Source organism: Caloenas nicobarica, chromosome 30, assembly GCF_036013445.1.
Source record: "Caloenas nicobarica isolate bCalNic1 chromosome 30, bCalNic1.hap1, whole genome shotgun sequence".
In the NCBI taxonomy this organism is placed as follows: domain Eukaryota; kingdom Metazoa; phylum Chordata; class Aves; order Columbiformes; family Columbidae; genus Caloenas; species Caloenas nicobarica.
The window spans coordinates 2,462,247-2,531,800 of NC_088274.1; the positions used below are offsets into that span (position 1 = coordinate 2,462,247).

At 53.3% G+C, this 69,554-nt stretch overlaps 4 protein-coding genes across 4 annotated transcripts; 2 read left to right on the forward strand and 2 right to left on the reverse strand.

Annotated features, from left to right (window-relative positions):
- The first annotated feature begins 8,701 nt into the window (after positions 1 to 8,701).
- On the forward strand, positions 8,702 to 21,146 carry LOC135999861 (olfactory receptor 14J1-like). Its single transcript, XM_065653433.1, has 3 exons — positions 8,702 to 9,199; positions 19,704 to 19,819; positions 21,107 to 21,146. Exons 1-3 carry the CDS (start codon positions 8,702 to 8,704, stop codon positions 21,144 to 21,146), a joined length of 654 nt encoding a protein of 217 aa, XP_065509505.1.
- A 520-nt stretch (positions 21,147 to 21,666) lies between these two features.
- Positions 21,667 to 22,248, reverse strand: LOC135999862 (olfactory receptor 14J1-like; the record flags this gene model as incomplete). Its single annotated transcript, XM_065653435.1, has 1 exon — positions 21,667 to 22,248. A coding segment is annotated over one exon (582 nt), but the record flags the coding sequence as incomplete, so codon positions are not given.
- An 11,222-nt stretch (positions 22,249 to 33,470) lies between these two features.
- LOC135999863 (olfactory receptor 14J1-like) lies at positions 33,471 to 39,038 on the forward strand (the record flags this gene model as incomplete). Its single annotated transcript, XM_065653436.1, has 2 exons — positions 33,471 to 33,932; positions 39,030 to 39,038. Coding segments are annotated over 2 exons (471 nt in total), but the record flags the coding sequence as incomplete, so codon positions are not given.
- A 19,464-nt stretch (positions 39,039 to 58,502) lies between these two features.
- LOC135999884 (olfactory receptor 14A16-like) lies at positions 58,503 to 59,222 on the reverse strand (the record flags this gene model as incomplete). Its single annotated transcript, XM_065653455.1, has 1 exon — positions 58,503 to 59,222. A coding segment is annotated over one exon (720 nt), but the record flags the coding sequence as incomplete, so codon positions are not given.
- Positions 59,223 to 69,554: the final 10,332 nt, after the last annotated feature.

Sequence of the window (69,554 nt, forward strand, 5' to 3'; positions counted from 1 at the left end):
CCTGGAAGCCTCCCAGGTTTGCTCTGCTGTGCTTGACGGGATCAGAAAGCGTGGGCTGCTCACTCCAGTGCTCTGAATGCTGGAGCTGCGGGAAGGGGCTTTTCCCGTGGAGAGGCCCCAGGCCAGGCAGCATGGACAGACAAGGAAGCGTGGCCATGACAGGACTTGTTCCAGCAGCACCAGCCTGTTGGCTGTGACAGGGAATGGAGTAGGATACGTGCCGGAGGGAGGATAAAACCCCTGAGTAGATCCTTCTGCCTTGTGCCCTTACCCGTCCGGTAAAGCCTGGGAGCCTTCCCTGCTTCATGCCTTCATGGAGAGCCCGCTCAGCCACATCCTTTGCGCTCCAGCGCAGACTATAAAGCTGTTCCTGGAGCTTTCCGAGCTGGTCTGGCAGGGATTGGGTTTCACTCAGGTGTCCTAATTCCGCTGCAGTGCTCCAGAGCAATAAGGTGCCGAGTCGTCCCACATGGAAAACACCTGTCAGACGCACACCAGAGCTTAGAACTTGGTCTAAGGCTGGGTTGTGCCTCGGGCTGCCCTCTCCCCTTTCTGTGTCTATCCCCAGTGCCATTGTTGTCTCTCCTCTTATTGTCTTTGACAGTGGCCATCATGGCATATGGGCTCCGCAAGAGATGGACGTTCCCTGCCTTGGACTGTGCTCCCGGTCCTGCAGAAGATTTTCATCCCCCTGGGGCAGGAGAGCTCAGCCACGGCCTCTCCCTCGGCTGAAGAGAACTGGCTTAGCCCTCCTGGGGATGGCAAGTCACCCCTTCCTCACCCCCACACCCGTCCCGCTGGAGCAGGGACTGGCACAGCTCTGTCGGGGACTTTCTGCTCTCAGCTGAGCTCCTCTGGTCACAGCGGGGGAAGCGGACCAGGGCAGGATGTAGCCCCAAGTACATCCTAAAGCACCATCCTCAGGTTGGAGCTCTGCAGAGACTCACCGAGAGAGAACAGGCCGAGAAGCAGCACCAGGATTGTTGCCTTCAGTGCCTTCATCTTCCTGCAGAGCAACAAGGAGGAAAAGGCTGGTGAAGCTGGCGGTTCCCGTGCAGATCAGCAGCAGACTGGAGAGCAGCAGCAGGGACTGCAGCCCTTGAGCCTGGCGTTCCTGGCGTGTGCGTTGGCTTGGTCCTGCACCAGCTCGAGTCACTGCTGGGGTTGTCACCAGCTGCACCAGTGGGGATTTGTCATGGCAGCGATTGTTTCGTTAGGGACAAAGGGCTCAAGATTGACTCTGGACTAAGAGCAGGAGTTGCAACAAGAGCTGTGGCCACACTTCCCGTCTGTGGGGCTGGACAGGTATTCTTTGGAAATGGAAGGCACATGATGAACGCTGTTTCTCCTGCCCACCACCTGATGGGGACTTGTGCTGATCCTGTTCTCCACCCTCTCAAGAGAAGGTTCAGCCTGTGCCCCTACGGCAGGCTGTATCGGGGCCACTGCTTGGGACTCCCTCCATGCAATCCAAAATAGACCTGTCCCTCATTCTGCAGAGATCAAAGGCTTTCTGGGCCTTGCCCCTGTGGTCATGAAGAGACTGAAAGGCGGCTGCTGCCTTCCACCAGCTCCAGAGCGAGCTCTCAGGCTGCCCTCGTGTTCCTCTCCTGTCCACCCTCCACCCACCCCAGCTGGTGAGGTTGAAAACACACCTGGGAAAGGGGAGGAGGATTTTTCAAACATACCCGTTCAGACTTTGAACCTTTTCCGTCTGTCTCGTGGTACCTGCTGAGGTGCAGGTAACAAGCATCTGACTCGCTCACGAGTGAGCCAAAAACTCTGCGATCTCTGTTCCTTCAAGATCGAGAGTGACAAAGGCGCAGGGAGACCCCTGCTTTTATACCCTGCTGTGCCGACCTCAGCGCTGATGCTGCTTTGTGACATCAACGGCAGTGGGTGATGTCACAATGGAAGAGGCTGCGCCGCGTTGGGAGGCAAAGTCCAACCAGATAGCAGCGGGTTTTGCAGTCCTCTCTGCAAGGGCAGAAATCCTGCACCATAGAAAGATTGGAAAGGTACAGGAACATGTTACTCTCAGAAAACAGACTCTGTCAACCACTCTTCCTCTTGCTTACTGAAGTTCAGATGGTGTGAGAAAAAAAAAAAAACACAAAAAAGCAAGATTCTTGTTCTTATTTGATGGAGCCCATTATATCAGCCACTCAACATTAAGTCCAACTCCAGTCTGAACCTCAGAATAAGAAATGTCATCTTAAAATTTCCAGGAAATGGAAGGGCTTTGAAGTGGCACGACCAGAAAACATTCATGAAAGCAGCGCCATGCAAGTCCACAGCCCTGATCACAGACCACCTGCCCTGTTACCTAAGGCAATGATGTTCTCAGCTGATTTGCAGCCACTGACATCTGGAAAACAGCACAAGGTCTCTTGTTGTTTAGCGCCGAGCACACAGGTTGACACTAGAGCTGGTAAGAAAAAATCCACAGTCAGTCTGGTTTCATTGGAGGACATCAGGACAAGTTCAGTTCACATTCACAAGGAATCACAGCAGGTCCCACCAGTCCCTGCAGACCCCGACACGGCTCCTGTGCAGGGTCCCGAGGAGCAGTGAGCGCAGAACAAGAAACCTTCCTTCAAAAGAAGGTCCCCAGCCGGCTCTTTCCCCAAGCTGCACAGAGCAGCAGCTGAGAACAACCTCTGCCACAACTACACCCGGCTCTGCCGTCTGCAGGAGGAGACCAGCTCCTAAATGATCCCCAGCCCTACAGACACAGATCTTCCCCAGGGCAGTGCTCAGCAAATACCAGAGCACAGCGACACCTGGTCATTCAGTTGAAGCTGCCGGGGAGAAGGACAGGGGACTAGAAAGAGACAAATCAGACAAGAGAGAAGATAGAGGAGCCCAGAGAGAAAGAAACACACAGGGAAAAGGCTGGAGAGATGGAGAGATCAAGAGAAATAGGGACGAGGAGCCACAATGAGACAGGGAGGAAGAAAGAGGAGGGTGGAGGAGCAGGACAGAGGGACAAGGGGATGGGAAGGAGAAGAAGGAAAGTTGGGTAGAGAAAGACAGGGACAGGGAGGGGGATGTACAGATGGAGAAAAGGAAGGAGAGAGAGCAGAACATAGGGACTGAGAAAGAAAGCAAAGGTCAGATGGGGATGAAGAGACTGACAAAGGGAGAAAACCCACAGTGAGCTGGAGGAAGAGGAAAGGAGGGCTGAGAAGCAGCAAAGAGGAAGAGACAAAAAATAAAAGGCAGAGCCAGCTGGGCAGAGGTCGATTGCCAGAAGCAATGGGACAGGCAGCGGGGCAAGAATAAAGACAGAAAAGATGGGGACAGGCAGCAGGACAGAGGGACAGTGAGAGGATAAAAGGGGCAGGGAACAGGATATACATGGAGAAACAATCAGCAGGAACAGAGAGAAAGATAGAAGAGAAAAAAAGAGATGAAGAGGGACATGGGACAGGGAGACAAACAGAGAAGGAAAGGGAGAAGGACAAGGATTGTCAGAGAAACACAAGGACAGGGAGCAGGACAGGGCAACACAGACAGAGGAAAAAGGGTCAGGGACGCAGCACAAAGGGAAAGACAAAGAGCAGAGACAGGCAGCAGGGCACAGATAGAGGTAAAAAGGCCTGGGCTGGGCAGCAGGGCAGAGATGGAGACCAAAAAGCAGCTTTGGGCTGCAGGACAGAGATGGAGTGAGAAATGAAAGTGACAGGGAGCAGGAGAGAGTGACAGAGAGAGTGGAAAAACTACAGAGGGAGCAGGACAGCAAAACAGAGCGGGGGACAGACAGGGAGAAGGGCAGAGAAACAGAGAGGGAATGAGAGGGGCAGGGAGCAGGACAGAGAGCTGGAGCAGGAAGGGAAAATGAGATGGGCAGCAGAACAAAGGGAAGGAGAGACAAAGACAGGGGCAGGGAGCAGGACAAAGGGGTGGAAGAAGAAAAATGTAGTAATGGTTCAGGACTGAGATGAAAAAACAAATGAAAAATACACCGGGACTGGGATGGAGTGACAGAGAAAGGGCAAAGGAACAGGGGGCGGGACAGCACTGAAGGAATAAACAACTGTGGTGGGCAGTGGGACAGAGAGCTGGAGAGAGGAAAAACAGAGCAAGAGAGAGAGGAAAGAAGGGGCAGCAGCTGGACAGGGGGATACAGTGAGAAAAGATGGGACCGGGAACAGAACAGAAAGGAAAGGAAAAAAAGGACAAAAAGACAGCAAGAGGGAAAAAATGCACAATCAAGCAATCAGGTCAAGAAGCCGACACTGGGGGGGCAGCAGCTGGGGAGAAACTGGGGACACCAGAGACCCTGATGAAGACTCTCGAGTACCAAGGATGGATTTCAGCAAAGTTATGGCGGGGTTATGGAAATAATTTATGTTTGATGCACTAACTAAGCAGGAGAAACAAATGAATATGCAAGAGGTGTATGTAAGAAACACCAAGAAGTGCGAATCACACACACGCTCGATCAGAGGAGCAATCTTGCGAGTGTCCGGCGCTGTAACAAAAGCGCTGCTTTTACCACTTTCCAAACCGTGTTAAAGAATTTTTTTGCCGACTTTTCGGTACCATTTCCCCCCGCCCAGGAGAACAAGGCCAGAGCAGCCCACGCACACCTGAGCCAGATGCAGCAACAACATCCCCAGGGCCCCAGTTGCAGGAAAAAGGGCCCCAGGGCTGGGCCGGGGGCTGCTCAGCCTTGGGGCAGCTCCACGGGCGCCACGGCAAAGCTCAGCCTGGCCGCCCGCAGAGCCGCCGCCTCCTCAGCCTGGGCTGCGCCGCCATTGGGTGGGAGGGCTGTCAGTCTCCTCCCCTGAGGTGATCCTGGATCTGATTGGCTGCCTTAGGTGTCACTCCCCCCACAGTGCCCACCCTGCCCTGAGGTAATGTTTCCTGTGATTGGCCGGCTGGGATTTCTCATTTCCCCCCCTACCAAGTGATGGGTCAGACCACTTGTCAATCATCAGGGTGCTGCACTCCCTCCAGCTGTGATTGGTGCAGCCAGCACGGCCCGCCCCTGAACGCTGCCTAGCTCGGTCAGCTCTCGCCATCTTTCCTGCAGGCCTCAAAGCTGGATTGGCTGGTTACCTATCAATCACATGACTTGCCCCGCCTCCTCAAATGCCATTGGCTGTCCTGGGTCCCCTGACTCCCCAGAGACTTCCGGTTGGTTGTTGCCAGGCAACGAGCTCCACCCAAACATGAAACTGTGGGCCCTGATCAGAGGCCGTGGGTGATAAAAGACACGTTGGAACCCCGAACATGAGGATTTGGGCCCCAAGAAGGAGGCTCTGGGCACTCAAAAGGACGGGCAGATGCTGCAGGTGGCGCTTTGGGCCCTGAACACGAGGGGACCCTCTTGGTTCCCACCCGAGCTGGGTTTGGTGCCCGTGACCCCACGGAACAGACACCTGTGCTGTCCGGAGTGGCCACGGAACAGACGGAGCCCAAAGCCACGGACTCCATGAGCTCAACGGGGAGTTGTGACATTTTATGGACGTTTCACAGGGCGGCCCATGGGCTGAGGGCAACTGTGTGTGTGTGACATCAAAGGGTGGGCAGGGGAGCGGTGGTTGGTGAGGACGTATTGGATCATGTGGGACCTGAGCCTGACGCCCATGGGGTGGAACAAGGGCTGGAGAAAGGACCGTCGTGTTGAACCCCAGCCGGTAACTGAGCCCACGCAGCCGCTCGCTCCCTCCCCGCAGCGGGACGGGGGAGAGAACCGGAAGGGTAACAGTGAGAACACTTGTGGGTTGAGTTAAAAACAGTTTAATAATTGGAATTAAAAAGAATAGACCAAAGATTTAAAAATGACATTTAAAAAATTGAAATTAAAATATGCAGTAATAAAAATTATACCTATGATAATGAAAAAGAAAATACCAAAGAGAAGGCATCATAGAATCATAGAATGTCCTGAGTTGGAAGAGACACACAAGGATCACCGGTTCCAACTCCTGTCCCTGCCCAGGACACCCCACAGTTCACACTGTGTGTCTGAGGACGTTGTCCAGTCTCTTCTTGAACACTGTCAGGTTGGGGCCGTGACACCTCCCTGGGGAGCCTGTTCCAGTGTCCAGCACCTCTGGGTGAAGAACCTTTTCCTCATGTCCAACTGACCCTCCCCTGGCACATCCTCCTGACATTCCCTCGGGTTCTGTCACTGGTCACTAAGGAGAAGAGTTCGGTTCCTGCCCCTCCAGCTCCTCTTGTGAGGAAGACGTAGACCGCCAAGAGATCTCAGTCTCCTCCAGGCTGAACAAACCCAGGGACTTCAGCTGCTCCTCAGATGCCGTCCCCTCCAAACCCTTCCCTGACTTCGTAGCCTCTTCTGGACACTCTCCAGTAGCTTTATCTCCTTTTGATCCTCTGTCCCCAGCCCTGCACACAGTGAATGCTCCAGGTGAGGCCGCCCCAGCGCAGAGCAGAGCGGGACAATCCCCTCCCTGCCCGGCTGGCCGTGCTGTGCTGGATGCACCAGGACACGGGTCCCTCTTGGCTCCAGGGACACTGGTGGCTCATGTTCAACTTGCCATTGACCAGAACCCCCAGATCCCTCTCCGCAGAGCTGCTCTCCAGCATCTCATCCCCCAGTCTGTCTTTAGAGCCAGGGTTGCCGTGTCCCAGGTGCAAAATGGTACCCCCGGAATATCGGACAGCATTTGTGCTTACTTGGGTTCATCTCGCCTCATGTACATGACATCCATTCTCACATCTCATTTGTACAATGCAAACATGGACTTCAGACCTACTCATTCAGTGTCTTTCCATGGAGGGAGAAAGAACCTCTCTGAGCTGGGGTGAGAGGCCAGTGCTGGAGATGGAGGTTGTGAGGGATTGGTCCATGATGATTGGGGCAGATTGCATTGGGGGTCCAGTGCACAGGGGCACAGCCCAGACCCTGCTCTGCTGGTCCTGCAGGTCTCTGGCAGGAGGCCTGGCTGTGAGAGGACACTGCTGTGTGCCCAGCCCTGCACACACAGACTGTTCAGCTGTGCCCTGGTGTTTTGATCTTCAGGCCACTTTCTCAGAATTTCCTTGAGAAAAAGTTTGAATGAAGACCTAGGCCTTTCACCTTTCTCGTGGAAAGGGTGTTCTGAGGCCAGCTCGGTCACAGCAGTGCCCATTGCCTGTCCCTGCCTGCGTTCACAGGACTCACACACAGCAGGACGGTGACCAGGCTGCCAGAGCACTCAGGCCTTGCACCAACACAAGGGATGAGAAGGAGAGTGTGGGAGTGGAACGAGAATAGCTCTGGAAGGCCAAGCGCTGGTGCTCCCTGGCAGGGCTGCCATGCTGGACTCTTTTCCCCTCCACCCATGCACAGGAACTGTCCCTGCAGCTCCAAACACAACTTGGTGAAAGGATCTCAGTAAAAACTAGAGGCTGTGAGGCCTTTTAATTTGTTTAAACACAGATACAGCAAAGCTGCTCATTTACACAGCCCCTCAGTAAACAAAGAAGACAGTGAATTGGAAAGGGGATAACAATATTATCAAGTGAAAAAACACAAGCGGCAACATAAAATACAGAAAACGGGCTGGGCCTGCAACAATTTACACTGTAACTGTTATGCAGAAGATGATGGGCAGTTTACTGCTTCAGAAAATAATCCAGTCATCAGTTTCCACACAGCACCCTTGAGCTCCTGGTTCCTCATGCTGTAGATGAGGGGGTTCACTGCTGGAGGCACCAAAGAGTACAGAACAGACACCACCAGATCCAGTGATGGGGAGGAGATGGAGGGGGGCTTCAGGTGGGCAAATATGACAGTGCTGACAAACAGGGAGATCACGGCCAGGTGAGGGAGGCACGTGGAAAAGGCTTTGTGCCGTCCCTGCTCAGAGGGGATCCTCAGCACGGCCCTGAAGATCTGCACATAGGACAGCACAATGAAAATGAAACAGACAGAAATTAAACAGGCACTAAAGACAATAAGCCCAGCTTCCCTGAGGTAGGTGTCTGAGCAGGAGAGCTTGAGGATCCTGGGGATTTCACAGAAGAACTGGTCCAGGGCATTGCCCTTGCATAGTGGCAGTGAAAATGTATTGGCCGTGTGCAGCAGAGCAGCCCTTCTATGTTAGCAGAACCAGGACAGTCCCCACCGTTCCCTGACTGCACTTCAGCAGAGCTGGGCTGACTTAACGAGAGACCATGGGCAGAGGCCCTGCTTTTGGTTGCACATTTGGCCAGCACCAAGCAGGGCTCCAGCCACAGTGCTGAAGAAAGTTCTCCTAGAAAAAGAAAAGGGTGTCTATGTGTAACAGGGGAGGGTCTATGGGAGTTGGTTTGATTTTTGTCAGAGGACTTTTCCCTGGCTTCTCACTGTCTTTTTTTTTTTCTCATCACACTGCCCCACGCTTAGGAAAAGCAACTGTCCAATGGCAGCTCCATCACCCAGTTCCACCTCCTGCCATTCGCAGACACACGGGAGCTGCAGCTCTTGCACTTCTGGCTCTTCCTGGGCATCTACCTGGCTGCCCTCCTGGGCAACGGCCTCATCATCACCACCGTAGCCTGTGACCAGCACCTCCACACCCCCATGTACTTCTTCCTGCTCAACCTCGCCCTCCTCGACCTGGGCTCCATCTCCACCACTGTCCCCAAGTCCATGGCCAACTCTCTGTGGGACACCAGGGCCATCTCCTACACAGGATGTGTTGCACAGCTATTTTTGTTTGTCTTTTCCATTTCAACAGAGTATTTTCTTCTCACGGTCATGGCCTATGACCGCCATGTTGCCGTCTGCAAACCCCTGCACTACGGGACCCTCCTGGGCAGCAGAGCTTGTGTCCACATGGCAGCAGCTGCCTGGGCCACTGGGTTTCTCAATGCCCTGTTGCAAACGGCCAATACATTTTCACTGCCACTATGCAAGGGCAATGCCCTGGACCAGTTCTTCTGTGAAATCCCCAGGATCCTCAAGCTCTCCTGCTCAGACACCTACCTCAGGGAAGCTGGGCTTATTGTCTTTAGTGCCTGTTTAATTTCTGTCTGTTTCATTTTCATTGTGCTGTCCTATGTGCAGATCTTCAGGGCCGTGCTGAGGATCCCCTCTGAGCAGGGACGGCACAAAGCCTTTTCCACGTGCCTCCCTCACCTGGCCGTGATCTCCCTGTTTGTCAGCACTGTCATATTTGCCCACCTGAAGCCCCCCTCCATCTCCTCCCCATCACTGGATCTGGTGGTGTCTGTTCTGTACTCTTTGGTGCCTCCAGCAGTGAACCCCCTCATCTACAGCATGAGGAACCAGGAGCTCAAGGGTGCTGTGTGGAAACTGATGACTGGATTGTTTTCTGAAGCAGTAAACTGCCCATCATCTTCTGCATAACAGTTACAGTGTAAATTGTTGCAAGCCCAGCCCATTTTCTGTATTTTATGTTGCCACTTGTGGTTTTTCACTTGATAATATTGTTATCCCCTTTCCAATTCACTGTCTTCTTTCTTTACTGAGGGGCTGCGTAAATGAGCAGCTTTGCTGTATCTGTGTTTAAACAAATTAAAAGGCCTCACAGCCTCTATTTTTTACTGAGATCCTTTCACCAAGTTGTGTTTGGAGCTCCAGGGACAGTTCCCGTGCATGGGTGGAGGGGAAAAGAGTCCAGCCTGGCAGCACTGCCAGGGAGCACCAGCGCTTGGCCTTCCAGAGCTGTTGTCGTTCCACTCCCACACTCTCCTTCTCATCCCTTGTGTTGGTGCAAGGCCTGAGTGCTCTGGCAGCCTGGTCACCGTCCTGCTGTGTGTGAGTCCTGTGAGCGCAGGCAGGGACAGGCAATGGGCACTTGTGTGACAGAGCTGGCCTCAGAACAGCCTTCCATGAAGAAAGCTGACCTCCTGAGGACACTGCCTGAAGGTTTAGGTCTTTTCCCAGAATTTCTCTGAAGAACACGTCCAAGAAAGTGGCCCACAGATTAAACACCAGAGTACAGCTGAACAGTGTGTGTGTGCAGGGCTGGGCACACAGTAGTGTCCTCTCACAGCCAGGCCTCCTGCCAGAGACCTGCAGGACCAGCAGAGCAGGGTCTGGGCTGTGCCCCTGTGCACTGGACACCCTGTGGAAGCTGCCCCAGGACAATTGTCATGGACTGGCCCTCACAGCCACCATTGCCAGCCCTGGCCTCTCACCCACAGAGGGACATGGAATGAGTAGGTTAGCAGTCCATGTTTGCATTGTACAGATGAGATGTGAGCATGCACATCATGTACGTGAGGTGACATGAACGCGAGTGAGCACAAACACCATCAACTATTCCTTGGGGTTCCATGAAGGCCTGTGGCACAAAGAAGGCCTTGAGGTCACTTCATATTGGGAGGAACACCCCATGGGAAATCACCTGAATGCAGCCCTGGGATGTGCTTCCTTTAACTGAGGTCCCCGTGTCCATTCCTCATGATGTGGGACATCTCAGATGAGTGCAGAGCAGGGGGACACACCACAGGGCTGAGGTGTCTCCCGTCCCTTGGGAGTGGCAACAGGAGGCCAGAGAGACACTGTGACTCCTGCCTCTGTGTGTGAAAGGGACAGACTCTGTCTGTGAGCATCCCTGGGTGCATAAGGAGTCCATGAGGCCAGCTCAGATGCGGACACCTGACAGAACCCTGACATTTCTGTGTGTGACTCCAGGAACCAACAACACAGGCCCAGTGAGACTGATCTCAGCTGCCTTGGACAAGCTCATTGCAAGTGCTGCTGTCTGCTACGTCACCCTTGCCCGTGATTCTGGATTGTGCTCTCATAAGAATCAGGGTAATTAGAAAGGTTCTGGGGTCTTAGGAAAAGGCAGACATCAAAGCCATGTTCAAGAAAGGCAAGAACAGGCATTGGGAGAATTGCAGGTTAGTCAGCCTGCCTCTGTCCCTGGGAAGGGCATTGGACACGTCCTCCTGTAGAATGCGATTTTAGCTCTTTTGAGGGTGATGCCAAGGTGGGTGGAGGCCTTCAAAAACCTCCACCGGTTCACCCGGCCTTGAGCAGGACAGTGAGACAAGATGAGTGAGACAGGGCTCTCTTCAAGCAAGGCAAGGAAGCGAGATGGGTGTCTACAGCCTGCAGGGAAAGAGGGGCAGGTGCAGGACTGTGTAGAACACGCTTCAGTCTTGGTCAGGTCCTGGGGGCTAAGGAGGGGGATGGATGGGTGTGGTATTTTGAAGGTCAGTTGGGTCTCAGACGCTCATAATCCAGTCAGAAGCGCGTGGCTGTGAAGGGGACTGTGGGGTCATTTCTGTCTCTGGAGGTGACAGCCCAGCAGCAGGGACATGGCTGGGAAAGAACCTCAGCCTAAGTAGCCACAGGCCCTACCCAGGAAGAGGCCTTGGAGACGGGCTGTCATGTCCATCCCACCTGAGTTCATGAAGGGACAGCAGCAGGGACATGGTCGTGTCCATCAGAGAAGCTGAAAGGCCAGCAGCAGTGCTGGGATTTAGAAGATCATGGTGAGGTGACTTCTCTCTGGTCAAGTGCAAGACCACAAGAAGACTAACAGGTTGGGTTCCCTGCTTGATGGGCAGTTTCTGAAGGTGGTAAAGATTTCTCAAGTAGTGGGAAAAAGGAGCAGTGAAAAAAAAGCCACCAAGTACAGATTGGGAAGTGGATACTGGTTATCAGGAGGAAGAAATGTCACTGGAAGGGCAGTGCCGTGGTGCAAGAGGTCACCCAGAGGGAGCTGGATCAGCCCATGGTTTGTGTTCCAAAGAACAGCCAGTGAGGGTGCAGACACATCAGTGAAGGGACAGAAATGCTGGGGTGAGAGCAGGTGGGGAAGGGAGATGCGTGTCTACTGCCTGCGGGAAAAGAGGGGCAGGTGTGGGACCATGTAGAACAGCCTGAAGTGGAGATGGCAAAGGGCGCTGGCAAGGCTAGAAGGCACCAGCAGAACCGAGGTCTCTGTCACCTTGGCCATGGCAGTTGTCTCTGCCACTGAATCCAAGGAGAAGACATGTTCTCCCCATGGCACTGGGGCCTCGTTGTCTCCTTGCAGCCCCATGGGGAAGCTGGAAGTTGTTGTACCAGTGTTGTCCTTCCCTCGGCCTTGCACACCCACATCCCACGGTCCCAGCAAGAGCCCTGAGCCGTGTGTGAAGGACAGGATCCCCCTTCCCATTGCCTGGAGGTCAGGGCTTCTCCTTTCTGCTTCAGAAAGCAAACCAAGGGGTTTCTGAGCATCAGAGCCACCTGCACAGGGCCTTGGCCTACCTGTCATCACAGCCTCCAATTACCTGCTCTAACGAGTCTCTGGGGAGGCTTTGTCAGGAACAGCCCTCAGTGGGGCCCATTAATACTTCAAGGAACTTTGGGGTTTGCTTTTGCCTTTGGCTTCTTGAGAGCTTTGTTGAGTCTCTTCTCAGTAACTGAGCTTCATGAGCCTCATGTACTCCATGGGCTCACTAAAATTCTCCAAGCCCTCACAAGCTGTGTCTCTTCCATCATTTTCTTCAAGTATTGAAGAATTGTAGAGCTCATTAGAGAGGTTTCAGGGAGGTGGGTGAAGAGGACATTTTGAATGAGTACTAGGGAGAAGTGAGAGAAGAATTCTCCCATGGATACTGGTGCAGAGTGTCTCCTGAGGAAGTTGGACAGGTGGGAAAAGCAGTCCCTTGAGGCCAGACACGGGATGGACATCCTTGCTTCTCACCTTTCTAACCATCTCTGTTTCACTCATTGGCCCCCTGGGAGTTACATCACTTTTCTTTACATCAGATTCTCCACTCAAGTTTGCACCTGATTGTTACAGCTTCTCTGCATGAATTACTTCATGCTTTCCTTAGAGATCTGGATTTAAATAGGCACACAGAGGCTTTTTTAATTGGCAAAAGCAAAAAAGATAATGAGAAAGAAAACACAACACAACATATTGAACAATAAAATATACTCTGTCGTTAGTTTCAGCCACTTCCAGTGAGGTCCATCGCCACAATTGAAGAGTTGCCTACAGGGAGTATGAGAGTGACAGCTGAAAGACAATTCAGCTTTACCTGCCTGAAGCTCAAAGCAGAGAAAGGTGACAGGCTCTGAATGAGCAAAGAGTGAGAGGAGCAAGAACCTCTGGGGAGCAATGGAAAGTGCAAATGTCCAGACAGGCTTCTGAAGAGATGACTGCAGACATGGTGGGTTGAATAAGGACAGGTAGAAACACCTGGATGTTCAGGGGGATTAAATACACAGTATCATAGGCAGAGTTCTGGAAATACAAGCACAGGGTAACTATAATATTTCTTCTCCTGCAATTCATACATATTGTAAAAATCCATATTTTGGCAGGACAGAAGTTCATGGACATTTTATTTAAAACATTGAATCATTTTAGCTGATGAGTAAGTTGTGGTTTTGTATTGTTTGTTTGTTTGTTTTTTTAAAAGAACTGAGAGCAGTTCTCATGTTTTCAGGCAGAGCTCCATGGTCTGACCATAAGCCCCCAGTGCAAACCTCCAGAGCCCTCGGTGTACCTGAGGTATCTGCCTGGGACTGGCAGTTATCACGCAAGACTGATAGAGCCCTGTCACTTCCATCATGTACATCTGGTTTTCAACACTTGTACACTTAATTAGGTAAGTTTCAAGGGTGGAGTGAAGGAGGAAGGTACAGAAAGAGCACTTAGAAGAAGTGATAGGAGAATTCTCCCATTGATACTGATGCAGAGTGTCCCCTGAGGAGGTGTGGACAGGAAGGAGCAGCAGTCTGCCTGAGGTCCATCACTGTATGGAGAACCTGCTCCTCACCTCCCCAACCCCGCCATGTCTCTCTGTACACTTGACTGTGTTAGTGGAAAATATTCATCCATATGACACATGTAAGGTTTAGATCCCTCCCAGAGATCTCCTCATCTCCCCAGTTAGCTCAGAAAGAGACAAACACACACACACAAATGGGTCTGGGATGGACTATTCTTGAGCTTGAACATCACAGAATCATAGAATATCTCGAGGTAGAAGATCCCCGTAAGGATCAATGAGTCCAGCTCCCCGCTGCTCGCACAACCACATAACACTAAACCACAAGACAAAGAGCATCGTCCAGACACTCCTTGACCTCTGACAGGCTGGGAGCCGTGACCACTTCCCTGGGGAGCCTGTTCCAGTGACCGACCACCCTCCAGTGAAGAACTTCCTCCTAATGTCCAGTCTGAACACCCCCTGATGCAGCCTCATTCCATTTCCACCTGTCCTGTTCTCACTGGTCACCCGAGACAGGACATCGGGCCCTCACCTCTGCTGCCTCTCTGAGGAAGGTGCAGACTGTGATGGGGGCTGTCCTGCTTTTCGTTAAAACAAGACTAATTCTCTTTTGGTGAATTTTCCTTTCAGCTTAAGCTCTTCTAAGTAACTGCATATTTCTGCAGTTGGATGCATGTTTTTCAAACACAGTCTGCTCCAGAGCCGACAACGGCCAATATTGACAGTTTTACTGAGTTAACAGTAGGGCTGGTATGCAGAAAAGGCCTAGGACTAGATCTTATTGCTATAGCAGCCAACATCGCTGGTGAATCTCTTATGTCCCATAAGTGAGGGGGTTGTACTTGCAGGGAGGGGTGGACAGAACGAGTGACGCCAATTGAAAACTGAGTTGTTCCATGCCATCCACGTCATGCACAGTTTAATGCTGGGAGATCACAAGGGTCTCAGGCTCTTGGTCCATGGCTGGCATCTCAAGAGGAGCCTGCCCGTTGTCCTGCCTGCAACCCTGATCCTAGTTCCAGTCCTTGCATCCCTGAATCCAGTTCCTGTGCACTGCCGAGTCCAGTCCAGGACTTCCTGACGTCTTCGCTGCAGCCTCTGCTGTGACACCAGCCCCTGTGGCAGCATTTTGGCTACTCTGGGCAATACAATATAGGTTTTGTATATTTTGCCTTATTTGTCTCATTATTAGTATTACAAGGAAAGTTTTAATTTTTGTCTTGTTTTGTTTTATAAATCTATCCAAATTGTAAGTCTTTCTCCCTTTTCCTCCTTTTCCCTTTCCTTAGTGGGGAAGGGAGTGTGGTCAAGAGAGAACATCAGCCACACTTTATTGTTGCCACTGTGCTCGGTGCTGGTGAGGCCGCAGCTTGAATCCTGTGTTCAGTTTTGGGCCCCTCATCAGAAGAAGGACATTGAGGCACTAGAGACAGTGCAGAGGAGGCGACAAAGCTGCTGAGGGGCCGGAGCACAAGTGTGATGAGGAGCGGCTGAGGGAAGTGGTGGGTTCAGCCTGGAGAACAGCAGGCTGAGGGGAGACCTGATCACTGTCTACAACTGCCTGAAAGGAGGTTGGAGCATGGAGGGTGTTGGTCTCTTCTCCCAAGGAGCAAGTGAGAGGACAAGAGGAAATGGCCTCAAGTTGTGCCAGGGGAGGTTTAGACTGGAGGTCATTAGGGACATGGGTTAGTGCTAGAGTTGGGTTATGTTTGGACTCCATGAACCTGAGGCTCTCTTCCAACCAAAGCGATCCTATGATTCTATGGAGAGATGATCTGAAGGCAGGTCGGCAGCAGACCCTGAGGCTGTGCCGGGGGTGGGCACATCTGGCTCCTCCCAGCAGGATTTTGGAAAGTCCCTTCCCAGCTGTGAGCGCCAGGCCAAGGGCACGGGGCAGAAACAGCCCCCACCCCTGAGGGCCCTGGCCCCCAACTGGCCTCTGTCCCCAAACTACTCAAACTGCTGAACAGGCTCTGCCTCTACCTGAATGATCTTCAGTTTTAAGAAAATGCCAAACAAACGTCTGCTTCTGGATGAGGATGGAGCAGGTTCAGGTCCAGGACCAGGGCTGCTGCAGGAGCAGGTGTCTCCAGCACAGACAGGCTGGGGGGACCTGTCGACCTCAGCACCCCTGGGCCCCACCATGGCCCAGTTCAGCAGCCCTGGGCCCGAGGGCTCAGCCCAGGGACAGCCCCACAACCAGGGTCAGAGCGGTTCCTGCTGCTGCCCCGAGGGTCACCAGCCCCAGTCAGCCCTGGGCCAGAGTGCAGGTGTCTGAGCTGGGCTGAGGTGGAAGGGGCTGGAAAACAGCTCATCGGGAGGAGGCGATGGGAGAAGGTGCAGCGTGTGTGTGGCAGCGGGGATGAACTGACACCCTCAGTTTGGTATCTGGATCAGTGCTGGGCTTGCACATGGACTAAGCCCCAGCTCAGAGCACAAATTGCTGTTGCCAGCCCTGGGTGCCAAGCGCTGTTGCTGCTCTCTCCTCCCTGGTGTGACTCGAGGAAACGACTGCCCTGCCTGCTCCTGCCTTGGGGTTGGGGAACTCGGGGTCAAAAGGAAAGACAGACTCGTGTGGTTATGTGATCTCTGAAGTGTCCTGGGATTGCTTTGCTAATCACTCTGTAACGTTTCCTGAGCTATTAATTCGATTATAGGCACAGGGAGGCAAATGAGCCATGAACCAACTTTCCAGTTAAGGTTTCCTTCTTAGAAAAAAACACACTTCCATTTTCACATTGGCAACACACTGAAAGATGGACACTGAAGCAGCATCTGCCTCTTGTGAAAACAGGTAACAACGGATGGTTCCATTGATCCTTAGTTGCTTCCTGCACAGGAAAACTCTCCATTAATTTAATCTTTGGTGTACAGGCAGGGCCTTGCTGATGTTCCTGTGGAGGCAGCAAGCATGTGGATGTCAGGCTTTCTGCAGATTTGTGACTGAGTTTTCCTGTTTTCCCTAATAAGGAAAATCTTGCTGTGGACTCCTGAAGTCTCCCATAAGCTGATGGGTTCAGAGAAAGATGGGGAGCTGCAGTTAGCTCAGGGAGGACCAGTCAGCATCACAGGCAAAGCAGACTGGTACTCGACTTGGTGAACATTAATGGAATTTATTGGTAGATGAAACCGGCACCACTCCCCCGTCTTTGGGCAGATCACTGTGCACCCTGAACCGATACAGGCAGGTGTGGTCCGGGTGGCCCCAGTTGCTCAGCACTTGCAGCTGGATGTAATTCACAACCCCAGGGAGCTCGTTCTGAAACGACAAGAAGAAATGAGTCGCCTTTTCCTCTCTGGTACGTGACCACTGACAGAAGTGCCGCAGCGACGGCCTCGTTCAACAGCTTCCTTCCAGCTGCCCCGCGAGGGCTTTGGACCTGTCGTGGGCAAGATGTCCTTGTCCTGCTCTACCTCGTTGGGCCATGAGAACTAGTAAAGGAAGAAGCAGCACCCAGATGCCTCAGCAAATACGCTGGAAAGTTCTCGCCTGCTTTGGGGCACAGGCTTCCACAGTCAGAAGACCCAGTGGTGGTGTCAGGAAAACAGCTCATTGCCTTCTCTAGGAAGCCAAGGAAACAGAATGGCCTCCCTGTCACTGCTCACTGCCAGCACCAACAGAATCCTCAGGAAGCCCAGTATTTCTGGTCTTTAACTGGCAGAGCAGCAGTCGTGCATCCTACGGGATGTGGCCTCTTGTGTGCACTTGGGGTCCAGACAGACAAGCTGATTCTAGTTTCAACTGTGGCACTTCTAAGTGCTGAAGTTTAAACCCAAAATGAAAGAGAAGAAGAGCGGCAGTCCAGCCATATGCCACCAGGAAGTTAAATCAGAAGAAAGGCCAGCGTGGCACACGTTCAAGGACAGGGCTGCCTGTAGCCCTTTGGCAGGGAAGCCTCTCCCCATCCAGCCGCATTTCGCCTCCTCTCCTACAGTTCTCCCCCCTCTTTGTCCCCATACCTTCAGCTGGAAGGTCTGACTGGGATTCAGTGCTGCCAGGAAGGTGAACTGTCCCAGGAATGTTCCCTGCTCGTCGTGTTCTTCCTTGAAGCCCTACAGAAGGACAGGGGTGGAGAAAACAAGAGCATCTGGTGCACCATGGCAAGACTGAACTTCAGTCGATGAGGCACAGGCTTATTTCAGCTACGTAGTCCAAGGACCATGAGCACAAGGAAAAGATGAGAAGCTGCAGGTGGGCAGCACGGCACACTTGCCTACTCAACGAGTCCAAGCTGCCGGTCAGAAAAGGAGCAGACGCTCCCAGTGAGAGGGAGGTAACCTGAGGATCACAAATGCCACTGGCATTGGAAGCCAAGAAGGTCTAGGACCATGCACTGTCCAGCTCCTTTTCCCTATAGCTCCTGGAGTAGCCTCTTGCCCCAGAAGCTTCCTTTCGAGTGGTCCATTGAATAAAAGAGGAATACAATGGGAAGGGAACGACTCCAAGGAGCCTGTTTGTTCTGAGAGCCAGGAGGAACCTTCAGGCCACTCCACTCTTAGACCCATCTTCACCCCCTGCGTAGAAATGCTGTGCAGCCCCCTGCCTGAATTGTCTTTCAGCTGTCACTCTCATACTCCCTGTAGGCAACTGTTCAATTGTGGTGATGGACCTCACTGGAAGTGGCTTAAACTAACGACAGAGTATATTTTATTCTTCGTTATGTTCTGTTGTGCTTTCTTTCTCATCGTCTTTTTCGCTTTTGCCAATTAAAAAAGCCTCTTTGTGCCTATTTAAATCCAGATCTCTAAGGAAAGCATGAAGTAATTCATGGAGAGAAGCTGTAACAATCAGGTGCAAACTTGAGTGGAGAATCTGATGTAAAGAAAAGTGATGTAACTGCCAGGGGGCCAATGAGCAAAACAGGGAGGTTGGAGAGGTGAGGAGTAAGGGTGTCCATCCCGTGTCTGGCCTCAAGGGACTGCTTTTCCCACCTGTCCAACTTCCTCAGGAGACACTCTGCACCAGTATCCATGGGAGAATTCTTCTCTCACTTCTTCCTAGTGCTCATTCAAAATGTCCTCTTTACCCACCTCCCTGAAACCTCTCTAATGAGCTCTATAATTCTTCAGTACTTGAGGAAAATGATGGAAGAGACATGGCTTGTCAGAGCTTGAAACGTTTTAATGAGCCCATGGAGTATATGAGTCTATGAACATCAGTTACTGAGAAGAGACTCAGCAAAGCTCTCAAGGAGCCAAAGGCAAAAGCAAACCCCAAAGTTCCTTGAAGCATTAATGGGCCCCACTGAGGGCTGTTCCTGACAAAGCCTCCCCAGAGACTCGTTAGAGCAGATAATTGGAGGATGTGATGGCAGGTAGGCCAAGGCCCTGTGCAGGTGGCTTTGATGCTGAGAAACCCCTTGGTTTGCTTTCTGAAGCAGAAAGGAGAAGCCCTGATCTCCAGGCAATGGGGAGGGCGATCCTGTCCCTCACACACGGCTCAGGGCTCTTCCTGGGACCGTGGGATGTGGGTGTGCAAGGCCGAGGGAAGGACAACACTGGTCCAACAACTTCCAGCTTCCCCATGGGGCTGCAAGGAGGCAACAAGGCCCCAGTGCCATGGGGATAACATGTCTTCTGCTAGGTGTCAGTGGCAGAGACAACTGCCATGGCCAAGGGGACAGAGACCTGGGTTGTGTTGGTTCCTTCCAGCCTTGCCAGCACCCTTTGCCATCTCCACCGCAGGCTGTTCTACACAGTCCTACCCCTGCCCCTCTTTTCCCGCAGGCTGTAGACACCCATCTCCCTTCCCCACCTGCTCTCACCCCAGCATTTCTGTCCCTTCACTGATGTGACTGCACCCTCACTGGCTGTTCTTTGGAACACAAACCATGGGCTGATCCAGCTCCCTCTGGGTGACCTCTTGCACCACGGCACTGCCCTTCCAGTGACATTTCTTCCTCCTGCTATCCAGTCTCTACCTTCCAAGTTGCATTTTGTGACTTTTTTCTTTCTCCTGCTCTTTCCCATTACCAAGGAAAGCTCAATCATTCCAGAACTTACCCTTCAAGCAGGGAGTCCTGCCCGTTAGGCTTCTTGTGGTCTTTCAGCTGCCCAGAGAGAAGGAACCTCACCATGAGCTCCTAAATCCCAAGACTGATGCTGGCGTTTCAGCTTCTCTGATAGACACAACCATGTTCCTGCTGCTGTCCCATCAGGTACTCAGGTGGGATGGACATGACAACCTTTCTCCAAGGCCTCTTCCTGGGTAGAGCCTGTGGGCACTTTGGAAGAGGTACCTTCCCAGGTGACACTAGTAACTGGCTGCACAGAGGACTTTGTACCACTGATGATATTTGGGCTTCATGGTTCAGCCAACTACCCACCCAGCATCCACTTCTTCAGCCCAGTCAGCACCACTCTGGCCAGAAGGAGACCATGTCTGACGTCTTGCAAACTCCCTGTACACAACATGCCTTTCTTTCCCCTGTGAATCTGGGTTCAGCAATCCCTTCCTTGTCCTTCACATTCCTAGAAATGGCTGCAGGAGGACGTGTCCCATCCCCTTCCCAGGGATGCAGGTAGGCTGGCCAGCCTGTAATTCTCCCAGTTCTTGTTACTGCCCTTCACGAAGATGGGTTTGAGGTTTGCCTCTTCCAAGGATCCCAGAACTTCTGATTTTACTGTTCTCATGAGAGCACAATCCCGCATCATGGTCAAGGGTGATGTAGCACACAGCAGCACTTGCAATTTGCCTGTCCAAGGCAGCTGAGATGAGTCACACTGGGCCAGTGGGGTTTGTTCCTGGAGTCACACGCACAAATGTCAGGGTTCTGTCAGGTGTCCACATCTGAGCTGGCCTCATGGACTCCTTATGCACCCAGGGATGCTCACAGACAGAGTCTGTCCCTTTCACACACAGAGGCAGGAGTCACAGTGTCTCTCTGGCCTCCTGTTGCCACTCCCAAGGGACGGGAGACACCTCAGCCCTGTGGTGTGTCACCCTGCTCTGCACTCATCTGAGATGTCCCACCTCATGAGGAATGGACATGGGGACCTCAGTTCAAGGAAGCACATCCCAGTGCCGCATTCAGGTGGTTTGCCATGGGCTGTTATTCCCAACATGAGGTGACCTTGAGACACTGTCTGTCTCAGAGGCCTTCAAGGCACCCCAAAGAATAGCTGATGGCATTTCTGCTCACGTACATGATGTGCATGCTCTCTTCTCCTCTGTACAATGCAAACATGGACTGCTGACCCGCTCATTCAGGAACAAATTCTCCAAGCTGGTGTGACAGCCCAGGGCTGGAAATGGTGGCTGTGAGGGCCAGTCCATGACAATTGCCCTGGGGCAGCTTCCACGGGGTGTCCAGTGCACACGGGCACAGCCCAGACCCTGCTCTGCTGGTCCTGCAGGTCTCTGGCAGGAGGTCTGGCTGTGAGAGGACACTGCTGTGTGCCCAGCCCTGCACACACACACTGTTCAGCTGTGCCCTGGTGTTTTGATCTTCAGGCCACTTTCTCAGAAGGTTTCTGAGAAAAAGTTTGAATGAAGACTTAAGCCTTTCACCTTTCTTTCTGGAAAGGCTGTTCTGAGGCCAGCTCTGTCACAGCAGTGCCCATTGCCTGTCCCTGCCTGCGCTCACAGGATTCACACACAGCAGGACGGTGACCAGGCTGCCAGAGCACTCAGGCCTTGCACCAACACAAGGGATGAGAAGGAGAGTGTGGGAGTGGAACGAGAACAGCTCTGGAAGGCCAAGCGCTGCTGCTCCCTGGCAGTGCTGCCAGGCTGGACTCTTTTCCCGTCCACCCATGCACAGGAACTATCCCCGTAGCTCCAAAAGGCCTTGGAGGAAGAATCTCAGAGAAAAAATTCAATGCAGAGCCCTTTATTTTGTGTAAATATTCAGAGAACATGGGTCCATATTTATACAGCCAGTGGGTTGAAAAGGAAAAGCAGAGAATGAATTAGAAAGGAGATGACAAAAATATAATGACTGATTAAAAAATCACCACCACACCCGCACACAAAACTGGGCCTGTAATGAGTTACATTAGAACTGTTATCTGTTAAAGAGAAGATGATGGGTAGTTTATTCTTTTTGAAAAGCATCCCGCCATTAGTTTCCACAGGGAATCCTTGAGCTCCTGGTTCCTCATGCTGTAGATGAGGGGGTTCACTGCTGGAGGCACCAAAGAGTACAAAACAGACACCACCAGATCCAAGGATGGGGAGGAGATGGAGCGGGGCTTCAGGTAGGCAAATATGACAGTGCTGACAAAGAGGAAGACCACAGCCAGGTGAGGGAGGCACGTGGAAAAGGCTTTGTGCCGTCCCTGCTCAGAGGGGATCCTCAGCACGGCCCTGAAGATTTGCACATAGGACAGCACAATGAAAATGAAACACACAGAAAGTAAAAAGGCACTAAAGACAATAAGCCCAAGTTCCCTGAGGTAGGCATCTGAGCAGGAGAGCTTGAGGATCTGGGGGATTTCACAAAAGAACTGGTCCAGGGCATTGCCCTTGCAGAGCGGCAGTGAAAATGTATTGGCCGTGTGCAGCAGAGAATCGAGAAACCCAGAGGCCCAGGCAGCTGCTGCCATGTGGCTACAAGCTCTGCTGCCCAGGAGGGTCCCGTAGTGCAGGGGTTTGCAGATGGCAATGTAGCGATCATAGGACATGATGGTGAGAAGAAAATACTCTGTTGAAATGGAAAAGACAAAGAAGAATAGCTGTGCAACACATCCTGTGTAAGAGATGGCCCTGGTGTCCCACAGAGAGTTGGCCATGGACTTGGGGACAGTGGTGGAGATGGAGCCCAGGTCGAGGAGGGAGAGGTTGAGCAGGAAGAAGTACATGGGGGTGTGGAGGTGCTGGTCACAGGCTATGGTGGTGATGATGAGGCCGTTGCCCAGGAGGGCAGACAGGTAGATGCCCAGGAAGAGCCAGAAGTGCAAGAGCTGCAGCTCCCGTGTGTCTGGGAACGCCAGGAGGAGGAACTGGGTGATGGAGCTGCTGTTGGACATTTGCTGCCTCTGGGCATGGACACTGTCAGAGGAGGGAATGAAAGTAACACGTTAGGGGAGACTTCTCTGAGCAAAATCAAAGCCATTTCTCACACACCCTCCCCTGCTCCACACCCCTTGTCCTTTTCCAGACCTTCCTTCAGCTCCGTGGCTGAGCCCTGGGTGGTGCTGGCTGGAGGTGCTGTGAGGAGCAGGGCCTGTGCCCGCTGGCTGCCCAGGAGTCAGCCCTGCTCTGCAGCAGCGGGTCATGGAATGGGGGGCAGGGGCCAGTCCTGGGGTTCAAAGTTGTCATCTGAAACTGCTGCTGGTGAAGAAGGGCCTGTCAGCATCTGCGCTATCACCGAGAATGAAACAGGACGGTAAAATGAATTTTGAAATGTTTGGGTTTTTACAGCTTCACTGAGTTACAGAGTGTTAGAGATTGGAACAGACGTCGAAAGATCATCTAGTCCAATCCTGAAATTCCCCTGGAGAGTGTTCTTGGGTGTCAGAAACCCTCAGCATTTCTGCTGCACTCAGGGAGAAGAGAGTGAGCCTTGCAAAGCAGGAGAATGCCTGTGGGTCAGTGCAGAGTGAGGGCAGCTGCTCTGTCCCTCTGTCTTGCTCCAGCTGCCCTGGGCTGGCACCTTTCTGAGATGGAGGCTGATCACACTCCCACGCTACCCTGAAAAGCCACCAGTCACTGCTGAGAGCAGAAGGGTGCACCTCAGGCCACAACATGACTAACCCTTTCCCAAGGTCTCAGTACCCCACATTTTCTCCAGAACACACATGGCTCATTCCCCAGCCCCACAGACTGCATTGCCCACAGCCCCACAGGTCAGAGGAAAGCTGGGACACGTGTTCCCATGGACACAGCTGCAGGAAAGGACCCACAAGATCAGGCTGTGACTGCAGCTGAAACTCCCATCCCCAGAGAGCCTGACAGCAAGAACCAGATCACAACAGCAGTGACCCAGAGCAGTGGAGCAAGAAGGAAAATGCGGTGAGGGTGGGTGTGAGAGAGGCCAGGGCAGAGGCAGCCGGGCACTCAGACAGCGTCACCCTTCCCCAGCTGCGCAGCCACCTCCCACACACCAGCATTGCCGGGCAGCTGCTCTCAGCCCCTGTGCTCTGCAGAGGGAACTGGAGCTCTGGCTGCACAGGAGCTGCTTCATGCCTTGGAGCCCCCGGCCCTGAGGGCAGAGGCTTTGCTGGGTGGGAGAGGAGGTGAGGGGGCTGCTCACAGGAGGGATCTGCACTGCGGGGGATCACAGGGAGTTTTCTGTGTTTTGCCTCCTATAACAATTCCGGGTTTAGTTTCCTCTCATTTCTGATCATTTCCCTGCTGCCTAGAGATTCTCCCCCTGGGAGGTCTTGCCATGTGTCATGTCTTTTCCCTGTCAGTGCTCACATACTCCATCCCACCCTCTGTGCCCTCACCCTGGCTCTACAGATCCCCTGCCTGTTGCAGGGCACTGCCTGGGGGCATCTTCCTGTTTGCAGCTTGGAAAACAAGACAAATCAGACTAAAGCTGAGGGGTCCAGCAAAGGTGATGCAGGTGCTGTCCACAGCCAGAGGAGTGGTGAAGGGATGTTGGGTGCCTTCTGGCAGATGTACTCATCGCTCAAAGTTGCAGTTCAGGAGTCTCATTGACTTCTTTAAGCATGAGGGCTCATTTTCTTTTTATCATTTTGTGCACCTCCCAACCTTTGGGACAGGAAAATGAAAAGAAAGGCTCAGGAAAGCATCTTACCTGTCTGGTAATCCTTGCATTGATTTCTTGAGGCATCTACTTGGAAAAAGCCCTGGGGGTGATCTGGAGCTGTGAGCAGCCCTGACCCACACAGCTCCCTCTCCACAGCACAAGCTCCCTTCCTGCCCTCATAGGGGTCGCTCCTTCCTCCCACAGCTTGTCGCCTCAGTGCCATGGGGATCTCCCTGGGCAGGATGAGCACTGACCCTGGCAGGTGGCAGAATCCCTGTCCCGGCACAGCCCTGGGGTGAAGGGACCCTGATCTGCAGGACAGCCCTGGAAACACCTGCATGCTCACCTGGCTTCAAAGCTGTTCAATATTGCTTGAACGAGAGGCCCGTCCTTACAGATCCCACAAACTGTGCCTGTGCTAACTTTAGGAGATGCCTCCAGGACGTACAGCTGCATTGCCCTGCACCCAGAGACTTACCATGGCAAGGGCTGCAAAGATTTCTCCTCCAGTGAGCTCTCAGTCATCCTCCCAGTCCTGACCACATTTAATCTCTCTCTGCCTTGCCCGTCTCCCTGAGATCCCCAGGCAGAGCCCTCAGCCCTGCTGTGCTTTGCAGAGGAGCTGCTCCTGGGCAGAGCTGTCTCTCTGCAGCGCTGCCGCTTGCCATGAGCTCCCTCTGTCCCAGAAGCCCAGCCCAGCTCAGGAGCACAGGAACAGCCCAAGGTGCTTTAATGATCCCTCTGGTGGCTTTGGCGCTGAGTCCATGAACCTCAGACACAGAGAGGAAGTTGAAGAAACCTCTCAAGAAGTCAAAGGCTCGTTCAAACTCCAAAGTTTCTTATAATGTTAATGGGTCCCACTGAGGAACACTACTGAGGAACTGACCCCAGCGTCTGGTTAGAGAAGGAAACTGGAGGCAAAGATGACAGGTCAGGAAAAACAAGGTGAAGGTCTCTCTGATTATCAGGAAACCTGGATGTGTTTCATTAACCAAAGGGCCAAGCCCTGGCCCCCAACCCTGGGAAGGCAGATCCTGTCCCTTCCACATTGCCCAGGGCCCTTCCTGGGACAGTGTGATGTGGGGTTGTGCAAGGCCAAGGGCAGGACTATGGTCCAACACCTCCCAGGTTCCTGGCTGGGGACAAGGAGGCCATGAGGCCCCTGTGCTGTAAGGACAAGGTGTCTCCTCAGAGTCATCAAAGGTGGAGACAACAGCCATAGCTGAGGGGAGAAGGAGCTCATGTCTGTTGGGGGCTTTCCGCCTCTTTACATCCGTGATCATCTCCACGACAGCCTGTGCTATGGTGTGGCATCACCTGCACCTCTTTCCCTGCAGGCTGGAGACATCCCCGCTGCTGCCCCACCTTGCTCTTGTCTGAGCATCTTCCTTCCTTTGCTGATCTCTCTCCATCCTCCCCAGCTGCTCCTTGAAGCACAAAGACTTGGGCTGATGCAGACTCCTCTGGGTGACCTGCTCCACCACAGCACTGCCCTTCCAGTCACATTCCTTTCTCCACATGTCCAGCTGGAACCTCCCCAGCTGCACTTTGTTGTGCCATTTCTTTCTCAAGCTCTTTCCCACTAAGAAGAAAACCTCCACCATCTCTGAAACCACCCTTCAAGCACTCTCAGGCTCCTCCTACACTGTTGCAGCCTCCCCAGCGCTGCTGGGCCAGAGCAGCCCAGGTCCCTCAGCATCCCACACCATGTGCACAAGGTCCTGAACCCTGCCTTGGCAGAGCCCTACACTCTCCAGTTCCTCCCTGCTTCTCCCAACTGGGAGCCGCACACTGGCACACACCTGTGTGTGTGGGGTCACACCAGTGCGGAACCGAATGGGATGAGAACTCCAGGTGTGTGGGTCCCCACGCTCCTCCTCATGCAGCCCCGTGTGCAGCTGCCTTGTTCATGGTGAGCATGCAGCACGGGCTTGTGTGGCGGCCCTTGTAGTGCCCAGGCCCTTCTCCTCAGGGTCACTGCTCAGCGTGTCAGGTCCTGCTCTGTCCTGATGGATGGGGTTATTCTCCTGCCCCCATAAGGCTCCTGCAGAGCTTTCAGATGGCGGAATCCCAAAGTTTCTCAAGGTCTGGACTCTCCCTGAACTGAAGATCCATTTGTGGTCAGCTCTTGATGTTTACCTGCAGATGGCTTGTCCTGATGAGGGTGTCTCTCCAAAGATAACAGCATGAGGAGTTTCAGGGCACTACAAATAGCCCCTCCTGGAGAAACTGGGGGGTCTTGGGGGTCTGGTGCTCATCATGCCAGAGGTCTGGACTCCGAGGGGAAGTTGCCCTTTATGTGAGGGAGCAGCAGGAATGTGTGGAGTTCTGCCTGGGGACAGAGAATATCAGCTGAAGAGCTGAGGAGTCAGCATGAGAGGGCAGAACAACATGGGCAATGTTGTGGTGGGTGGACATCAGCAACAGACTCACTGATGAGGAAGAGGAATTAGATGTGGCCTCCTTCAGACAGATGAAAGAAGCCTCATGTTTGCAGGGCCATTTCTTCACAGCAGACCTAAGATATCTCAATATCTGCAAGGTACCAGCCATGCAGGAGGAGTTTGGAGCTCATTGACAACATCTTCCTGACACGGGTGACTGAGGAGTCAGTGAGGTGAGCTGCCCTGTGGGACTTCACACCTACAAACCAGAAAGAGTTGGTCATGGATGCAGCAGTCAGGGATGAGAAAGGAGACTTGAGGCTCCTGGAAGATGATAACAAGGCAAAGAGCAGGATTTCAGGAGAGCAGGCTTTGGCCTGCTGAGGGACCTACTTGGGTCCCATGGAGTATGACCTTGGTGTCTGCAGTGTTTTTTCCCTCACATTCCCTGCCTCCTCTCTCCCACCTGCTGTTGTGCAGTGTTTTTTACCATTTCTCAAATACAATATCACAGAGGTGCTGCCAGCATCACTGAGTGGCTCAGATTTGTCAAGGAGTGGGTCCATCTTGGAGCCAGCTGAAATCGGCTTTGTCTGATGTCAGTCAAACTCCTGTTGTTTTCTCAGAGAGGTGACAACTCTAGCACAGCCACACTCAGCCCAGTTCCAAGGCTTGGCCATGTAAACCCAATACAGGGTGACAACGTGTTGGATTTTACAAACTCCTTGACCATGAAGAAGAAATGGAAAAGATGTTCTATCAGCAACCAGAGGAAGTCTCCAGTCAATGAGCAGGTTCCTACGGGGAACTGTAATTGCCCTGGTATTCACTGGCCAGGCAAAGCAGCAGGTGCCAACAGTACAGAGGATCTTGGGCCAAGTTCTTAACATGTCTGCCTGGTGCGTCAACAAGGGTGATGCTCACCTGGATCTGGAACTGGCAAACAAGGCAGAGCTGGTCGAGGATGTGAACATCAGTGTCCACCTTGGCTGGTGTGACCAGAAACAGTGGGGTCCCAGGCACCAGAGGGGAGGGAGGAAGGCCAGCAGCAGAGCACAGGCTGGTGGGCTCCAGAGGAGAAGACTTTGACATGACTGGGGGCGCTGATAGAGGTGGTGCCAGGGAAGCAGCTCTGAAGGCTGAAGGAGCTCAGGAAATCTGACAGGCCTTACAGGACAGCCTGCTCTAAGAACGGGAATGATCTCTCTGAGTACCTACAAGAAGTAGCATTTATCTTGTGAGGCTGCTCATCTGAACTGATGGAGCTCCAGGGGAAAAAGGCAACACAGAGGAGGTGGGAGCATGTTGAGCTGTAAAGGAGGAATTTAGAAACGTTTTCCATTGATGTGGCAATGATGCCACAGCTGCCGTGGACTTGAAACCTGCAGGGGAGGCTGAGGGCAGGCAGATGAGCTGACACTGCTTCCCTACAGTAAAATAATCAACCAGGACCTGCTGCTGAACTTTGTAAGAGTAGAAGCAGACAGGACTGAGGTACTTCATGGCTTCTTTGCCTCCATCTTCACCAGCAAGGTCTCCTGGGGCTTTGTTCCTGAAGGCAGGAGTCTGGAGAACACCCAGGAGTGGATGGGGCTCAAGTCAGGAGTTACTTGAGCAAACTCAGACACCATGACAGAAAAGGAAATGGGTCATTTCACCAGCTCCCTGAACACAAGTATCGCTGTGCTGTGGCACCTGACATTCCCAGGAACACCCACCTCTTGGTCCAGAGGAGTGTGACTCCTCTTGAGCTGTCCTGGCCTGTCTCCTCACTCACGCGGTGATTCAGGCACCCACTTTTCTGACATCTTCAGTCTTTATCAGGAGACGCTCCAGATCAATATGAACAGGAGACTGCTGAGACCACCTGTTCTGGAAAGGGAGGGAAGGACGAGCAGGGTAGGAAACAGAAGAAATACTGGTTTATGGCTATTTATTATGGAAATGCTCTCTCTTTGGCTGTTCCTGAAATCTCTCTAATCACCCACACCAGACTTGAAGCCCTTTGGAAAATGATGCAGAGAGGATTGCCATGAAAGGGCATTTTAGATATTAGTGAGCCCTCTGGTGCTGTGATCCTGAAATGCAGCTACTGAGAGAATGAACAAAGCTCTAATGAAGTGAAAGGCAGAAGCAAACCCCAAGGTTCTGAGGGTGTTTGGGACCCCACGAAGGGCCATCACTGACACAGCTGTGAAGGAAACAACCAGTCGAGGTCCCTGTCCCTGGAGGCTGGTGAAGCAAAGACTTGGACAACAAGGTGGGCATGAGGACATAGCAAAAAAGAAGATGCTAGGTTAGGGCAAATGAAAAGATATGCACAAGATGTGGTCAGGACTGTTTGGGGGCACTTGTAAAGCAGCCCTGGACCTCATGTGAATTATTCCTCTAGTCAGAGAGATCCTGAGAGCTCTCCCTGAATTGAACACATGAAGGGGATGAAAGGACAGCATCATTCAGGCTGGATGAGACGTCAAGAGGTTTCTTGACCAACCTCCTGCTCAAAGCAGGGTCAGACCAGAGTACTCAGGGCTTTATCCAAACACATCTTGGACACTTTCTGGGGTAGAGTGGATGTGCACTCCTGGGAAACAGCTTCCAGTGCTTGACTGTCCTCAGGATTGGGAAGTTTCTCCCTTTCTATAGCACCTTTCCAAGCCCAACTATCCAGATTGTCTCCAGTCTCCAGTCAATCTACTGGAGACGCATCTACTTACACACCAATGCAGATCCTGTTATCCTTCCTTGGACACAAGAATATTGTCGGGGATGATGCTGAATGCCTTGCTGACTGCCAGGTAACAGACCACCACTGCTCTCCCCACGTCCTTCAACCCTGTCCTTTCCTCACAGAAAGCAAAGAGGATGGACAGACACAACCTGCCCTGGGTAAACTCCGTCACCTTCTCTTCCAGACACCCCGAAATGGGGTCCCAGTGGACATGTTCTGGGGCACAGCCCTTAGTTCTCCTTCTCACCCATTGGCCATTTTTGAGAAGTGCAGACAATATGTGAGAGCTGCCAGTGGTCAGGGAGTCCCCCCAGTCTCCATGAGGTTTCCAAGAAGGTCGAGAGTGGCCTCACTGTGACATGGTCCTGCTGTCTCAGCTCCTGGGATGCTGCCCCTCCTGTCCCAGAGACAGGAAAGGATTGTGTTAGTGCCAGTGACCCCTGACTTGATCTCCATCCACTGCTGGTTGTTCTGCCTCCAGTCACAGAGTCCAGAGAGACCTTGCTGGTGAAGATGGAGGACAAGAGGACAAAGAAATTCTCAACTCTTTCCCTTATTAATTTCATCAGTGGCCACCCCGTGTCTCTATTTTTTAGTTAACTGTTCCTTGTATTGCCTTACACGTCTAGACCGAGTTTTGATCTGGACTGTTGCTGTGCTTGGAGGCTGATGTCCTTGAAGACCAGACGAACTAATTTCTGCCACCCTGCCTTGGCAGTTTATTCCGTCCATGTCACAGGTCTGTCTGCAACACTGACAGCTCCAGCTCAGCCAGTCAGGTCCCTGGCTGAGGACATTGCCTCACATCTGGGCTGAACCACCCCAGCCGTGGCACCAGCCCAGCTCTGACCTGCCCCAAGGAAACCTGGTACCAAGTGTCCAAGAGCCCATGTGTGCAAAGGCTTTGCTTCAGAGCACAGACATGACATGGCCCAAGATTGCTGAATGTCTCTCTAGTCCTAGGAGTATAAAATCAGAATCAAATGGCTAAATTCCCTCAACTGAGGATATTCCTCCCTAAACTTAGAGAAATTAGGTCGTTTCCTGTAACATTCCTTGTGTCCTGTCTAATGACGGGAGAAGAAAAGATGATTCTCATATCAATTTATTTTTAAATACAAAGAACACAATTCTGGAAGGAAGTGTCTGTGCAGAAGAGAGAAAATCTACATCACTGATTACTTGAGATTGTTTCAAAGGCTGTTCCCCTGGAGCCCCAGGGACTCCTGGAGAGAGCCGCGAGGGGCCAGAGAAAGGGACATCATGGCTGCTCCTGTGCTGCTGAGCTGGGCTGGGCTCCTGGGACAGAAGGAGCTCATGGCAAGCGGCAGCGCTGCAGAGAGACAGCTCTGCCCAGGAGCAGCTCCTCTGCAAAGCGCAGCAGGGCTGAGGGCTGTGCCTGCAGCACCGAGGGGAGAGGAGCCAGGCACAGAGAGGGGAAAGGCAATGTAAGGTGTGAGGTGGCTGAGGGCTCATTGAGAGACAAATCTTAACAGTCCTAACACGGTAAGTCTCTGCATGTAGGACAATGCAGCTGCATTTCCTGGAGGGATCTCCTAAAGCTGGCACATGACACAGTTTGCAGGAACTGTCAGGTCTCTCTCACACTACCTCTGTTGTAGAGAAGAACACACTCCAGAGCAGAGCTTCCCTGCTGCCCTGTCAGTGGGAAAGGGCATGATGGCACCTTCTGCTGAGGGTGACTGCAGGGGGAGCACCCAGGGCTGCCCAGGGCTGTCCTCCAGAGCAGGGTCCCTGCACCCCAGGGCTGTGCCGCGGCAGGGACTCTGCCGCCTGCCAGGGTCAGCGCTCAGCCTGCCCGAGGAGATCCCAACAGCACTGAGGGGAGAAGCCGTGGGGGGAAGGAGCGACCCCCGGCAGGGCAGGGTCCTTCTGCTGCTGGGTTCTCCGTGGGTCAGGGCTGCTCACAGCTCCAGCTCACTGCAGACTACTTCCAATTGGATGTTTCAAGCACAAGGTCTATAGAGTTATTAGTGTAGATATAACGAGCTTTCCTGAGTCTGTCCTTTCAGTTTCCTCTTCCAAGACTGGGGGGAGGGAGGTGTAGGAAAGGATAAATGCAGAAGGTGGTCTCGACTTTTAACAAGTCACTGAAACTCCTGAACTGCAGCTCTGAGTGATCAGCACATCTGCCAGAAGACTCGGAACATCCCTTCAGCCACTCCTCTGCCTATGGACAGCAGCAGCATCACATCTGCTGAACCCACCAGCCTGAGGCTGACCTGTCCTGTTTTCCATGCAGCAAACAGGAAGATGCCCCCAGGCAGTGCCCTGCAAACAGGGAGGATCTGTAGGGCCCGAGTGAGGGCACAGAGGGTGGGATGGTCTGTGAGTGCTGACAGGGAAAAGACATGGACAGGGAAACACCTCCCAGGAGGAAAATCTCCCTGCAGCAAGGATATGATCTGGGAAGGAGAGGAAAATGAAAACAGAAATGTTGTAGGAGGGAGAATGCGGGAAACTCTGTACAAAGCCCTCCAATGCAGATCCCTCCTGTGAGCAGCCCCCTCACCTCCTCTCTCACCCAGCAAAGCCTCTGCCCTCAGGGCCGGGGGCTCCAAGGCATGAAGCAGCTCCTGTGCAGCCAGAGCTCCAGTTCCCTCTGCAGAGCACAGGGGCTGAGAGCAGCTGCCCGGCAATGCTGGTGTGTGGGAGGTGGCTGCACAGCTGGGGAAGGGTGACGCTGTCTGAGTGCCCGGCTGCCTCTGCCCTGGCCTCTCTCACACCCACCCTCACCGCAGTTTCCTTCTTGCTCCACTGCTCTGGGTCACTGCTGTTGTGATCTGGTTCTTGCTGTCAGGCTCTCTGGGGATGGGAGTTTCAGCTGCAGTCACAGCCTGATCTTGTGGGTCCTTTCCTGCAGCTGTGTCCATGGGAACACGTGTCCCAGCTTTCCTCTGCCCTGTGGGGCTCTGGGCAATGCAGTCTGTGGGGCTGGGGAATGAGCCATGTGTGTCCTGGAGTAAATGCGGGGTACTGAGACCTGGGAAAGGGTTAGTCATGTTGTGGCCTGAGGCGCATCCTTCTGCTCTCAGCAGTGCCTGGTGGCTTTTCAGGGTAACATGGCAGTGTGATCAGCCTCCATCTCAGCAAGGTGCCAGCCCAGGGCAGATGGGAGCAAGACAGAGGGACAGAGCAGCTGCTCTCACTCTGCACTGACCCAGAGGCATTCAGGTCAGGAGTCGCTGTGTTCTCCCTGAGCGCAGCAGAAATGCTGAGGGTTTATGACACCCAACAAAATCTGCAGTGACCATGGGGGGAGGTGTAAAAACCCTGGAACTCCTAAACTTCATTCACCATCTCTGTTACTTACCGCTGGGAAAGCAAGTGCTGACAGCCCTTCTATGTTAGCAAAACCAGGACAGTCCCCACCGTTCCCTGACTGCACTTCAGCAGGGCTGGGCTGACTTAGCGAGAGCCCATGGGCAGAGGCCCTGCTTTTGGTTGCACATTTGGCCAGCACCAAGCAGGGCTCCAGCCACAGTGCTGAAGAAAGTTCTCCTAGAAAAAGAAAAGGGTGTCTGTGTGTAACAGGGGAGGGTCTATGGGAGTTGGTTTGATTATTGTCAGAGGACTTTCCCCTGGCTTCTCACTGTCTTTTTTTTTTTTCTCATGACACTGCCCCATGCTCAGGAAAAGCAAATGTCCAATGGCAGCTCCATCACCCAGTTCCTCCTCCTGGCATTCACAGACACACGGGAGCTGCAGCTCTTGCACTTCTGGCTCTTCCTGGGCATCTACCTGGCTGCCCTCCTGGGCAACGGCCTCATCATCACCACCATAGCCTGTGACCAGCACCTGCACACCCCCATGTACTTCTTCCTGCTCAACCTCTCCCTCCTCGACCTGGGTTCCATCTCCACCACTGTCCCCAAGTCCATGGCCAACTCTCTGTGGGACACCAGGGCCATTTCCTACACAGGATGTGTTGCACAGCTATTTTTGTTTGTCTTTTCCATTTCAACAGAGTATTTTCTTCTCACGGTCATGTCCTACGACCGCTACATTGCCATCTGCAAACCCCTGCACTACGGGACCCTCCTGGGCAGCAGAGCTTGTGTCCACATGGCAGCAGCTGCCTGGGCCACTGGGTTTCTCGCTGCTCTGCTGCACACGGCCAATACATTTTTACTGCCGCTCTGCAAGGGCAATGCCCTGGACCAGTTCTTTTGTGAAATCCCCCACATCCTCAAGCTCTCCTGCTCAGATGCCTACCTCAGGGAACTTGGGCTTCTTGCAGTTAGTATATTAGTAGCATTTCTGTGTTTCATTTACATCGTGCTGTCCTATGTGCAAATCTTCAGGGCCGTGCTGAGGATCCCCTCTGAGCAGGGACGGCACAAAGCCTTTTCTACCTGCCTCCCTCACCTGGCCGTGGTCTCCCTGTTTGTCAGCACTGGTGCATTTGCCTACCTGAAGCCCCCCTCCATCTCCTCCCCTTCACTGGATCTGGTGGTGTCGGTTCTGTACTCTTTGGTGCCTCCAGCAGTGAACCCCCTCATCTACAGCATGAGGAACCAGGAGCTCAAGGGTGCTGTGTGGAAACAGATGACTGGATTTCTTCTGAAGCTATAAAGTGTCTCTCTCTTCTTCTACATAAGAGTTATAGTCTAACTCATTGAAGGTTCATCCTGTCTGCAGTACTTTTTTTCTCTAGTTGTATTTATTGTGATAATGTTGTAATTCCCTTTGCAATTCACTGCCTGCTTTTCCTTTCTCACTGAGTGGCTGTGTCAATGCGGAATGGTGCTCTCTGTGTATAAGCAAAATAAAGAGCCCTTCAGCAAATACTTTTCTGCTGACATCCTAACTCCAAGGCCTTTTTGGAGCTACGGGGATAGTTCCTGTGTGCATGGGTGGAGGGGAAAAGAGTCCAGCCTCGCAGCACTGCCAGGGAGCAGCAGCGCTTGGCCTTCCAGAGCTGTTCTCTTTCCACTCCCACACTCTCCTTCTCATCCCTTGTGTTGGTGCAAGGCCTGAGTGCTCTGGCAGCCTGGTCACCGTCCTGCTGTGTGTGAGTCCTGTGAGTGCAGGCAGGGACAGGCAATGGGCACTGCTGTGACAGAGCTGGCCCCAGAGCAGCCTTTCCAGATGGCAAGGTGATCTCCTCAGGGCAGGGCCTGAAGGTTTATGTCTTCCTACAAAGTTTCTCTCAAGAACATTCCCATTACAGTGGCTGACAGATTGAAAAAGCTAAAAACTGTAGGCCTGCAGGGCTGGGCACACAGCAGTGTCCTCTCACAGCCAGGCCTCCTGCCAGAGACCTGCAGGACCAGCAGAGCAGGGTCTAGGCTGTGCCCCTGTGCACTGGACCCCCAATGCAATCTGCCCCAATCATCATGGACCAATCCCTCACAAAATCCATCTCCAGCACTGGCCTCTCACCCCAGCTCAGAGAGGTTCTTTCTCCCTCCATGGAAAGACACTGAATGAGTGGGTCAGAAGTCCATGTTTGCATTGTACAAATGAGATGTGAGAATGAATGTCATGTACATGAGGAGAGATGAACCCAAGTAAGCACAAATGCTGTCAGATATTCCGGGGGTACCATTTTGCACCTGGGACACGGCAACCCTGGCTGTACAGACAGACTAGAGGACGAGATGCTGGAGAGCAGCTCTGCGGTGAGGGATCTGGGGGTTCTGGTCAACGGCAAGTTTAACATGAGCCACCAGTGTCCCTGCAGCCAAGAGGGACCCGTGTCCTGGTGCATCCAGTACAGCACGGCCAGCCGGGCAGGGAGGGGATTGTCCCGCTCTGCTCTGCGCTGGGGCGGCCTCACCTGCAGCATTCACTGTGTGCAGGGCTGGGGACACAGGATCAAAAGGAGATAAAGCTACTGGAGAGTGTCCAGAAGAGGCTACGAAGTCAGGGAAGGGTTTGGAGGGGACGGCATCTGAGGAGCAGCTGAAGTCACTGGGTTTGTTCAGCCTGGAGGAGACTGAGATCTCTTGGCGGTCTACATCTTCCTCACAAGAGGAGCTGGAGGGGCAGGAACCGAACTCTTCTCCTTAGTGACCAATGACAGAACCCGAGGGAATGGCAGGAGGATGTGCCAGGGGAGGGTCAGTTGGACATGAGGAAAAGGTTCTTCACTCAGAGGGTGCTGGACACTGGAACAGGCTCCCCAGGGAGGTGTCACGGCCCCAACCTGACAGTGTTCAAGAAGAGACTGGACAACGTCCTCAGACACACAGTGTGAACTGTGGGGTGTCCTGTGCAGGGACAGGAGTTGGACCTGATGATCCTGTGGGTCCTTCCAGCTCAGGAAATTCTATGATTCTATGGCTTTTTTAGGTTTCTGTTTGGTATTTTCTTTTTCATTATCATAGGTATAATTTTTAATATTGCATATTTTAATTTCAATTGCTTTAATTTCTTTTTTTTTTTTTTTTTATTTTTATTCCAATTACTAAACTCTTTTTATCTCAACCCACAAGTGTTCTCACTGTTACCTTTCCGTTTCTCTCCCCTGTCCCGCTGCGGGGAGGGAGCGAGCGGCTGCGTGGGGCTCAGTTACCGGCTGGGGTTCAACATGACGGTCCTTTCTCCACCCCTTGTTCCACCCCATGGGCGTCAGGCTCAGGTCCCACACGATCCAACACGTCCTCACCAACCACCGCTCCCCTGCCCACCCTTTGATGTCACACACACACAGTTGCCCTCAGCCCATGGGCCGCCCTGTGAAACGTCCATGAAATGTCACAACTCCCCGTTGAGCTCATGGAGTCCGTGGCTTTGGGCTCCATCTGTTCCGTGGCCACTCCGGACAGCACAGGTGTCTGTTCCGTGGGGTCACGGGCACCAAACCCAGCTCGGGTGGGAACCAAGAGGGTCCCCTCGTGTTCAGGGCCCAAAGCGCCACCTGCAGCATCTGCCCGTCCTTTTGAGTGCCCAGAGCCTCCTTCTTGGGGCCCAAATCCTCATGTTCGGGGTCCCAACGTGTCTTTTATCACCCACGGCCTCTGATCAGGGCCCACAGTTTCATGTTTGGGTGGAGCTCATTGCCTGGCAACAGCCAACCGGAAGTCTCTGGGGAGTTCAGGGGACCCAGGACAGCCAATGGCATTTGAGGAGGCGGGGCAAGTCATGTGATTGATATGTACCCAGCCAATCCAGCTTTGAGGCCTGCAGGAAAGGTGGCGAGAGCTGACCGAGCTGGGCAGCGTTCAGGGGCGGGCCGTGCTGGCTGCACCAATCACAGCTGGCGGGAGTGCAGCACATGGATGATTGACAAGTGGTCTGACCCATCACTTGGTAGGGGGGGAAACGAGAAATCCCAGCCGGCCAATCACAGGAAACATTACCTCAGGGCAGGGCGGGCACTGTGGGGGGAGTGACCCCTAAGGCAGCCAATCAGATCCAGGATCACCTCAGGGGAGGAGACTGACAGCCCTCCCGCCCAATGGCGGTGCAGCCCAGGCTGAGGAGGTGGCGGCTCTGCGGGCGGCCAGGCTGAGCTTTGCCATGGCGCCCGTGGAGCTGCCCCAAGGCTGAGCAGCCCCCGGCCCAGCCCTGGGGCCCTTTTTCCTGCAACTGGGGCCCTGGGGATGTTGTTGCTGCATCTGGCTCAGGTGTGCGTGGGCTGCTCTGGCCTTGTTCTCCTGGGCGGGAGGAAATGGTACCGAAAAGTCGGCAAAAAGGTTCTTTAACACGGTTTGGAAAGTGGTAAAAGCAGCACTTTTGTTACAGCGCCGGACACTCGGAAGATTGCTCCTCTGATCGAGCGTGCGTGTGATTCTCACTTCATGGTATTTCTTACATACACCTATTGCATATTCATTTGTTTCTATGTCTCTGTGTCACTCGGTACCTGCAATAGGGCTCAGGAGAGGCTGAGCACGAGCCCCTGACCTTATCAACAGGTCGGAGAGGATGTTTTCTGTAACAGTTTTCTTGGAAACACAGGAAAATTTATCCTGATGACTTTAGTGGCAAGTGAAGAATTCAATGTCTTTGGTCTTTCCCTGACAATGGAACAGAAGTGGCAGGATGTATATTTCTCCGTGTGGGAAATACCAACAGATTGGTATGGGAATATAAAATATTTTCTCTTTGAGCGTTTTCCCGTCGTATCTCTGTCCTCCTAGTGCCTCTTGTTTTTTCTTATTCTTATGTCCTGGCTGCAGTGGAATGCACTTCAGCCGAGTTTGTTAACTGGAGAGCTGGGGTTGTGGGCGAGCTCATACGGGACAGCAGCGTCAGGGAGGGAAACTACGAGTAGCGAGTGACAGAACCAGAGGAAACAGCCTCAAGTTGAGTCAGGGGAGGTTGAGGCTGGATCTGGGGAACAATTTCTTCCCCAAAGGGCTGTGGGGCATTGGAACAGGCTGCCCAGGGCAGTGCTGGAGTCACCATCCCTGGAGGGGTTGGACAGACGGAGAGATGAGGTTCTCAGGGACGTGGGTTGGTTCAGGGTTTGGTTAACCGTTGGACTCGAAGATCTTGAGGGTCTCTTCCAGCTCAAATGATTCTTGTCAGTGTTGAAATCATGCAGGCCATAAGTGTCCCTAACAAGTCTGTGCTCTGTCCAGAGCGGTCTGGACTTGCCAAACTCCAAGAACGTGTAACAGCTGGACAAGCATCTCATCCCACAGCTTGTCATGGGTGATCCTGGTGTCATCCCCTCCCCATCATGTCTATGAAGTTGTCAGCTGCAATAGTCCTGTGGGCAGAAGTGAAAAGCCACATCTCATATTCAGGGGTGAGCTGAAGTGAGGAGCAGCTCTGGACAGGCCTTGGGGTGGGAGGCCACACAGGCTTCCTCATGGTCCTGATGTCCCTGATGGAGCAGCATTAATTCTTCATTCTTTCCACTTCCTAGCTAGCAAGAGTAACCACAAGTGGTGGTTGTCTTCAGCTGAACCTTATTTTCTCCCTGTTTAGGAAAACGGTTCCTTAATTCAGTCTTTTGTGTATCTGCAGGGCCTTGAGACGGTTCGTGTGTGAGCAGCATGCGTGTGGATGTCAGGTTTTCTGCAGGCTTGTGACTGCTCTTTCCCCTCTGTTTGAAGGAGGAAAATCTTCATGTGTCCTCCCCAGGAACTAAAGAAATGCAAAGAACTGATGGAGTAGGAGGGTTCGAATGAGGAGGGAACGTCGGTTAGTTCTGACTGTAAATTTTCTTGGCTGTTGTTGTAGCAAGAAGTCTTAAAAATGAGTGCTGCAAAACTAGAGCTGCTTTTCCAAGTTGGACTGTGCTCAGTGATGAGTGGTGTCATTGTTGGTGATTCGTGAGTCTGAAGGATTGAAGGGCATTAGAATAACCTGCAAAGCCTGATTTGGGGTGTTTCAGTTGCACTGGAGCATGGCCTGGACGTGAACAACTGTTTCTTCTTCTAATTCTCTTCTTTGCCCTCTGGCCTCTCTCCCAGTCGGCACGAGATGGGTGCAAATGTTCTGTGAGAGCAGCTTGGGGCCTGAGACACCGCTGCTGGGGCAGTGATGCTGACGCTTGTGCTGGGGCAGTGATGGAGGCCCCGGTAATCCCAGCAGTGATGCCATCCCCCTCATTTCTCCCCAGGGCAACCATCCCCTGCAGCGATACCCTCTGTCCCCATCCTCTCTCTGTGTCGTTCCCAGCCCAGCTGAGCCGCCCTCGGGTTGGGCAGGGGCTGCGTTCACCCCCTCCCAGCCCACAAATGACACAGGCAGAGGTGCTGCAAAGCCAACACCCAACCGGTTTAATGAATGGAGCACGAAAGCGGGATCTGCGAAGGCTGGGGCTGGAGAGGGTGGGTGGGTGCAGGTCTCAGCCTCCGCATCTCCTCTGGCTGTGGGTGCCACGGGACGGTGCTGGAGCGGTGTGTTATGGGTGGCCATCCTGGTGGCTCTTTCCATGCCCATTTGCCTCTGTAAAAAAACCGGCAGCTGCCCAGTGGCATCGGCAGAGTGTCCCGCTCCTCCTGGGCTGAGTTCTTCATGCGCCACTGCTGTGGCCACTGCTGGGGTGAGACGGGCACCGAGTCCTCCTGCTGCTCAGCGCGGTGGGCGCAGCCGTGAGGCCCCAGGGCCCGAGGGATGGCGGGGAGTCGGTGGGAGGCGCGGCAGCCGCAGGGCCCGGGCAGCTGCTGCCACAGCCCCTGCACTGGGATTGTCCCCGCGGGCACAGGCACAGCCAGCTCGGCTGCTGGGCTTTGGATCCCCTGGTGTTCAGTCCTGTGTCCCCCGGTGGCTGCGTCCTCAGCCCGGCTGGCAACGCTGCTCCTGGGGACGCGGGTCCCAGCGGGCGGTGGGGATGCCGGTGCTGTGGCTGTCAGCAGCAGGACGGGGTAGAGGTGGCGGTCCCAGGGCTGTTGGTACCAGGCCGGGAGGTGCTGGTTATGGAGTGGTGGTTCCCCTGGGTGACGGCGGGGTGCCGGACAGGGCCGTGGCCTCTTCTCCAGGGTTGGGGCCGGCAGGGTCGCCAGGTGGAGGTGGCAAAGTGGTGCTTGGCAGGCCCGGGGCCAGCGCAGTCGTGGTGGCAGAGGGGGCTCCCGGTCACCATCACCGTCTTATCCGCTTCCGCGGGATGGTGTGAAGCGGAGCGGTGTCATGGGCCTCGGGAGCTCTCACTGGCACGGGGCGCTTGGTCTTAATGGTCCGCGCGGCTCCCGCTCCCGGCAGCCCCCGGCAGGTGACGGTGCCCGGTGGCAGGGGCAGGCGGGTGAGCAGCACCCGGAGCTGCCTGCGCTGCAGCTCCTCCATGAGTTGGGCCGTGGAGGGCGGGTGAGGCTGGGGCGCAGGCGGGGGGCTGGCCAAGGGGCCGAGCAGGGGGACCTGCAGGGGGCTGAGCAGAGGCGACTCCAGAGAGTCCTGCAGAGGGTCCCTCCAGGGACTGCCCAGGGGACTGTCCTCTGAAGGTTCCCCAGAACTCTCTGGAGAGCTCTGCTCAGGGCTCTGCAGGGGACTTCTCTGCGCCCAGGGGGGCAGGTCTGTGGCCCCAGCGTCATGTGTCCCCTGGGGAGACGGCGATGGGGAGGCCATCACCCCCCAGAAGGGGTCAGTGTCCCCCATTATGGCCGTAGCCAGGTGCTCCTCCAGGCTGTCACCCTCTGCCCCGTACTCCCCGAAGCCTCCAGTGACAGGGGTGCTGCTGGCCAGGCTGTCGGGGCCATCGGGGAAGGTGGTGTCCCCGTAGAGCAGCATCTCCGCTGTCACTGGCTCCTCCATGCAGCCGCCCTCTGCCCTGCGTTCCAAGAGGTGGGGGAGCTTGTTGAGGGTAGGGGTCAAGTGAGGGATGTCAGGGACATCAGGGATGGTGTCCTCACCACCCCTCAGTCCCCCAGCCACCACTAGCTCCTTGGGACAGCTGCCCTCTGCCACGTACTTGGGGAGGTCGGGGAGCCCCTTGAGGACCTCAGTGGTCATGCGGGGGCCGTGGGTGGTAATGCCGGTGTCCCCGCTGTCCCCGAGCTGTGCCAGCCCCACTTGGTCCTGGGAGTAAATGGTCTCGTCCATGTGCTCCCAGAAACCATCGAGCTCCCTGAGGCTGTTGGGGAAACGAAGGACATCAGGGATAGTGTCCTTGCTGTCCCCCAGCCCCACGGCCACCACTCTGTCCTTGGAGCAGCCGCCATCCGCCACGTACTCGGAGAGGTCCGGCGGCTGGCTCAGGAAGGTGGGAGAGCTGGGGACACGGCTGGTGACCTCGCCGTCCGCCAGCGTCGCCGCCTCTTGCTCTCTGGGGCTGGTGTTCTCTGCCCTGTGCTCGGAAAGATCGGGGAGCTCGTTGAGGCAGGTGCTGGGTTTGGGGTATCAGGGACATGGGGGCTGGTGTCCTCCCTGTCCCCCAGCCCCAGTGCCACCGCTGGCTGCTTTGGGCAGCTGCCCTGGGCCACGTACTCAGAGAGGTCAGGGAGCTCAAGGAGGAAGCTGGCCAGGTCGGGGCTGTCCGCGACATCGGGGACAGCATCCCCGCCTATGGTGGCTTCGAGCCACGCGGACAAGCTCTCGGCCACGGTGTCCAGGTCCGGCTCAGCAGCAGCCCCGGTGCAGGCGGCTGGTCCCTGCTGGGGCAGATCCCCCGGGCTCCCCAGGGCTGCCTTGGTGGTCACCGCTGCTGACAAAGCAAACAAAGCGACACAAGGCAGGCGATGCCAGCTGTCCTCAGCTTGGCCACCCGCCTGTGGGCTCTGCCAGCCCCAGCACTCACCTGTGGCCTCCCCGGCGGTTGTGTCCGCTGCTACAGCCAGGACAGGCTGGTGGGGGCTGGCAGCGGGGACGCCGAGCTCCACGGCCACCCCGTCCCTGCCGGAGGCCTCCGCTGGCTCCTTGGTGGTGTCAGGCAGGGTGTGGGGCACAGGGCGGCTCCGCACCCACCGAGCCGCGGGGCCACGGGGTGTCGGGGGGCCGGGGCGGGCGGGGACGGGCAGCTGGTATGAGCCCGTGGGGTACAGGGGCTGCCCCTGGACCACGGCCCATGGCCCCAGCCCCACAGGGTGCTGTGGCACCGGTGCGGTCCCCGTCAGCAGCTGCTGTCCCCGGGGGTAGGATGGGGCAAATGCAGCAGGGCCAGGGGGCAGCTGGAGCCCTTGGGGGACCTGCACCAGCTGGACCCCTTGGGGCAGCTGGACCTGCTGCACCCCCTGGCAAAGCTGCACCCCTGGGGACAGCGGCACCACTTGGGGGACCTGCTGCAGTTGCACCCCCTGCCACAGCTGCATCCCTTGTGGGAGCTGCACCAGCTGCCCCAGGGCCCCCGGCACCCCCTGCCAGACGCTGCCCTGTCCCAGGTGGTAGGTGACAGGGCAGCCCTGGGCAGGCTGGGGGGGCACCAGTAGCCCTTGGTCAGCGGGCAGCACATGGGCCGGCACAGGTGCTGCCATGGCCGGGATGGTGAAGCTCAGGGCTGGTGCCCACGACGCCATCAGCAGCTGGGGAGGGATCGTGTCTGTTGGGGGAAGCACAGAGGTTGAGATGGGGTGAGATCCTGGGGGGCTGTGCCGGTTCAGGTGACCCAGGGGGCAGGAGCAGCAGGAGGAACAGGAGCTGCTGCTGCCCCGGCTGTGGCGGTTGGCCAGTGTGGGGTTGGTTGGGGACAAACAGCCTCCGTCCCCATGGCTGTGATTCCACCAGCATCGGCCTCAGTGTTGTGAGGGGTTGAGATTTCACAGCACATCCTCCCATCTCAGTGATTTCCCTTTCCTGCTGGTGCTTGCCTGCCCTGGCCTGCCATACATGATGGTTTCCCAATAAGAATTCCTCAGCCCTGCAATGGTTTCCCATCCTGACGGTCTCCTGTCCCCATGATTTCCCATCCAAAGCATCATTTTTCAGGGGAGGTGGATTTCCTCCCTCTAATTTGTTGGAGTGAAGAGGGCTGGGAAGGAAAGATGTTGCTTTTTCGTCACCTAGAGTTTTCTATCCTGTTTTTCTCATCAGGAGTAGTCTCTAGGGGCTAATGGGCTCATGTTTGCCTCAGACCCACATGGTCATTTGCCCTGTGCAGCCCACGTGCTGCTTTCCCTGCCAGCGGGGCAGACAGGAGGAGGATTGCCAGCACGGAGGTTCTGGCTCCTCCTGAAGAGCAGCCTGACAGAATTTCTCCTGGTGTCCAAAGTGCTTTGAGCCTGGTGATGAGTCTCCCATCACACCCAATGGAGCCCATCACTGGTGCTAAAGTGTGGCAGGGAAGCTCTGAAACCTCCCCCAGGACGAGTCCTGGTCCATCACCTGTCTCAGCTGCGGCGATCAAACGGGATGAGGACAAGGGTGAACAAGGGATGACGAGGAGGAGGGTGGTCGCGGACGAGGATGGGGACGGACGAGGAGGAGGACGGACGAGGATCAGGGTGGAGAAGGAGGAGGACGGATGAGGATGGGGACAGACGTGGATCAGGAGAGACGAGGATCAGGACGGATGAGAAGGAGGACGGACGAGGATCAGGGTGGACGAGGATCAGGGTGGATGAGGATCGGGATGAATCAGGGTGAGTTTGGGTTTGTGTGCTCTGCTCACAGTGAGAGTCACTGGAGAGCGCAGGGAAATCTGACCAGACAGGCGGGCTGTCAGTGGCCAGATGGCATTGGGGACAGCGTGGGGTGGTCATGGCAACACGTGGTGACATCACAGAGGCCTTGGGAGCCAGAATTTTCCAGAAGGTTTTCCACAGCTGTGTAGATGTGACTTGAATGAGAGCCTTGCTTCCTCCTGTTCATCCACACTGGCATGAAGCAAATTTTTTGTTTTCTTGTTCCTTTCCATACAACTAATACACTTAAATCCTCCAGAACCTGGAAATTTGTGTCTTTGTTTCTAAGCTCGCAGTATGGGGCTGGACTAGATGAGCTTTGCAGGTCCCTTCCAACCCAAACCATTCTGAGATTCTGTGACAGAATAAAAATAGTAAAGATGAGCAGGTACTTGGGCAGCGCAGGGTGAGGATGAGCAGGAGGTGGGAGCAGCGTTTGCTTGTTTGGGGCTGCAACTGATGCACCTGGAGGGAGCTGGTTTGGAGGATGGAGAAAGTTGCAATCATCAGGTGGCTTTGTCCTTACTACCATGGCTGCTTTTCCTTCTTTTTTTCTTTTTAATTATTTGTGACTCTAACACCAGAAGATATGAGGAGGAAAGTGAGTAACTGTGAAATAAAAAGAGAAAAAATCTGTAACGTTTATGAGCATCCTCTTCTAGTCCTTATTACATGTGTTACAGGCATGTTTGATCCACTCACATCAAGGCACTTTCCTCTCTAATCCCCTGTTCTTCCTTTTAGCAGTAGCAGGATTCATGTCAACGTCTCCTTGGGGAATTTTCTAGTTTTGCTTTCTTTCCAGGCCTCTATCAATTGCTTTCCATGAGTATATTTGCTGTGAAGACTTTTTTTGGTTTTATTATTTTTTAGACTGTCTGCAAAATCCAGATCAATCTGTCGTACGCTAACCCTGTCACAGGTGTCACGATGTTAGTCTGGGGTTTATTTACATAGAGAAAATTATTTTACTGGGCTTTCTCATTCCAGCGATGTTCAAGTCTCAATAAATATTCCTGTATAGCCACTATTTCTATAGAATCAGATCTTTCCTTTTTCTAGGCCAGTTTACTGTGAGAAATGAATTAAGTAGAATCAGATAATAGATGTTAGAGGTACTTGCGATGGGAAGCTTTACCAGCCAAGCTGGTATTGGGGACTTCAACAGGGAATGGCTCTCTGTGTCACTCGGTACCTGCAATGGGGCTCAGGTGAGGCTGAGGACGAGCCCCTGACCTTATCAACAGGTCGGAGAGGATGTTTTCTGTAACAGTTTTCTTGGAAACACATGAAATTTATCCCAATGACTTTAGTGGCAAGTGAAGAATTCAATGTCTTCGGTCCTTCCCTGAGAAGAGAACAGAAGTGGCAGGATGTATACTTCTCCATGTGGGAAATACCAAAAGATTGGTGTGGGAGTATAAAATATTTTCTCTTTGAGCATTTTCCCATCGTATCTCTGTCCTCCTAGTGCCTCTTGGTTTTTTTATTCTTATGTCCTGGCGGCAGTTGAATGCACTTCAGCCAAGTTTGTTAACTGGAGAGCTGGGGTTGTGGGTGAGCTCATACGGGACAGCGGCGTCAGGGAGGGAAACTACGAGTAGCGAGTGACAGGACCAGAGGAAACGGCCTCAAGTTGAGTCAGGGGAGGTTGAGGTTGGATCTGGGGAACAATTTCTTCCTAGAAAGGCCAGTTGGACAGTGGTGGAGTCACCGTAACTGGAGGGGTTGAACAGACGCGGAGATGAGGTTCTCAGGACATGGGTTTGTGCCAGGGTTGGTTTAATGGTTGGACTCGAAGATCTTGAGGGTCTCTTCCAGCTCAAATGATTCTTGTCAGTGTTGAAATCATGCAGGCCATATGTGTCCCTAAGCAGAACCGGTTCAGGTGACCCGGAGGGCAGGAGCAGCAGGAGGAACGGGAGCTGCTGCTGCCCCGGCCGTGGTGGTTGGCCGGTGTGGGGTTGGTTGGGGACAAACAGCCTCCGTCCCCATGGCCGTGATTCCACCAGCATCGGCCTCAGTGTTGTGAGGGGCTGAGATTTCACAGCACATCCTCCCATCTCAGTGATTTCCCTTTCCTGCTGGTTTCATGTTTAGGTGGAGCTGGTTGCCTGGCAACAACCAACCGGAAGTCTATGGGGAGTCAGGGGACCCAGGACAGCCAATGGCATTTGAGGAGGCGGGGCAAGTCATGTGATTGATATGTAACCAGCCAATCCAGCTTTGAGGCCTGCAGGAAAGGTGGCGAGAGCTGACCGAGCTGGGCAGTGTTCAGGGGCGGGCCGTGCTGGCTGCACCAATCACAGCTGGCAGGAGTGCACCACATGATGATTGACAAGTGACCTGACCCATCACCTGATAGGAGGAGTCAGGGACCAATCCCAACGAGCCAATTACAGGAAACATCACCTCAGGGGAGGAGACTGACAGCCCTCCCGCCCAATGGCGGCGCAGCCCAGGCTGAGGAGGCGGCGGCTCTGCGAGCGGCCAGGCTGAGCTTTGCCGTGGCGCCCGTGGAGCTGCCCCAAGGCTGAGCAGCCCCCAGCCCAGCCCTGGGGCCCTTTTTCCTGCAACTGGGGCCCTGGGGATGTTGTTGCTGCATCTGGCTCAGGTGTGCGTGGGCTGCTCTGGCCTTGTTCTCCTGGGCGGGGGGAAATGGTACCGAAAAGTTGGCAAAAAGGTTCTTTAACACGGTTTGGAAAGTGGTAAAAGCAGCACTTTTGTTACAGCGCCGGACACTCGGAAGATTGCTGCTCTGATCGAGCGTGCGTGTGATTCTCACTTCTTGGTATTTCTTACATACACCTATTGCATATTCATTTGTTTCTCCTGCTTAGTTAATGCATCAAACATAAATTATTTCCATAACCCCGCCATAACTTTGCTGAAGTCCATCCTTGGTACTCGAGAGTCTTCATCAGGGTCTCTGGTGTCCCCGGTTTCTCCCCAGCTGCTGCCCCCCCGGGGTTGGCTTCTTGACCTGATTGCTTGATTGTGCATTTTCCCCTCTTGCTGTCTTTTTGTCCTTTTTTTTCTTTCCTTTCTGTTCTGTTCCCGGTCCCATCTTTTCTCACCGTATCCCCCTGTCCAGCTGCTGCCCCTTCTTTCCTCTCTCTCTTGCTCTGTTTTTCCTCTCTCCATCTCTCTGTCCCACTGCCCACCACACTTGTTTATTCCTTCAGTGCTGTCCCGCCCCCTGTTCCTTTGCCCTTTCTCTGTCACTCCATCCCAGTCCCGGTGTATTTTTAATTTGTTTTTTCATCTCAGTCCTGAACCATTACTACTTTTTTCTTCTTCCACCCCTTTGTCCTGCTCCCTGCCCCTGTCTTTGTCTCTCCTTCCCTTTGTTCTGCTGCCCATCTCATTTTCCCTTCCTGCTCCAGCTGTCTGTCCTGCTCCCTGCCCCTATCATTCCCTCTCTGTTTCTCTGCCCTTCTCCCTGTCTGTCCCCCGCTCTGTTTTGCTGTCCTGCTCCCTCTGTAGTTTTTCCACTCTCTCTGTCACTCTCTGCTGCTCCCTGTCACTTTCATTTCTCACTCCATCTCTGTCCTGCAGCCCAAAGCTGCTTTTTGGTCTCCATCTCTGCCCTGCTGCCCAGCCCAGGCCTTTTTACCTCTATCTGTGCCCTGCTGCCTGTCTCTGCTCTTTGTCTTTCCCTTTGTGCTGCTTCCCTGACCCTTTTTTCTCTGTCTGTGTTGCCCTGTCCTCCTCCCTGTCTTTCTGTTTCTCTGAACATCCTTGTCCTGCTCCCTTTCCTTCTCTGTTTGTCTCCCTGTCCCATGTCCCTCTTCATCTCTTTTTTTCTCTTCTGTCTTTCTCCCTGTTCCTGCTGATTGTTTCTCCATGTATATCCTGTTCCCTGCCCCTTTTATCCTCTCACTGTCCCTCTGTCCTGCTGCCTGTCCCCATCTTTTCTCTCTTTATTCTTGCCCCGCTGCCTGTCCCATTGCTTCTGGCAATGGACCCCTGTCCAGCTGGCTCTGCCTTTTATTTTTTGTCTCTTCCTCTTTGCTGCTTCTCAGCCCTCCTTTCCTCTTCCTCCAGCTCACTGTGGGTTTTCTCCCTTTATCAGTCTCTTCATCCCCATCTGACCTTTGCTTTCTTTCTCAGTCGCTTTGTTCTGCTCTCTCTCCTTCCTTTTCTCCATCTGTACATCCCCCTCCCTGTCCCTGTCTTTCTCTACCCAACTTTCCTTCTTCTCCTTCCCATCCCCTTGTCCCTCTGTCCTGCTCCTCCACCCTCCTCTTTCTTCCTCCCTGTCTCATTGTGGCTCCTCGTCCCTATTTCTCTTGATCTCTCCATCTCTCCAGCCTTTTCCCTGTGTGTTTCTTTCTCTCTGGGCTCCTCTATCTTCTCTCTTGTCTGATTTGTCTCTTTCTAGTCCTCTGTCCTTCTCCCCAGCAGCTTCAACTGAATGACCAGGTGTCGATGTGCTCTGGTATTTGCTGAGCACTGCCCTGGGGAAGATCTGTGTCTGTAGGGCTGGGGATCATTTAGGAGCTGGTCTCCTCCTGCAGACGGCAGAGCCGGGTGTAGTTGTTGAGTGGCTGGTATAATGGGCTCCATAAAATAAGAACAAGAATCTTGCTTTTTTGTGGTGTTTTTTTTTTTTTTCTCACACCATCTGAACTTCAGTAAGCAAGAGGAAGAATGGTTGACAGAGTCTGTTTTCTGAGAGTAACATGTTCCTGTACCTTTCCAATCTTTCTATGGTGCAGGATTTCTGCCCTTGCAGAGAGGACTGCAAAACCCGCTGCTGTCAGGTTGGACTTTGCCTCCCAATGCGGCGCAGCCTCTTCCATTGTAACATCACCCACTGCCGCTGATGTCACAAAGCAGCATCAGCGCTGAGGTCGGCACAGCAGGGTATAAAAGCAGGGGTCTCCCTGCGCCTTTGTCACTCTCGATCTTGAGGGAACTGAGATCGCAGAGCTTTTGGTTCACTCGTGAGCGAGTCAGATGCTTGTTACCTGCACCTCAGCAGGTACCAAGAGGCAGACGGAAAAGGTTGAAGGTCTGAACGGGTATGTTTGAAAAATCCTCCTCCCCTTTGCCCAGGTGTGTTTTCCACCTCATCAGCTGGGGTGGGTGGAGGGTGGACAGGAGAGGAACACGAGGGCAGCCTGAGAGCTCGCTCTGGAGCTGGTGGAAGGCAGCAGCCGCCTTTCAGCCTCTTCATGACCACAGGGGCAAGGCCCAGAAAGCCTTTGATCTCTGCAGAATGAGGGACAGGTCTATTTTGGATCACATGGAGGGAGTCCCAAGCAGTGGCCCCGATACAGCCTGCCGTAGGGGCACAGGCTGAACCTTCTCTTGAGAGGGTGGAGAACAGGATCAGCACAAGTGCCCATCGGGTGGTGGGCAGGAGAAACAGCGTTCATCATGTGCCTTCCATTTCCAAAGAATACCTGTCCACCCCATCAGATGTGAACTGTGGCCACAGCTCTTGTTGCAACTCCTGCTCTTAGTCCAGAGTCAATCTTGAGCCCTTTGTCCCTAACAAAACAATCGCTGCCATGACAAATCCCCCACTGGTGCAGCTGGTGACAACCCCAGCAGTGACTCAAGCTGGTGCAGGACCAAGCCAACGCACACGCCAGGAACGCCAGGCTCAAGGGCTGCAGTCCCTGCTGCTGCTCTCCAGTCTGCTGCTGATCTGCACGGGAACTGCCAGCTTCACCAGCCTTTTCCTCCTTGTTGCTCTGCAGGAAGATGAAGGCACTGAAGGCAACAATCCTGGTGCTGCTTCTCAGCCTGTTCTCTCTCGGTGAGTCTCTGCAGAGCTCCGACCTGAGGACGGTGCTTTAGGATGAATTCAGGGCTCCATCCTGTCCTGGTCCGCTTCCCCCGCTGTGACCAGAGGAGCTCAGCTGAGAGCAGAAAGCCCCTGACAGAGCTGTGCCAGTCCCTGCTCCAGCGGGACGGGTGTGGGGGTGAGGAAGGGGTGACTTGCCTTCCCCAGGGGGGCTAAGCCAGTTCTCTTCAGCCGAGGGAGAGGCCGTGGCTGAGCTCTCCTGCCCCAGGGGGATGAAAATCTTCTGCAGGACAAGGAGCACAGTCCAGGGCAGGGAACATCCATCTCTCGTGGAGCCCATACGCCATGATGGCCACTGTCAAAGACAATAAGAGGAGAGACAACTACGGCACTGGGGAGAGACACAGAAAGGGGAGAGGGCAGCCCGAGGCAAAACCCAGCCTTAGACCAAGTTCTAAGCTCCAGTGTGTGTCTGACAGGTGTTTTCCACGTGGGACAGCTTGGCACCTTAATGCTCTGGAGCACTGTGGCGGAGCTAGGACACCTGAGCGAAACCAAATCCCTGCCAGACCAGCTCGGAAAGCTCCAGGAACAGCTTTATAATCTGCGCTGGAGCACAAAGGATGTGGCTGAGCGGGCTCTCCATGAAGGCGTGAAGCAGGGAAGGCTCCCAGGCTTTACCGGACGGGTAAGGGCACAAGGCAGAAGGATCTACTCAGGGGTTTTATCCTCCCTCCGGCACGTATCCTACTCCATTCCCTGTCACAGCCAACAGGCTGGTGCTGCTGGAACAAGTGCTGTCATGGCCACGCTTCCTTGTCTCTCTGTGCTGCCTGGCCTGGGGCCTCTCCATGGGAAAAGCCCCTTCCCGCAGCTCCAGCATTCAGAGCACTGGAGTGAGCAGCCCCCCTTTCTGATCCCATCAAGCACAGCAGAGCAAACCTGGGAGGCTTCCAGGCAATTTAGTTGTTCCTTCCATCTGATATGGGCCTTGTCCCCATTCACCTTGGCTGGCCTTGCAGGGGAGCTGCTTGCCCCCTTCCTTTTCCTTCCAACAGGCGCTCTCCTTTGTGTTCCTTCCCAGGCGGTTCAGGAGATCATCAATGAAGCCCTGGAGAAGCTGGAAGAAATGCAGGTTCCAATGCCTGATTACGCCCTAAAATCAGCAGGTATCGTGACGCTGTACAAACAAACCAGTTCCAAAGCGCTTCCTGTCCAGATTGACAAGATGGCCATTGGAACGTACCCAGGGGTAGGAGAGAAGGACGAGAAGTCAAGGGTCACCTTGTGCCCTACAAGTGCCCCCACTGACAGAGCCTGTAATGGGCCAGACCCCATGGGAAGCACAGAAAGCCTGGTTCACGTTCTTGTATTTTTGCACAGCCCCAGGACTCCCTGCTGTGTGTTCTAGAGGGGTCATTCCAGTAAGAAAGAGGGGAACCCACTGTAGGACATGGATGACAACTGAGAAGCTTTTTCAAGTCAACAGTGCAATATTGCTCCCAACACTGCCTGATGATTCTGCTCATGTTTGAATTTCCAGGGGCTGCTGTCATTCATTCAAGGACTTCTCCATCCCTCCGGAATGACAAAGCCAAAGTCTTCCTGTACTCCATGCCGGTGATGGATTACATGAGGTCCCCTGAGCTTGTTCTTGAGGTAGGAGCACCAAGAAGCAGTAAAACAAGGGTCGGGAGGATGAACCACACACGCTGCTCTAGAGTTGCCTTTCCCCCCGTCTTTGCTCCTCGAAGCTGCTTCTCCTGCCTCCTTCTCGCATGGACCTGCTCTCCTCCTGTGTCTCCCTGCTGAGTATTTCCTGTCCCAGAGTGCCCCAGGTTCTCGGTGGGAGCTTCTACCAGGCCAGGCTGCTCCTGCAGTCTGTGTCTGCCCAGTCGCTGTGCAAACTGTCAGCACGGCACAGAAGGAGAAGGGCAGAGGTGCCTGCAGAGCTCTGGGAGAGGGCCAGGGCAACCTTCTCCATGTCAATGTAGTTTCTTCTTCTTTGTTCAGCCAGAAAATCATCCTGGAAGCTGCTGGCCCTTCCCAGGAAGTCAAGGACAGGTCTTCATCAAGCTGTCTGTGCCAGTCATTCCCAGAGCAGTCAGCATGGACCATGTGTCGGGGACAGCGTTCCATGGAGAAAGTGTCTCTGGAGCTCCAAAGGACTTTGCTGTCTACGTAAGTGATTTCTCTGGAGTGGGGGGCAGGGGGTTGCACAGCACTTCTACACAGGGGGTGAAGATGGTTCTGAGAGTGGAGTGGCCTGAAGGTTCCTCCTGGCTCTCAGAAGAAACAGGCTCCTTGGAGTCTCTCCCTTCCCATTGTATTCCTCTTTTATTCAATGGACCACTCGAAAGGAAGCTTCTGGGGCAAGAGGCTACTCCAGGAGCCATAGGGAAAAGGAGCTGGATAGTGCATGGTCCTAGACCTTCTTGGCTTCCAATGCCAGTGGCATTTGTAATCCTCAGGTTACCTCCCTCTCACTGGGAGCGTCTGCTCCTTTTCTGACTGGCAGCTTGGACTCATTGAGTAGGCAAGTGTGGCGTGCTGCCCACCTGCAGCTTCTCGTCTTTTCCTTGTGCTCATGGTCCTTGGACTACGTAGCCGAAATAACACTGTACTTCACCGACTGAAGTTCAGTCTTGCCATGTTGCACCAGACGCTCTTGTTTTCTCTACCCCTGTCCTTCTGTAGGGCTTCAAGGAAGAACACGACGAGCAGGGAACATTCCTGGGACAGTTCACCTTCCTGGCACCACTGAATCCCAGTCAGACCTTCAAGCTGAAGGTATGGGGACAAAGAGGGGGAGAACTGTAGGAGAGGAGGAGAAATGCGGCTGGATGGGGAGAGGCTTCCCTGCCAAAGGGCTACAGGCAGCCCTGTCCTTGAACGTGTGCCACGCTGGCCTTTCTTCTGATTTAACTTCCTGGTGGCATATGGCTGGACTGCCAGTCTTCTTCTCTTTCATTTTGGGTTTAAACTTCAGCACTTAGAAGCGCCACAGTTGAAACTAGAATCAGCTTGACTGTCTGGAGCCCAAGTGCATACAAGAGGCCACATCCCGTAGGATGCACGACTGCTGCTCTGCCAGTTAAAGACCAGAAATACTGGGCTTCCTGAGGATTCTGTTGGTGCTGGCAGTGAGCAGTGACAGGGAGGCCATTCTGTTTCCTTGGCTTTCTAGAGAAGGCAATGAGCTATTTTCCTGACACCACCACTGGGTCTTCTGACTGTGGAAGCCTGTGCCCCAAAGCAGGCGAGAACTTTCCAGTATATTTGCTGAGGCATCTGGGTGCTGCTTCTTCCTTTACTAGTTCTCATGGCCCAATGAGCTAGAGCAGGACAAGAACATCTTGACCACGACAGGTCCAAAGCCCTCGCGGGGCAGCTGGAAGGAAGCTGTTGAACGAGGCCGTCGCTGCAGCACTTCTGTCAGTGGTCACGTACCAGAGAGGAAAAGGCAACTCATTTCTTCTTGTCGTTTCAGAACGAGCTCCCTGGGGTCGTGAATTACATCCAGCTGCAAGTGCTGAGCAACTGGGGCCACCCGGACCACACCTGCCTGTATCGGTTCAGGGTGCACGGTGATCCGCCCAAAGACGGGGGAGAGGTGCCAGTTTCATCTATCAATAAATTCCATTAATGTTCACCAAGTCGAGTTCCAGTCTGCTTTGCCTGTGATGCTGACTGGTCCTCCCCGAGCTAACTGCAGCTCCCCGTCCTTCTCTCAACCCATCAGCTTATGGGAGACTTCAGGAGTCCACAGCAAGATTTTCCTTATTAGGGAAAACAGGAAAACTCAGTCACAAATCTGCAGAAAGCCTGACATCCACATGCTTGCTGCCTCCACAGGAACATCAGCAAGGCCCTGCCTGTACACCAAAGATTAAATTAATGGAGAGTTTTCCTGTGCAGGAAGCAACTAAGGATCAATGGAACCATCTGTTGTTACCTGTTTTCACAAGAGGCAGATGCTGCTTCAGTGTCCATCTTTCAGTGTGTTGCCGATGTGAAAATGGAAGTGTGTTTTTTTCTAAGAAGGACACCTTAACTGGAAAGTTGGTTCATGCCTCATTTGCCTCTCTGTGCCTATAATCGAATTAATAGCTCAGGAACCGTTACAGAGTGATTAGCAAAGCAATCTCAGGACACTTCAGAGATCCCATAACCACATGAGTCTGTCTTACCATTTGACCCCGAGTTCCCCAATCCCAAGGCAGGAGCAGGCAGGGCAGTCGTTTCCTCGAGTCACACCAGGGAGGAGAGAGCAGCAACAGCGCTTGGCACCCAGGGCTGGCAACAGCAATTTGTGCTCTGAGCTGGGGCTTAGTCCATGTGCAAGCCCAGCACTGATCCAGATACCAAACTGAGGGTGTCAGTTCATCCCCGCTGCCACACACACGCTGCACCTTCTCCCATCGCCTCCTCCCGATGAGCTGTTTTCCAGCCCAGCTCAGACACCTGCACTCTGGCCCAGGGCTGACTGGGGCTGGTGACCCTCGGGGCAGCAGCAGGAACCGCTCTGACCCTGGTTGTGGGGCTGTCCCTGGGCTGAGCCCTCGGGCCCAGGGCTGCTGAACTGGGCCATGGTGGGGCCCAGGGGTGCTGAGGTCGACAGGTCCCCCCAGCCTGTCTGTGCTGGAGACACCTGCTCCTGCAGCAGCCCTGGTCCTGGACCTGAACCTGCTCCATCCTCATCCAGAAGCACACGTTTGTTTGGCATTTTCTTAAAACTGAAGATCATTCAGGTAGAGGGAGAGCCTGTTCAGCAGTTTGAGTAGTTTGGGGACAGAGGCCAGTTGGGGGCCAGGGCCCTCAGGGGTGGGGGCTGTTTCTGCCCCGTGCCCTTGTCCTGGCGCTCACAGCTGGGAAGGGACTTTCCAAAATCCTGCTGGGAGGAGCCAGATGTGCCCACCCCCGGCACAGGCTCAGAGTCTGCAGCCAGCCTGCCTTCAGATCATCTCTCCATAGAATCATAGGATCGCTTTGGTTGGAAGAGAGCCTCAGGTTCATGGAGTCCAAACATAACCCAACTCTAGTACTAACCCATGTCCCTAATGACCTCCAGTCTAAACCTCCCCTGGCACAACTTGAGGCCATTTCCTCTTGTCCTATCACTTGCTCCTTGGAGGAAGAGACCAACACCCTCCATGCTCCAACCTCCTTTCAGGCAGTTGTAGACAGTGATCAGGTCTCCCCTCAGCCTCCTGTTCTCCAGGCTGAACCCACCACTTCCCTCAACTGCTTTTCATCACACTTGTGCTCCGGCCCCTCAGCAGCTTTGTCGCCTCCTCTGCACTCTCTCTAGTGCCTCAATGTCCTTCTTCTGATGAGGGGCCAAAACTGAACACAGGTTTCAAGCTGTGGCCTCACCAGCACCGAGCACAGTGGCAACAATAAAGTGTGGCGGATGTTCTCTCTTGACCACACTCCCTTCCCCACTAAGGAAAGGGAAAAGGAGGAAAAGGGAGAGAGACTTACAAGTTGGAAAGTTTTAAAAAATAAAACAACAAAAATGAAAACTTTCGTCATAATACTAATAATGAGACAAATAAGACAAAATATACAAAACCAATATTGTATTTCCCAGAGAAGCCAAAATGCTGCCACAGGGGCTGGTGTCACAGCAGAGGCTGCAGGGAAGACATCAGGAAGTCCTGGACTGGACTCGGCAGTGCACAGGAACTGGGTTCAAGGATGCAAGGACTGGAACCAGGATCAGGGTTGCAGGCAGGACAACGGGTAGGCTCCTCTTGAGATGCTGGCCATGGACCAAGAGCCTGAGACCCTTGTGATCTCCCAGCTTTAAACTGTGCATGACGTGGATGGCATGGAACAACTCGGTTTTCAATTGGCGTCACTTGTTCTGTCCACCCCTCCCTGCAAGTACAACCCCCTCACTTATGCGACATAAGAGATTCATCAGTGATGTTGGCTGCTATGGCAATAAGATATAGTCCTAGGCCTTTTCTGCATACCAGCCCTACTGTTAGCTCAGTAAAACTGTCAGTATTGGCCATTGTCAGCTCTGGAGCAGACAGTGTTTGAAAAACATGCATCCAACTGCAGAAATATGCAGTTACTTAGAAGAGCTTAAGCTGAAAGGAAAATTCACCAAAAGAGAATTAGTCTTGTTTTAACGAAAAGCAGGACAGCCCTCATCACAGTCTGCACCTTCCTCAGAGAGGCAGCAGAGGTGAGGGGCCAATGTCCTGTCTCGGGTGACCAGTGAGAACAGGACAGGTGGAAATGGAATGAGGCTGCATCAGGGAGGAAGTTCTTCAGTGGAGGGTGGTCGGTCACTGGAACAGGCTCCCCAGGGAAGTGGTCACGGCTCCCAGCCTGTCAGAGGTCAAGGAGTGTCTGGACGATGCTCTTTGTCTTGTGGTTTAGTGTTATGTGGTCATGCGAGCAGCAGGGAGCTGGACTCGTTGATCCTTATGGGGATCTTCTAACTCGAGATATTCTATGATTCTGTGATGTTCGAGCTCAAGAATAGTCCATCCCAGACCCATTTGTGTGTGTGTGTGTGTTTGTCTCTTTCTGGGCTAACTGGGGAGATGAGGAGATCTCTGGGAGGGATCTAAACCTTATGTGTGTCATATGGATGAATATTTTCCACTAGCACAGTCAAGAGTACAGAGAGACATGGCGGGGTTGGGGAGGTGAGGAGCAGGTTCTCCATACAGTGATGGACCTCAGGCAGACTGCTGCTCCTTCCTGTCCACACCTCCTCAGGGGACACTCTGCATCAGTATCAATGGGAGAATTCTCCTATCACTTCTTCTAAGTGCTCTTTCTGTACCTTCCTCCTTCACTCCACCCTTGAAACTTATCTAATTAAGTGTACAAGTGTTGAAAACCAGATGTACATGATGGAAGTGACAGGGCTCTATCAGTCTTGTGTGATAACTGCCAGTCCCAGGCAGATACCTCAGGTACCCTGGGGGCTCTGGAGGTTTGCACTGGGGGCTTATGGTCAGACCATGGAGCTCTGCCTGAAAATATGAGAACTGCTCTCAGTTCTTCAAAAAACAAACAAACAAACAATACAAAACCACAACTTACTCATCAGCTAAAATGATTCAATGTTTTAAATAAAATGTCCATGAATTTCTGTCCTGCCAAAATATGGATTTTTACAATATGTATGAATTGCAGGAGAAGAAATATTGTAGTTACCCTGTGCTTGTATTTCCAGAACTCTGCCTATGATACTGTGTATTTAATCCCCTGAACATCCAGGTGTTTCTACCTGTCCTTATTCAACCCACCATGTCTGCAGTCGTGTCTTCAGAAGCCTGTCTGGACATTTGCACTTTTCATTGCTCCACAGAGGTTCTTCCTCCTCTCACTCTTTGCTCATTCAGATCCCTCTCACCTTTCTCTGCTTTGAGCTTCAGGCAGGTAAAGCTGAATTGTCTTTCAGCCATTGCTCTCATACTCCCTGTAGGCAACTCTTCAGTTGTGGTGATGGACCTCACTGGAAGTTGCTTAAACTAACGATAGAGTATATTTTATTGTTCATTATGTTCTGTTGTGTTTTCTTTCTCATTATCTTTTTTGCTTTTGCCAATTAAAAAAGCCTCTTTGTGCCTATTTAAATCCAGATCTCTAAGGAAAGCATGAAGTAATTCATGGAGAGAAGCTGTAACAATCAGGTGCCAACTTGAGTGGAAAATCTGATGTAAAGAAAAGTGATGTAACTGCCAGGGGGCCAATGAGCAAAACAGGGAGGTTGGAGAGGTGAGGAGCAAGGATGTCCATCCCGTGTCTGGCCTCGAGGGACTGCTTTTCCCACCTGTCCAACTTCCTCATTCTAAATAACCTCTTTACCTGCCCCCCTGAAACTTCTCTAATTAGCTCTACGAGTCTTCAGTACCTGACGAAAATGATGGAAGAGACACAGCTTCTGAGGGCTTGGGGCCTTTTAATGAGCCCATGGTATATTTGAGGCTGAGTCCATGAACCTCAGGTACTGAGAAGAGACTCAACAAAGCTCTCAAGGAGCCAAAGGCAAAAGCAAACCCCAAAGTTCCTTGAAGCATTAATGGGCGCCACTGAGGGCTGTTCCTGACAAAGCCTCCCCAGAGGCTCGTTAGAGCAGATAATTGGAGGCTGTGATGGCAGGGAGGCCAAGGCCCTGTGCAGGTGGCTCTGATGCTGAGAAACCCCTTGGTTTGCTTTCTGAAGCAGAAAGGAGAAGCCATGACCTCCAGGCAATGGGAAGGGGGATCCTGTCCCTCACACACGGCTCAGGGCTCTTCCTGGGACCGTGAGATGTGGGTGTGCAAGGCCGAGGGAAGGACATGAGGTGACCTTGAGAAACTGTCTCTCTCAGAGGCATTCATGGAACCCCAAAGAATACCTGATGGCATTTCTGCTCACGTACATGATGTGGATGCTGTACTCTCCTCTGTACAAGGCAAACATGGACGGCTGACCTGCTCATTCACGAATAAACTTTCCAAGCTGATGTGACAGCCCAGGGCTGGAAATGGTAGTTGTGAGGGGCCAGCCCATGACGATGCCCTGGGGCAGCTTCCTCAGGGTGTCCAGTGCACAGGGGCACAGCCCAGACCCTGCTCTGCTGGTCCTGCAGGTCTCTGGCAGGAGGCCTGGCTGTGAGAGGACACTGCTGTGTGCCCAGACCTGCAGGCCTACAGTTTTTAGCTTTTTCAATCTGTCAGCCACTGTAATGGGAATGTTCTTGAGAGAAACTTTGTAGGAAGACATAAACCTTCAGGCCCTGCCCTGAGAAGATCAACTTGCCATCTGGAAAGGCTGTTCTGAGGCCAGCTCTGTCACAGCAGTGCCCATTGCCTGTCCCTGCCTGCGCTCACAGGACTCACACACAGCAGGACGGTGACCAGGCTGCCAGAGCACTCAGGCCTTGCACCAACACAAGGGATGAGAAGGAGAGTGTGGGAGTGGAACGAGAACAGCTCTGGAAGGCCAAGCGCTGGTGCTCCCTGGCAGTGCTGCCAGGCTGGACTCTTTTCCCCTCCACCCATGCACACAGGAACTATCCCCGTAGCTCCAAAAAGGCCTTGGAGTTAGGATGTCAGCAGAAAAGTATTTGCTGAAGGGCTCTTTATTTTGCTTATACACAGAGAGCACCATTCCGCATTGACACAGCCACTCAGTGAGAAAGGAAAAGCAGGCAGTGAATTGCAAAGGGAATTACAACATTATCACAATAAATACAACTAGAGAAAAAAAGTACTGCAGACAGGATGAACCTGCAATGAGTTAGACTATAACTCTTATGTAGAAGAAGACAGAGACACTTTATAGCTTCAGAAGAAATCCAGTCATCTGTTTCCACACAGCACCCTTGAGCTCCTGGTTCCTCATGCTGTAGATGAGGGGGTTCACTGCTGGAGGCACCAAAGAGTACAGAACAGACACCACCAGATCCAGTGAAGGGGAGGAGATGGAGGGGGGCTTCAGGTAGGCAAATATGACAGTGCTGACAAACAGGGAGACCACGGCCAGGTGAGGGAGGCACGTGGAAAAGGCTTTGTGCCGTCCCTGCTCAGAGGGGATCCTCAGCACGGCCCTGAAGATCTGCACATAGGACAGCACGATGAGAATGAAACACACAGAAATCAAACAGACACTAAAGACAATAAGCCCAATTTCCCTGAGGTAGGTGTCTGAGCAGGAGAGCTTGAGGATCTGGGGGATTTCAGAGAAGAACTGGTCCAGGGCATTGCCCTTGCAGAGCGGCAGTGAAAATGTATTGGCCGTGTTCAGCAAAGAATAGAGAAACCCAGTGGCCCAGGCAGCTGCTGCCATGTGGACACAAACTCTGCTGCCCAGGAGGGTCCCGTAGTGCAGGGGTTTGCAGATGGCAACGTAGCGGTCATAGGACATGACCATGAGAATAAAATATTCTGCTGCAGCACAGAAAAGAAAAAAAAAGAGCTGGGCAGCACAACCTCTATATGAAATGGAGCTGGTGTCCCAGAGGGAATTGGCCATGGATTTGGGGACAGTGGTAGTAATGGAGCCCAGGTCGAGGAGGGCGAGGTTGAGCAGGAAGAAGTACATGGGGGTGTGGAGGTGCTGGTCACAGGCTATGGTGGTGATGATGAGGCCATTGCCCAGGAGGGCAGCCAGGTAGATGCCCAGGAAGAGCCAGAAGTGCAAGAGCTGCAGCTCCCGTGTGTCTGTGAACGCCAGGAGGAGGAACTGGGTGATGGAGCTGCTGTTGGACATTTGCTGCCTCTGGGCATGGACACTGTCAGAGGACGGAATGACAGTGACACGTTAGGGGAGACTTCTCTGAGCAAAATCAAAGCCATTTCTCACACACCCTCCCCTGCTCCACACCCCTTGTCCTTTTCCAGACCTTCCTTCAGCTCCGTGGCTGAGCCCTGGGTGGTGCTGGCTGGAGGTGCCGTGAGAAGCAGGGCCTGTGCCCGCTGGCTGCCCAGGAGTCAGCCCTGCTCTGCAGCAGGGGGTCATGGAATGGGGCGCAGGGGCCAGTCCTGGGGTTCAAAGTTGTCACCTGAAACTGCTGCTGGTGAGAAGAGCCTGTCAGCATCTGCACTATCACCAAGATTGAAACAGGACGGTAAAATGAAATTTGAAATATTTGAGTTTTTTACAGCTTCACAAAATCACAGAATGTTAGGGATTGGAAGGGATGTCGAAAGATCATCTAGTCCAATCCTGCAACTCCCCTGGAGAGTGTTCTTGGGTGTCATAAACCCTCAGTATTTCTGCTGCACTCAGGGAGAACAGAGCGAGTCCTGCAAGGCAGGAGAATGCCTGTGGGTCAGTGCAGAGTGAGGGCAGCTGCTCTGTCCCTCTGTCTTGCTCCAGCTGCCCTGGGCTGGCACCTTGCTGAGATGGAGGCTGATCACACTGCCGTGTTGCCCTGAAAAGCCCCCAGGCACTGCTGAGAGCAGAGGTTTGCAGGTTGGAAAAAAGGACAGGTCAGCCTAAGGCTGATGGGTTCAGCAGATGTGATGCTGCTGCTGTCCATGGGCAGAGGAGTGGCTGAAGGGATGTTCTGAGGCTTCTGGCAGATGTGCTGATCACTCAGAGCTGCAGTTCAGGAGTCTCAGAGACTTGTTAAAACTTGAGAACTCCTTTTGCATTTATTCTTTTCTACACCCCTCTCCCTCCCCCCAGTCTTGGAATAGGAAACGCAAAGCACAGACTCAGGAAAGCTCCTTATCTTTATAGTAATACCTGTATAGATCTTATCCTTGAAATGTCCAATTGGAAGCAGTCTGCAGTGAGCTGGAGCTGTGAGCAGCCCTTACCCATGGAGAACGCAGCAGCAGAAGGACCCTGCCCTGCCGGGGTTCGCTCCTTCCCCCCACAGCTTCTCCCCTCAGTGTTGCTGGGATCTCCCCGGGCAGGCTGAGCGCTGACCCTGGCAGGCGGCAGAGTCCCTGCCCCGGCACAGCCCTGGGGTGCAGGGACCCTGCTCTGCAGGACAGCCCTGGCCACCCCTGCCTGCACATTTGCATTTACACCCCACAGCCATCCTTGGGAGAATGCAGCATTCATGTCTTGTCACTCTGACAGTGCAGAAGGCAATCCCTGCTCTGCAGCACATCCTCCTCCTCTTCGCCAGAGAATCTCTGAGAGCTGTACTTACATCTCTTGCAGGCTCTGCAATGTGACAGCTTTCTGAGATCCTCCCAAGATTTGCAGATGCAATGCCCTGCAGCCACAGGCTTAATATCTGTGAAGATTTTTCTCCAAGTGAGCTCTCATGTGTCCTCCCACTCCAGACTGTGTTTCCCCTCTCTGTGCCTGGCTCCTCTCCCCTCAGTGCTGCAGGCAGAGCCCTCAGCCCTGCTGCACTTTGCAGAGGAGCTGCTCCTGGGCAGAGCTGTCTCTCTGCAGTGCTGCCACTTGCCATGAGCTCCCTCTGTCCCAGGAGCCCAGCCCAGCTCAGCAGCACAGGAGCAGCCCATGATGTCCCTTTCTCTGGCCCCTCTGGGCTCCCTTGTGGTGTTCCTGGAGCTCTAGAGGCACATTCTTGGAAACGAAATGAAGTAATCAGTAATGTTGATTTTCTCTCTTCTGCAGAGACACCTCTTTCCAGCATTGTGTTCTTTGCATTAAAAAATAAACTGATATGAGAATCATCTTTTCTTGTCCCGTCATTAGACAGGACACCAGGAATGTTACAGCAAAGGATCTAATTTCTCCAAGCTGGGCGAGGAATATCTTCATTAGAAGGAATTTAGCCATTTTATTCTGATTTTATACTCCTAGGGCTAGAGAGACATTCAGCAATCTTTGGCCATGTCATGTCTGTGCTCTGAAGCAAAGCCTTTGCACACATGGGCTCTTGGACACTTGGTACCAGGTTTCCTTGGGGCAGGTCAGAGCTGGGCTGGTGCCACAGCTGGGGTGGTTCAGCCCAGATGGGAGGCAATGTCCTCAGCCAGGGACCTGACTGGCTGAGCTGGAGCTGTCAGTGTTGCAGACAGAGCTGTGACACAGATGGAATAAACTGCCAAGGCAGGGTGGCAGAAATTAGTTCATCTGGTCGGCAAGGACAGCAGCCACCAAGCACAGCAACAGTCCAGATCAAAACTCGGTCTAGACCTGTAAGGCATTTCAAGGGCCCCATAACGAGCTGTTACTACTGCAGGAACAGTTAAAGGAGAAACAAAGACACTGGGTGGGCATTGATTAAATTAATAAGAGAAAGAGGTGAGAATCCCCGTGTCCTCTTCTCCTGCCTCTTCACCAGCAAGTTCTCTCAGGCATTTGTGACTGGAGGCAGGAATCTGGACAAAAACAACCAGCAGTGGATGGGGATCAAGTCAGGGGTCACTGGAGCTACCACAATCCTTTTCTGTCTATGGGACAGCAGGGGCAGCATCGCAGAGGCTGAGGCAGCAGGACCATGTCACAGTGAGGCCACTCTCCACCATCTTGGAAAGCTCATGGAGACTGGGGGGACTCCCTGACCACTGGCAGCTCTCACACATTTCTCGCACTTTTCAAAAATGGCCAGTGGGTGAGCAGGGTAACTGTGAAATCTGCTATTGTGATTCGTGTCACTATGAGAGTGTAGCAGGGGACAGAAATAAGTATTACTGTACTAACATTGTGAAAATGCGCCAACAAGAAGTTAAGATAAGTGCACTGAGATAACCAAATAAGGAATGGAGCAAGGACACTGGATATTGTGGTTAGGTAGCGCTAACGACTTATGTAAAGAAAAAGATATTGTGGTTAGGTAGCGCTAATGACTTGCTTAATAGAAAAACCACTTTACGCATGCACCGAATAAAGGGTAAAGAAAAGGACACTAAAGAAGAGGAGAAGCCTTCCTCTCGACAACCACCAGGAGGGGAGAGGCGACGACCTAAACCTCTGAGACATGCGCAGAAACCCCAACACCACGTTAATCTGGGGAACTGAAGCGAGGAGGATACTTCTTGGAAAAGGGAACTTAAGAAAGTGTAGAAAACCAAGGGAAAAAGTAAGCCGTGTGCGTGTTGGTGGAGCAGTGACTCCCCGCGCACCCAGCGCTGTTTGCTTGCCTTTTATTATCTAGCCTTTTGCTTTGATATCTGTTAATAAAATGACTGATTCTGATTGAAACTCAACCGGACTCAAGTCCTGTTTATCACAGAACTAAGGGCTGTGCCCCAGAACATGTCCACTGGGACCCCATTTCTGGGTGTCTGGAAGAGAAGGTGACGGGGTTTACCCAGGGCAGGTTGTGTCTGTCCATCCTCTTTGCTTTCTGTGAGGAAAGGACAGGGTTGCAGGACGTGGGGAGAGCAGTGGTGGTCTGTTACCTGGCAGTCAGCAAGGCATTCAGCATCATCCCCCACAATATTCTTGTGTCCAAGGTAAGATATTATGGTCTGTGTCATTGTTCAAGTAGATGGGTAAAAAACCAATCTTGATGGTTGCACTTGGAAAGGTGCTATAGAAAGGGAGAAACTTCCCAATCCTGAGGACAGTCAAGCACTGGAAGCTGTTTCCCAGGAGTGCGCACCCACTCTACCCCAGAAAGTGTCTAAGATGTGTTTGGCATGTGTGTGATTCGCACTTCTTGGTATTTCTTACATACACCTATTGCATATTCATTTGTTTCTATGAATCTGTGTCATTCGGTACCTGCAATGGGGCTCAGGTGAGGCTGAGCACGAGCCCCTGACCTTATCAACAGGTCGGAGAGGATGTTTTCTGTAACAGTTTTCTTAGAAACACAGGAAAATTTATCCCGATGACTTTAGTGGCAAGTGAAGAATTCAATGTCTTCGGTCCTTCCCTGACAATGGAACAGAAGTGGCAGGATGTATATTTCTCCGTGTGGGAAATACCAACAGATTGGTGTGGGAGTATAAAATATTTTCTCTTTGAGCATTTTCCCGTCATATCTCTGTCCTCCTAGTGCCTCTTGTTTTTTTTATTCTTATGTCCTGGCTACAGTTGAATGCACTTCAGCCGAGTTTGTTAACTGGAGAGCTGGGGTTGTGGGTGAGCTCATACGGGACAGCAGCGTCAGGGAGGGAAACTAGGAGTAGCGAGTGACAGGACCAGAGGAAACGGCCTCAAGTTGAGTCAGGGGAGGTTGAGGTTGGATCTGGGGAACAATTTCTTCCTAGAAAGGGCAGTTGGACAGTGGTGGAGTCACCATAACTGGAGGGGTTGAACAGACGCGGAGATGAGGTTCTCAGGACATGGGTTTGTGCCAGGGTTGGTTTAATGGTTGGACTTGAAGATCTTGAGGGTCTCTTCCAGCTCAAATGATTCTTGTCAGTGTTGAAATCATGCAGGCCATATGTGTCCCTAAGCAGAACCGGTTCAGGTGACCCACAGGGCAGGAGCAGCAGGAGGAACGGGAGCTGCTGCTGCCCCGGCCGTGGCAGTTGGCCATTGTGGGGTTGGTTGGGGACAAACAGCCTCCGTCCCCATGGCCGTGATTCCACCAGCATCGGCCTCAGTGTTGTGAGGGGTTGAGATTTCACAGCACATCCTCCCATCTCAGTGGTTTCCGTTTCCTGCGGGTTTCATGTTGAGCTGGAGCTGGTTGCCTGGCAACAACCAACCGGAAGTCTATGGGGAGTCAGGGAACCCAGGACAGCCAATGGCATTTGGGGAGGCGGGGCAAGGCATGTGATTGATAAGTAACCAGCCAATCCAGCTTTGAGGCCTGCAGGAAAGGTGGCGAGAGCTGACCGAGCTGGGCAGCGTTCAGGGGCGGGCCGTGCTGGCTGCACCAATCACAGCTGGTGGGAGTGCAGCACCCAGGTGACTGACAAGCGATCTGACCCATCACCTGATAGGAGGAGTCAGGGACCAATCCCAACGAGCCAATCACAGGAAACATCACCTCAGGGGAGGAGACTGACAGCCCTCCCGCCCAATGGCGGCGCAGCCCAGGCTGAGGAGGCGGCGGCTCTGCGGGCGGCCAGGCTGAGCTTTGCCGTGGCGCCCGTGGAGCTGCCCCAAGGCTGAGCAGCCCCCGGCCCAGCCCTGGGGCCCTTTTTCCTGCAACTGGGGCCCTAGGGATGTTGTTGCTGCATCTGGCTCAGGTGTGCGTGGGCTGCTCTGGCCTTGTTCTCCTGGGCGGGGGGAAATGGTACCGAAAAGTCGGCAAAAAGGTTCTTTAACACGGTTTGGAAAGTGGTAAAAGCAGCACTTTTGTTACAGCGCCGGACACTCGGAAGATTGCTCCTCTGATCGAGCGTGTGTGTGATTCACACTTCTTGGTATTTCTTACATACACCTATTGCATATTCATTTGTTTCTCCTGCTTAGTTAATGCATCAAACATAAATTATTTCCATAACCCCGCCATAACTTTGCTGAAGTCCATCCTTGGTACTCGAGAGTCTTCATCAGGGTCTCTGGTGTCCCCAGTTTCTCCCCAGCTGCTGCCCCCCCGGTGTCGGCTTCTTGACCTGATTGCTTGATTGTGCATTTTCCCCTCTGCTGTCTTTTTGTCCTTTTTTTTCTTTCCTTTCTGTTCTGTTCCCGGTCCCATCTTTTCTCGCTGTATCCCCCTGTCCAGCTGCTGCCCCTTCTTTCCTCTCTCTCTTGCTCTGTTTTTCCTCTCTCCATCTCTCTGTCCCACTGCCCACCACAGTTGTTTATTCCTTCAGTGCTGTCCCGCCCCCTGTTCCTTTGCCCTTTCTCTGTCACTCCATCCCAGTCCCGGTGTATATTTCATTTGTTTTTTCATCTCAGTCCTGAACCATTACTACATTTTTCTTCTTCCACCCCTTTGTCCTGCTCCCTGCCCCTGTCTTTGTCTCTCCTTCCCTTTGTTCTGCTGCCCATCTCATTTTCCCTTCCTGCTCCAGCTGTCTGTCCTGCTCCCTGCCCCTATCATTCCCTCTCTGTTTCTCTGCCCTTCTCCCTGTCTGTCCCCCGCTCTGTTTTGCTGTCCTGCTCCCTCTGTAGTTTTTCCACTCTCTCTGTCACTCTCTGCTGCTCCCTGTCACTTTCATTTCTCACTCCATCTCTGTCCTGCAGCCCAAAGCTGCTTTTTGGTCTCCATCTCTGCCCTGCTGCCCAGCCCAGGCCTTTTTACCTCTATCTGTGCCCTGCTGCCTGTCTCTTCTTTTTGTCTTTCCCTTTCTGCTGTGTCCCTGACCCTTTTTTCTCTGTCTGTGTTGCCCTGTCCTGCTCCCTGTCTTTGTGTTTCTCTGACCATCCTTGTCCTGCTCCCTTTCCTTCTCTGTTTGTCTCCCTGTCCCATGTCCCTCTTCATCTCTTTTTTTCTCTTCTGTCTTTCTCCCTGTTCCTGCTGATTGTTTCTCCATGTATATCCTGTTCCCTGCCCCTTTTATCCTCTCACTGTCCCTCTGTCCTGCTGCCTGTCCCCATCTTTTCTCTCTTTATTCTTGCCCCGCTGCTTGTCCCATTGCTTCTGGCAATCGACCCCTGTCCAGCTGGCTCTGCCTTTTATTTTTTGTCTCTTCCTCTTTGCTGCTTCTCAGCCCTCCTTTCCTCTTCCTCCAGCTCACTGTGGGTTTTCTCCCTTTGTCAGTCACTTCATCCCCATCTGACCTTTGCTTTCTTTCTCAGTCACTTTGTTCTGCTCTCTCTCCTTCCTTTTCTCCATCTGTACATCCCCCTCCCTGTCCCTGTCTTTCTCTACCCAACTTTCCTTCTTCTCCTTCCCATCCCCTTGTCCCTCTGTCCTGCTCCTCCACCCTCCTCTTTCTTCCTCCCTGTCTCATTGTGGCTCCTCGTCCCTATTTCTCTTGATCTCTCCATCTCTCCAGCCTTTTCCCTGTGTGTTTCTTTCTCTCTGGGCTCCTCTATCTTCTCTCTTGTCTGATTTGTCTCTTTCTAGTCCTCTGTCCTTCTCCCCAGCAGCTTCAACTGAATGACCAGGTGTCGCTGTGCTCTGGTATTTGCTGAGCACTGCCCTGGGGAAGATCTGTGTCTGTAGGGCTGGGGATCATTTAGGAGCTGGTCTCCTCCTGCAGACAGCAGAGCCGGGTGTAGTTGTTGAGTGGCTGGTATAATGGGCTCCATAAAATAAGAACAAGAATCTTGCTTTTTTGTGGTGTTTTTTTCTTTTTTTCTCACACCATCTGAACTTCAGTAAGCAAGAGGAAGAGTGGTTGACAGAGTCTGTTTTCTGAGAGTAACATGTTCCTGTACCTTTCCAATCTTTCTATGGTGCAGGATTTCTGCCCTTGCAGAGAGGACTGCAAAACCCGCTGCTGTCAGGTTGGACTTTGCCTCCCAACGCGGCGCAGCCTCTTCCATTGTAACATCACCCACTGCCGCTGATGTCACAAAGCAGCATCAGCGCTGAGGTCGGCACAGCAGGGTATAAAAGCAGGGGTCTCCCTGCGCCTTTGTCACTCTCGATCTTGAGGGAACTGAGATCGCAGAGCTTTTGGTTCACTCGTGAGCGAGTCAGATGCTTGTTACCTGCACCTCAGCAGGTACCACGAGACAGACGGAAAAGGTTGAAGGTCTGAACGGGTATGTTTGAAAAATCCTCCTCCCCTTTGCCCAGGTGTGTTTTCCACCTCATCAGCTGGGGTGGGTGGAGGGTGGACAGGAGAGGAACACGAGGGCAGCCTGAGAGCTCGCTCTGGAGCTGGTGGAAGGCAGCAGCCGCCTTTCAGCCTCTTCATGACCACAGGGGCAAGGCCCAGAAAGCCTTTGATCTCTGCAGAATGAGGGACAGGTCTATTTTGGATCACATGGAGGGAGTCCCAAGCAGTGGCCCCGATACAGCCTGCCATAGGGGCACAGGCTGAACCTTCTCCTGAGAGGGTGGAGAACAGGATCAGCACAAGTGCCCATCGGGTGGTGGGCAGGAGAAACAGCATTCATCATGTGCCTTCCATTTCCAAAGAATACCTGTCCAGCCCACAGATGTGAACTGTGGCCACAGCTCTTGTTGCAACTCCTGCTCTTAGTCCAGAGTCAATCTTGAGCCCTTTGTCGCTAACGAAACAATCGCTGCCATGACAATTCCCCCACTGGTGCAGCTGGTGACAACCCCAGCAGTGACTCGAGCTGGTGCAGGACCAAGCCAACGCACACGCCAGGAACGCCAGGCTCAAGGGCTGCAGTCCCTGCTGCTGCTCTCCAGTCTGCTGCTGATCTGCACGGGAACCGCCAGCTTCACCAGCCTTTTCCTCCTTGTTGCTCTGCAGGAAGATGAAGGCAGTGAAGGCAACAATCCTGGTGCTGCTTCTCGGCCTGTTCTCTCTCGGTGAGTCTCTGCAGAGCTCCGACCTGAGGACGGTGCTTTAGGATGTGCTTGGGGCTCCATCGTGTCCTGTTCTGCTTCCCCCGCTGTGACCAGAGGAGCTCAGCTGAGAGCAGAAAGTCCCCGACAGAGCTGTGCCAGTCCCTGCTCCAGCGGGACGGGTGTGGGGGTGAGGAAGGGGTGACTTACCTTCCCCAGGAGGGCTAAGCCAGTTCTCTTCAGCGGAGGGAGAGGCCGTGGCTGAGCTCTCCTGCCCCAGGGGGATGAAAATCTTCTGCAGGACGAGGAGCACAGTCCAGGGCAGGGAACGTCCATCTCTTGTGGAGCCCGTACACCATCATGGCCACTGTCAAAGACAATAAGAGGAGAGACAACAATGGCGCTGGGGAGAGACACAGAAAGGGGAGAGGGCAGCCTGAGGCACAACCCAGCCTTAGACCAAGTTCTAAGCTCTGGTGTGCGTCTGACAGGTGTTTTCCATGTGGGACGACTCGGCGCCTTATCGCTCTGGAGCACTGCAGCGGAATTAGGAGACCTGATCGAAACCCAATCCCTGCCAGACCAGATCTGTAAGCTCCAGGAACAGCTTTATAATCTGCGCTGGAGCACAAAGGATGTGGCTGAGCGGGCTCTCCATGAAGGCGTGAAGCAGGGAAGGCTCCCAGGCTTTACCGGACGGGTAAGGGCACAAGGCAGAAGGATCTCCTCAGGGGTTTTATCCTCCCTCCGGCACGTATCCTACTCCATTCCCTGTCACAGCCAACAGGCTGGTGCTGCTGGAGCAATTGCTGTCATGGCCACGCTTCCTTGTCTGTCTGTGCTGCCTGGCCTGGGGCCTCTCCATGGGAAAAGCCCCTTCCCGCAGCTCCAGCATTCAGAGCACTGGAGTGAGCAGCCCCCCCTTTCTGATCCCGTCAAGCACAGCAGAGCAAACCTGGGAGGCTTCCAGGCAATTTGGGTGTTCCTTCCATGTGATATGGGCCTTGTCCCCGTGCACCTTGGCTGGCCTTGCAGGGGAGCTGCTTGCCCCCTTCCTTTTCCTTCCAACAGGCGCTCTCCTTTGTGTTCCTTCCCAGGCGGTTCAGGAGATCATCAATGAAGCCCTGGAGAAGCTGGAGGAAATGCAGGTCCTGATGCCTGATTACGCCCTGAAATCAGCAGGTACCGTGACACTGTACAAACAAACCAGTTCCAAAGCGCTTCCTGTCCAGATTGACAAGATGGGCATTGGAAGATGCCCAGGGGTAGGAGAGAAGGGGCGAGAAGTCAAGGGTCACCTTGTGCCCTACAAGTGCCCCCACTGACAGAGCCTGTAATGGGCCAGACCCCATGGGAAGCACAGAAAGCCTGGTTCACGTTCTTGTCTTTTTGCACAGCCCCAGGACTCCCTGCTGTGTGTTCTCGAGGGGTCATTCCCATAAGAAAGAGGGGAACCCACTGTAGGACATGGATGCCAACTGAGAAGCTTTTTCAAGTCAACAGTGCAATATTCCTCCCAACACTGCCTGATGATTCTGCTCATGTTTGAATTTCCAGGGGCTGCTGTCATTCATTCAAGGACTTCTCCATCCCTCCGGAATGACAAAGCCAAAGTCTTCCTGTACTCCATGCCGGTGATGGATTACATGAGGTCCCCTGAGCTTGTTCTTGAGGTAGGAGCACCAAGAAGCAGTAAAACACAGGTCAGGAGGATGAACCACACACGC

Coding starts and splice junctions, on each gene's coding strand:
- LOC135999861 (XM_065653433.1), top strand. CDS start 8,702: ATGGCCTATGACCGCCATGTTGCCGTCTGCAAACCCCTGCACTACGGG. Junction 9,200..19,703: donor TGTACTCTTTGGTGCCTCCA/GCAGTGAACCCC, acceptor GTGGTCTTTCAG/CTGCCCAGAGAGAAGGAACC. Junction 19,820..21,106: donor CTGTCCCATCAGGTACTCAG/GTGGGATGGACA, acceptor TTTGATCTTCAG/GCCACTTTCTCAGAAGGTTT.